At 50.2% G+C, this 72,089-nt stretch overlaps 1 long non-coding RNA gene across 2 annotated transcripts; it reads left to right on the plus strand.

Annotated features, from left to right (window-relative positions):
* The first annotated feature begins 3,657 nt into the window (after positions 1–3,657).
* LOC140411650 (uncharacterized) lies at positions 3,658–40,727 on the plus strand. Of its 2 annotated transcripts, XR_011940929.1 has the most exons (5): positions 3,658–3,807; positions 22,848–22,946; positions 34,227–34,291; positions 36,148–36,282; positions 40,181–40,727. It is a non-coding gene; the product is annotated as an uncharacterized lncRNA (long non-coding RNA). The 2 variants fall into 2 exon arrangements; XR_011940928.1 differs by lacking the exon at positions 3,658–3,807 and having other exon boundaries at positions 22,218–22,946; positions 40,181–40,724.
* Positions 40,728–72,089: the final 31,362 nt, after the last annotated feature.

Here is a 72,089-nt window from a genome sequence, read left to right on the forward strand (position 1 = left end):
GTGGTCTGTTGAGGCCTTTTCTAGTTCTAATAAGGTGCTCCCCTGAGCTTCAAATTGCCTCTCTGCCTTGTGCAGGGCCACCTGCACGGTCACCAGAGTCTCCGCAACCACCACCCTGACCACAGCTTGGATAACGGCCTTCGTCTTCTCTCTATGTTTTCTTAGTTCCCTGGAGAAGAACATCCTCCATCCACCCCCTGGTGAGGGGGTGCTCCGTGTGCAGTGAGCCGGCCCTTCTCGTTTTCGCGTGGCCAGCGCTTCATCGCGTTGCGTGCTTGTCAGCTCGGCCACTTGCTTGTCCTGGCTGTTCTCATTTCTCATCTCTTTGCAGCCTCTGGAATTGCTGTTGTTCAGCATCCTCATTTGTATTGTTGTTAGTTAGGGTGAGGAGAAACTTTTTTCCCTGTTTTAGTGGGTTATTTCGAGTAAAAGAGCCTATTTTCGGATTCTTGGGAGGAGAACCACCTGATGTCCGGCTACTCAGCACATCCCCATCACCGAAAGTAACCTCCAGCAATTTAGAACTTGCATGAAAATGCAATAACTGTTGGTGAGACAGGAATTTCCTTCGAACTGGCCATGTTAACATTCTCTAATAGCCCCTTCCTTGCTATCGTAATTTTCATGACCTTCCTATAAGCAAAGGCACACTAATGAGACTGTCATTTCCTGATTCTGAATTATTGCTCTTTATAAATATAAGCACCTCATGGATACAGGAAAGCAGAGTGTGATGTTCACCCTGCATTCTTGTGTGAAGACCAATTGGATATTGTTTGCATGAATTGACTTTAATCGGAATTGTTGCTCTGTCTTTTTAATGATAAGGAAATAACGTTGTTTAATGATGTGCATCTACCCTTGTCCTGCCAACTGATTTCTCCGTCCACTTTTGAAGAATTTGGAAAGTCACATACATGACTATCCTGGTTCAGATTTCAAGAGACTGCTATATTACACCAGTAACATTTAAGTTCATGTTGCCTCTTACCTCTAGTCATCTATGGATTTTTTTGGCAAGTAGAACAGTTACCCATTAAGAGTTTAAGTGGCTCTGTATCATATTAAATTCCTTTTGAATGCTGAACACTGATCTTCTGTCACATTTGTGCCAGCATCGGGGTAAGGGCCTCAGGTAACGTCCTGAGGCCGTCCATAGGCCGTGTGGCGTACTCCTAGAGTATGCCACTTTGGAGGGGGCGGAGCATCGTGAAAGCAGCGCCACCCCCCGATTTCATTCCAGCCGATCGGAATGCGATTTTGGTGTCAGAGACCAGAGAATCCCGCCCCATGTCAATTTTAAAACAACGTTTGAAAACAGATAGCCTTGTTAGATCTAATTAGCTACTCCTGTTTTTACAAACTAATGGCTGCTGTAATACCGGCATAGTAAACTACAATGAGTGACAAGATCACAGCTACAACAGAGCCAGGAGATTATGGAGAAACTCTAAAATATTGAGTGTGCAGGATTCACCCTGTACCCCACTCCCAAAATCAAAGTGTAGATCGTAAATCACCCGGATTTATACCGGTTAATTTCTCAGTTTCCATGAGCATCATAAAGGACTGGCGGAATTAATCGATTGCAGAGAGGGTCGTTCTGAACTTGGAAAAGAACATTGAACTGCTTCATAAAGGTGCCTGTTGTTAATGGGTAAAAAGGAAGGTTAATGGGGGTCATGCGATTACTTGTCTTTTTTAAAGGTTGGGTGGACTGGCACAATTCACTATTCATCCATGATCTAGTCAAAAAGTACTGTATGCTTTTGAATATTGGTTTAAAACAGATCACCACAACTTACGTGGAGGCATTGCAATTAAGCAGCTTTTTAAAAGCAGCCATTAAATTGGCACTGAGTACAAAATTCTGTCTTTCCGCCACTTGTCAATGGAATTTTTCATTGAAGGCGCCTCACACCACCTGAAACCCACGGCCGGGGTGCGCTGCTCGCGGGAAAAGCGAATCGCAATGGCCAGAGAATTCCAGCCAATGTTCCCGATGTTGAACATCGGGAATCACATTACGTCACTTGCAGGGATCCGTGACAATCAGGTCATGCTTTTAGGTCAGCGTCAAAACCGATTTGGGCCTCTTATGGGATTTTCCGTTACCGTCGCCAAACCCACCCGACAAATCCGGGAACGGAAAGTCTCGGTTATAGCCTTGGTATCCGAGCCTGTGCTGTTAATTGCTACCCTATAAGATCAGCTGAAGTTATGTGCTTATGTGTGTTCCTGTGATAACCTCTTTTCAGCTCTGTCGCTTTGAAATGAATTGAAACATTTTTTTTATCTTCTTCAAAAAATATACCACTGCATTACAACTTCCTCATGTTCAATTTATGTTTCTTTAATGCAAAGAATTTTCGAGAATAATAATTCAAATTCCATACCAGAAACTGAAAATGATGGGATAAAGAAGCAGTGGTTTCATTAGCACCTTTAGAAGAAAAAGGCATGTCATTGATATGTTGATATGTTGCCTGGAGACCTTTCATAAGAACTGGAGTCGATGGACCACAACAGAGGGGAAAGAATAATGAACAGGTAGAAGACAAGTATCCTAATTACCATCATGAAGAAGTAACACATTTAATAACTCATTAGCAGGTTTTTAAAACTAGAAATAGGTAAAAAGAAACAGGAGTTGGATATTTTACAAAGGTCACCTCAGTCAGATTGTGAAAAGACATTAGAAATTCAAATTTGATTTCTGGCTTCACGCTGTTTTATTCGAGACAGAAGGCCATTTGCTTCTTTAGAGTCTCATTTACAATAAAGCTGCAAATTAAGACTTGATTCAAATGGCAGGCCCTTCCTGACCTAAACTCTACATGGTGCAGATTAATCAGTCTTCCTCTCTTCGAATTAAGAAACTACCACCTCAACTTCAATTAATCTTTGTTCTGATTGGACCACATTTGATCATTCTCCACATTAGTGCTTATTCAAATTTGTCATTGCGGCAGACTCTGGGGTTGTAGAGACCATTTCTTTTGCATTTTGTTTCCAATGGAAAGTACAGATTCCACCTTGGTGAGAGTGTTGGCACGTGCAGACTTCTACAACTGGCAGAAACATGCGGAATAGACAGAGCGTGTCATCAATTGAGCATAATTGCTGATTTGACACTATAGCGTTGCCATCTTCCAGCTCCACACTCCAGAATAAGTCTTCTCTTAACTTCACACAGCTGAACAACTGTTCACTGGCATGAAGGAATCTCCCATAACTCTCTTTAAGGCAGCTTTAATGACTCAGAGGAGGTTGACTGTTAATGAACATAGATTTATTTACATAAGTAACGCAGCACATTGCTCCCAGTACTATTCTAGCTGGGAGGACTAATCACACCAGGTCCTGTTTTGGCCTGCTTTTATGTTGTCTCATAACGAGCCCCGATTGGGTTGGCCTCTGCCCCCTACCTGGGAAGCTCGTAAGTTCCATGGGGAGGTTAATGATGGTTTGCCCACGGTCCTCATCGGGGTTATGACAGCGGCCATGAGCTGTTTGCAGGTTGTTGTAGGATTATTTCTTCTAGCTGGTGCTGCAAAACTATACATTTTGGGTACACTCTCTTGCTTCAGGTTTCAGTAGTGTACAGGGAGTGATCTGTCTTGTGCTGAACTATCTTTTTTGTGACTTATAGGCCTGTGTAGAAACCCTTTACTTCCAGACCTGGGTGACCTCCTTTAACTTCTCCTTGACATTGAGCATGACGAGCAATTGAACAGAAGACACACAAAGCAGGACAAGCCCCATGAAGAGAGATGAAGAAGTGAAGGTGGCTGACGAGGAAAGAAGGTTGCAAACTACACAGCCCCTTTTTGTCCAGGTTCCACAAGACTTTCCTCACTCACCATCACAGTGTCTGCTTTCCCACAGTGCAAAAGTAAAACACATTCCAATTCAAATTTTAAAAATAAATCATGCCATAATGTATACAAGAGTAAACTAATAATGCTTGTTCATTCTGTTAATGTCACTTCCATATGACTTTGCCTGTCCTTGTGTTCCGAGAACACAACAGAAATATAGGGCAGAAGACCATTCGGCCCCTCGAGCCTGATCTGCCAATCGTTATAACGATGACCCATCTTCTACCTCAACACCACTTTCCCATCTACTCCGCATAACCCTGGTTTTCACAAGACTCAAAACTATTCATTTCAGACACAAAGCTATCTATTTCAGGCATTAATATATTCATCAATAAAGATTGCACAACCACTGGGGGGATAGAGAATTCCACAGAGTCACAATCCAGGGACACATCATCAGTCAGGGACTCAGCAGTGTCCTGGGTTCTGGAATCCCCCCCTGAGAGTCGGATCCACAGGAGGTTGCTTCCTCTGCCTGTTGACTGGAAACGCTATAGTTTGAGTACTTTAGATGGGTCCGTTTTTGTCCAATGTGTGCAGGAGGGTTTCCTGACACAGTATGTAGATAGGCCAACGAGAGGCGAGGCCATATTGGATTTGGTACTAGGTAATGAACCAGGACAGGTGTTAGATTTGGAGGTAGGTGAGCACTTTGGTGATAGTGACCACAATTCGATTACGTTTACTTTAGTGATGGAAATGGACAGGTATATACCGCAGGGCAAGAGTTCTATCTGGGGGAAAGGCAATTATGATGCGATGAGGCATGACCTAGGATGCATCGGATGGAGAGGAAAACTGCAGGGGATGGGCACAATGGAAATGTGGAGCTTGTTCAAGGAACAGCTACTGCATGTCCTTGAAAAGTATGTACCTGTCAGGCAGGGAGGAAGTGGTCGAGCAAGGGAACCGTGGTTTACTAAAGCAGTCGAAACGCTTGTCAAGAGGAAGAAGGAGGCTTATGTAAAGATGAGACATGAAGTTTCAGTTAGGGTGCTCAAGAGTTACAAGTTAGCTAGGAAGGACCTAAAGAGAGAGCTAAGAAGAGCCAGGAGGGGACATGAGAATTCTTTGGCAGGTAGGATCAAGGATAACCCTAAAGCTTTCTATAGACATGTCAGGAATAAAAGAATGACTAGGGTAAGAGTAGGGCCAGTCAAGGACAGTAGTGGGAAGTTGTGCTTGGAGTCCGAGGAGATAGGAGAGGTGCTAAATGAATTTTTTTCGTCAGTATTCACACAGGAAAAAGACAAGAGGAGAATACTGAGATTCAGGCTACTAGACTAGAAGGGCTTGAGGTTCATAAGGAGGAGGTGTTAGCAATTCTGGAAAGTGTGAAAATAGATAAGTCCCCTGGGCCAGATGGGATTTATCCTAGGATTCTCTGGGAAGCTAGGGAGGAGATTACTGAGCCTTTGGCTTTGATCTTTAAGTCATCTTTGTCTACAGGAATAGTGCCAGAGGACTGGAGGATAGCAAATGTTGTCCCCTTGTTCAAGAAGGGGAGTAGAGACAACCCCGGTAACTATAGACCAGTGAGCCTTACTTCTGTTGTGGGAAAAATCGTGGAAAGGTTTATGAAATGAAAATCGCTTATTGTCACAAGTAGGCTTCAATGAAGTTACTGTGAAAAGCCCCTAGTCGCCACATTCCGGCGCCTGTTCAGGGAGGCTGGTACAAGAATTGAACCGTGCTGCTGCCTTGTCTTGGTCTGCTTTAAAAGGCCGCAATTTAGCCCAGTGTGCTAAACCAGCCCCTATAATAATCGCTTATTGTCACAAGTAGGCTTCAATGAAGTTACTGTGAAAAGCCCCTAGTCGCCACATTCCAACGCCTGTTCGGGGAGGCTGGAATGGGATAGGATGTATAATCATCTGGAAAGGAATAATTTGATTAGAGATAGTCAACATGGTCTTGTGAAGGGTAGGGCGTGCCTCACAAACTTTATTGAGTTATTTGAGAAGGTGACCAAACAGGTGGATGAGGGTAAAGCAGTTGATGTGGTGTATATGGATTTCAGTAAAGCGTTTGATAAGGTTCCCCACGGTAGGCTACTGCAGAAAATGTGGAGGCATGGGATTCAGGGTGATTTGCAGTTTGGATCAGAAATTGGCTGGAAGAAGGCAAAGGGTGGTGGTTGATGGGAAATGTTCAGACTGGAGTCCAGTTACTAGTGGTATACCACAAGGATCTGTTTTGGGGCCACTGCTGTTTGTCATTTTTATAAATGACCTGGAGGAGGGCATAGAAGGATGGGTGAGTAAATTTGCAGATGACACTAAAGTCGGTGGAGTTGTGGACAGTGCGGAAGGATGTTACAAGTTACAGAAGGACATAGATAAGCTGCAGCGCTGGGCTGAGAGGTGGCAAATGGAGTTTACACAGAAAAGTGTGAGGTGATTCATTTTGGAAGGAATAACAGGAAGACAGAGTACTGGGCTAATGGTAAGATTCTTGGCAGTGTGGATAAGCAGAGAGATCTCGGTGTCCATGTACATAGATCCCTGAAAGTTGCCACCAAGGTTGAGAGGGTTGTTAAGAAGGCGTACGGTGTGTTAGCTTTTATTGGTAGAGGGATTGAGTTTAGGAGCCGTGAGGTCATGTTGCAGCTGTACAAAACTCTGGTGCGGCTGCATTTGGAGTATTGCGTGCAATTCCGGTCGCCGCATTATAGCAAGGATGTGGAAGCATTGGAAAGGGTGCAGAGGAGATTTACCAGAATGTTGCCTGGTATGGAGAAAAGATCTTATGAGGAAAGGCTGAGGGACTTGAGGCTGTTTTCATTAGAGAGAAGGTTAAGAGGTAACTTAATTGAGGCATACAAGATGATCAGAGGATTGGATAGGGTGGACAGTGAGAGCCTTTTTCCTCGGATGGTGATGTCTAGCACGAGGGGACATAGCTTTAAATTGAGGGGAGATAGATATAAGACAGATGTCAGAGGTATGTTCTTTACTCAGAGAGTAGTAAGGGCGTGGAATGCCCTGCCTGCAACACTAGTGGACTCGCCAACACTAAGGGCATTCAAATGGTCATATGGACGATAAGGGAATAGTGTAGATGGGCTTTAGAGTGGTTTCACAGGTCAGCGCAACATTGAGGGCCGAAGGGCCTGTACTGCGCTGTAATGCTCTATGTTCTCTGTTGCAGATCATCAGCTGTGAGGTGCTTACCAGTGAGTGTCCCAAAAGCCTGCCTACCAATTAATCCAACGCGGGTGAGAGTTTATTAAAAATACATTTACGGAATATGGGCGTCGCTGGTTAGGCCAGCACTTATTGCCCATCCTAGCTGCCCTTCAGAAGGTGGTGGTGAATTGCCTTCTTGAACCGCTGCAGTCATTGAGGTGTAGGTACACCCACTGTGCTGTAAGGGAGGGAGTTCCAAAATGTTATCCCAGAGACAGTGAAGGAACAGTGATATAACCCCAAGTCAGGGTGGTGAGTGACTTGGAGCGGAACCTGCAGGTAGTGGAGTTCCCAGGTATCTACTGCTCTTGTCCTTCTAGATGGTAGTGGTCGTGGATTTGGAAGGAGCTGTCAAAGAAGCCTTGGTGAGTTACTGCAGTGCATCTTGTAGATGGTTTACACGGCTGCCACTGTTCGTCGATGGTGGAGGGTTTGAATGTTTGTGGAAGGGGGAGCAATCCAGCGGGCTGCTTTGTCCTGGATGGTGTTGAGTGTAGCGCACAAAGACTCCGTGAGACGAATAGAGTGAAGTCGATGAGGCTTTATTAAGCGTGTCTGTTCCCCAGCAGCCCGATAGTAAACTGGCCTGCGGGGGAAGGCACCGGCTTCTTATACTTCGCGTTCAGGGCGGAGCATGAGGTCAACGGCCAACCAGGACCCGGGATCTGTCAGCCAATGACATTAGGGCTTCCAGTCCCACATGACGCCCAATACATACTACCACATTGAGCTTCTTGACTGTTGTTGGAGCTGCACTCATCCAGGCAAGTGGAGAGTATTCCATTACATTCCTGACTTGTGCCTCGTAGATGGTATAATAATAATAGACAGGCTTTGGGGAGGTCAGGAGGTGAGTTATTCGCCGTAGGATTCCTAGTCTTTGACCTGCCCTGGTAGCCACAGTATATTCATTTAGTATCTCGCCTATCTCTTCAGACTCCACACACAACGTCCCATCCCTGTCCTTGACTGGTCCTACTCTTACCCTATTCCTGACATACCTATAGAAAGCTTTGGGGTTTTCCTTGATCCTACCTGCCAAATACTTCTCATGTCCCCTCCTTGCTCGTCTTAGCTCTCTCTTTAGATCCTTCCTCGCTACCTTATAACTATCCATCGCCCCAACTGAAACTTCACACCTCATCTTCACATAGGCCTCCTTCTTCCTCTTAACAAGAGATTCCACTTCATTGGTAAACCACGGTTCCCTTGCTCTACGCCTTCCTCCCTGCCTGACCGGTACGTACTTATCAAGAACACGCAGTAGCTTATCCTTGAACAAGCTCCACTTATCCAGTGTGCCCAACACTTGCAGCCTACTTCTCCAACCTATCCCCCCCAAGTCACGTCTAATGGCATCATAATTGCCCTTCCCCCAGCTATAACTCTTGCCCTGCGGTGTATACTTATCCCTTTCCATCACTAACGTAAACGTCACCGAATTGTGGTCACTGTCCCCAAAGTGCTCTCCTACCTCCAAATCCAACACCTGGCCTGGTTCATTACCCAAAACCAAATCCAACGTGGCCTCGCCTCTTGTTGGCCTGTCAACATATTGTGTCAGGAAACCCTCCTGCACACACTGTACAAAAAACGACCCATCTAATGTACTCAAACTATATCTTTTCCAGTCAATATTTGGAAAGTTAAAGTCTCCCATAATAACTACCCTGTTACTTTCGCTCTTATCCAGGATCATCCTCGCCATCCTTTCCTCTACATCCCTAGAACTATTTGGAGGCCTATAGAAGACTCCCAACAGGGTGACCTCTCCTTTCATGTTTCTAACCTCAGCCCATACTACCTCGGAAGATGAGTCCCCATCTAGCATCCTCTCCGCCACCGTAATACTGCTCTTGACTAGCAGCGCCACACCTCCCCCTCTTTTGCCTCCTTCTCTGAGCTTACTAAAACACCTAAACCCCGGAACCTGCAACATCCATTCCTGTCCCTGCTCTATCCATGTCTCCGAAATGGCCACAACATCGAAGTCCCAGGTACCAACCCATGCTGCCAGTTCCCCTATCTTATTTCGTATACTCCTGGCATTGAAGTTGACACACTTCAAACCACCTACCTGAACACTGGCCCCCTCCTGCGACGTCAAATCTGAGCTCCTGACCTCTATACTCTCATTCTCCCTTACCCTAAAACTACAATCCAGGTTCCCATGCCCCTGCTGCATTAGTTTAAACCCCCCCAAAGAGCACTAACAAATCTCCCCCCCAGGATATTTGTGCCCCTCAGGTTCAGATGTAGACCATCCTGTCTGTAGAGGTCCCACCTTCCCCAGAAAGAGCCCCAGTTATCCAGAAATCTGAATCCCTCCCGCCTGCACCATCCCTGTAGCCACGTGTTTAATTGCTCTCTCTCCCTATTCCTCATCTCACTATCACGTGGCACGGGCAACAACCCAGAGATAACAACTCTGTTTGTTCTAGTTCTGAGCTTCCATCCTAGCTCCCTGAAAGCCTGCCTGACATCCTTATCCCCTTTCCTACCTATGTCGTTAGTGCCAATGTGGACCACGACTTGGGGCTGCTCCCCCTCCCCCTTAAGGACCCGGAAAACACGATCCGAGACATCACGTACCCTTGCACCTGGGAGGCAACATACCAAACGTGAGTCTCTCACGCTCCCACAAAATCTCCTATCTGTGCCCCTGACTATCGAGTCCCCAATTACGAATGCTCTACTCCTCTCCCCCCTTCCCTTTTGAGCAACGGGGACAGACTCCGTGCCAGAGGCCCGTACCCCATGGCTTACCCCTGGTAAGTCCCCCCCCCCACAAGTATCCAAAGCGGTATACTTGTTTCTCAGGGGAACGACCGCAGGGGATCCCTGCACTGACTGTTTTTTCCCAGTCCCTCTTACAGTTACCCATCTATCTCCAATCTTTGGTGTAACTAATTCCCTGAAGCTGCTATCTATGACCCCCTCTGCCTCCCGAATGATCCGAAGTTCTTCCAACTCCAGCTCCAGTTCCCTAACTCGGTCTTGGAGGAGCTGGAGATGGCAGCACTTCCTGCAGGTAAAATCAGCAGGGACACTAACGGCATCCCTCACCTCAAACATCCTGCAGGAGGAACATTGGAGAACGCTTACCCGGGGATCAGAGGCTGAATGTCCTTGACTGCTGAAGTGTTCCCCGACTGGAAGGGAACATTCCTGCCTGGTGATTGTCGCGCGATGTCCGTTCATCCGTTGTCGCAGTATCTGCATGTACCACGCTTCGGGACATCTCGCCAATGTACCACGCTTCGGGACATCCTTTCCTGCAGCGTATGAGGTAGATAACATTGGCTGAGTTGCATGAGTATGTACCATGTACCTTGTGGGTGGTGTTCTCACATGTAATGGTGGTACCCATGCCGATAATCTAGCACGTCTTGCAGAGCTTGCCATGACAGGGTTGTATGGTGTTGTGGTCGCTGTACTGAAGGCTGGGTAGTTTGCTGCAAACAATGGTTTGTTTGAAGTTGCGCGGTTGTTTTAAGGCAAGTAGTGGGGGTGTGGGGATGACCTTAGCAAGATGTTCATCTTCATCGATGACGCGTTGAAGGCTGCGAAGAAGATATCGTAGTTTCTCCGCTCCGGGGACGTACTGGACGACGAAGGGTACTCTGTCGGTTGTGTCCCGTGTTTGTCTTCTGAGGAGGTCGGTGCGGTTTTTTGATGTGGCGCGTTGGAACTGTCGATCGATGAGTCGAGCGCCATATCCCGTTCATACGAGGGCACCTTTCAGCGTCTTTAGATGTCTGTTGCACTCCTCCTCGTCTGAACAGATCCTGTTTATACGGAGGGCTTGTCAGAAGGGGATGGCTTTTTTAATGTGTTTAGGGTGGAAGCTGGAGAAGTGGAGCATCGTGAGGTTATCCGTGGATTTGCGGTAAAGCGAAGTGCTGAGGTGACCGTCCTTGATTGTGTCCAAGAATGCAACCGATTTTGGAGAGTAGTCCATGGTGATTCTGATGGTGGGATGGAACTGATTGATGTCATCGTGTAGTCGTTTCAGTGATTCTTCACCGTGGGAAAAAGGAAAAAAATGTCATTGATGTATCTGGTGTATAACGTCGGTTGAAGGTCCTGTGCGGTGAGGAGGCCTTGTTCAAACTTGTGCATGAAGATGTTGGTATATTGACGTGCGAATTTGGTCCCCATGGCTGTTCCGTGCGTCTGGATGAAGAACTTGTTGTCGAAGGTGAAGACGTTATGATCCAGAATGAAGCGGATGAGTTGCAGAATTGCGTCTGGAGATTGGCAGTTGTCGGCGATGAGTATTGAGGCTATAAAAGCAATGTCGTCGTCATGGGGGATGCTGGTGTAGAGTGCCGAGACATCTATTGTGATGAGGAATGTTCCTGATTCAACTGGTCCATGGGTGTTGAGTTTCTGTAGGAAGTCTGTCGGGTCGCGACAGAAGCTGGGCATTCCTTGTACGATGGGTTTCAAGATGCCCTCGACGTAGCCAGAGAGGTTCTCACAAAGGTCCCATTGCCTGATGCAATAGAACGGCCTGGTGTGTTGGCCTTGTGTATTTTCGGGAGGCAGTAGAGATCTCCAATGCGGGGAGTACATGGGATGAGAGCATGTCGGGTGATCTGAAGGTCTGGATCCAAGATCTTGATCAGTCTGTTAAGTTGGCGGGTGTGTTCCTTGGTCGGATCTGCGGGTAACTGTCTGTAGTGTTCCTGGTTGTTGAGTTGTTGGTACACTTCTTTGCAGTAGTCCGTTCTGTTTAGTATGACGGTGGCCCCTCCTTTGTCTGCTGGTTTGGTGACGATGTTGCGGTTGGTCTTGAGAGCGCAGATGGCGTTGCGTTGTGCTTGGGTGACGTTCGGGGCAGTCTTGTGAATGCGACTGCATTTGGATTTGGAGGGCGGGATTCTCTCAGCCCACGCTGGGCCGGAGAATCGCCGGGCGCCGTCCATGTGTGATCTTACCCGGCGGGACCTCGGCGTGCATCCATCCGGTGGCGGCCTAGTGGGGGATGAGGGGGAGTCCGACCCCGGGGGGGCTTCCGCTGTGGTCTGGCCCGCGATTGGGGCCTACCGATCGGCGGGCTGGCCTCTTGGGCGGGGGGTCTCTTTTGCTCCGTGCCGGCCCCTGTAGCCCTACGCCATGTTGTGTCGTGGCCGGCGCGGAGAAGGGAGCTACCGCGCATGCGTGCAATTGCGCCAGTCGCAGCATGCCTGTGCACACGCGCTGTGCCATTTGACGCCGGTATCGGCAACTGGAGAGGCGTGGGTCGCTCAAGTGCTGTGCTGGCCCCATGTTGGGGTCAGAATCGTTGCTCCTGGGAGCATGTTGACACCATCGTGAAACGCGACGGTGTTTATGACGCCGTCAACACTTAGCCTCAGAATCAGAGAATCCCGCCCGGACTGCTTCATTATCTGAGGAGCGGGAATGGTGCTGGACATTGTACACTTATCCGCAAACATCCCCACTTCTGACCTTATGATGGAATTATCTGTGTTGGTGGATGGTGCAGTTGACAGCTCAGATGCCTCCTCGATGCTTGTCTCCAAGATGTCTCCCTCGGAGCTGCACAAGGATTGTGTGGGCTTGTCGTCTGATTGACCTGCAAGGGAAGAGAGATGTCATAAGTGCATTACAGGGGCAGACTGATAGGAGAAAATAAACTCACGTGTGGCTTGTACCGTGGCTGGATGAGCTGGGTGTTCTCATTTTGTCTCTTACCCCCACCTTGCTCTCTCCACAGGCCATTCGGGTTATTGGCTCAGGCATGACTCCGGCAGGCTGTGTGCTCTCACGCCAGTTGTGCTACGGTTTGTCCTGCAATGAGACAGACGGGGAGAGTGTAGCCGGGGGTCCTGCCAGGTCAGATGTGATGAAGTTTGGCATGCGTAGGAGGTGAGTGGAACCAAGGATGTGAGGAGCAGATCAGTTACTGGGAGATCATTGGGGGGGGGGGGGGGGGTGCACCCTGTCGAGTGTTGGGAACCCCTGAAGGTGGCTGGGTGAGAGATTACCATGGAGGTGTGGTAGATGTGATAAGGGGTGTGACGGGAGACATGTCTTACCTTGACTGCATAAAGAAGGTCATTCATTTTCTTTTGGCACTGTCACCCTGTCCTCTTATGTAGCAAGCTGGCACTCACATAATGGCCACAGCCATCCAGGTGGAGTTGGTGACCTTACTTGCTGGATGTCTGGCCGATCACAGGTGGACGATGTCAAGCTTCTGCTCCACACAATCTAGAAGTTTGGTGAGGACGCCCTCCGTGAATCGTAGTTGCTGTCTTCATGGCAGCCATCCCCTGGACGTGGAACAACTGCTGGGAGGTGTATAAAAGTAGCACCGCACTCACGACAGAGATTATGTTTTCCCGGGGATACAAATCAGAGGCAAGCAGCGACGAGCGCAGCGTGAATCACATGGGAATTTTTTTTTATTAAAGAGGCTGAATATACAATTAGTTTTACCGCCATTGGTCCCATCAGGATTTCCCTGGTTTTCCCGCTGAGACCGACACTTTTGAAAAGATAATGGAAAATTCCGTCCCAGACCCCGAATCTGAGGAAATCTTCTCTCAGTACCTACCCTCAAGCCCCTTCATGATGTTGAATGTTTCAATGAGCGACCTCTAATTCTCCTAATCTCCAGACAGTATAGACCAAGTTTACTCAACCTCTCATCATAGGATATCCCTTTCATCCAAGGGATCCACCAAATGCAAGAATATCCTTACTTTAAAAAAAAAGTGACCATAATTACACACGGTATTCCAAGTGGAATCTCACCAAAGCTCGGTACAACTGTAGGAAGACTCTTTGATTCTTGCATTCCTATTCATGCTGGAAATACCAACATGTCATTTGCCTTCCTAATTGTATGTTCCATCTGCATGCTGACATTGTGGTCCTTATCTCTGAGGTTTCTTCTTTTCTAATCTTACTATCAAAGTGAATAATTTTCTACTTCTGCAATTTATACTCTATTTGGAGCTTCTTGCCAACTCACTTAACATGTCTATATTTTTTTGTAGACTCTCTGTGTCCTCCTCACAGCTTACATTCCCACTTAGCTTTATATCATCTGCAAACGTTGATCCGTTACTCTGTTTTTTAATCCAATACATGAATATAGATTTTAAGTAACTGAGGCCCCAGTACTGGGCTGCACGGTAGCACAAGTGGCTAGCACTGTGGCTTCACAGTGCCAGGGTCCCAGGTTCGATTCCCTGCTGGGTCACTGTCTGTGCGGAGCCTGCGCGTTCTCCCGTGTCTGTGTGGGTTTCCTCCGGGTGCTCCGGTTTCCTCCCACAGTCCAAAGACGTGCAGTTAGGTAGATTGGCCATGCTAAATTGCCCTTGGTGACCAGAAAGGTTAGGAGGGGTTACTGGGTTACGGAAATAGGGTGGAAGTGAGGGCTTAAGTGGGTCGGTGCAGACTCGATGGGCTGAATGGTCTCCTTCTGCTCTGTATGTTCTATGTACTAATTCTTGTGGAACTCCATTAGTTACGGAATGTGAATTTGCAAATTCCTAGTTTATCCTCACTCTCTCTATGGGCTGGATTCTCCATTTGAGAGACTAAGTGCTGACACCGGGACTGGATCATGAGGGTTCTACATTCACGATAGTGGCGCCAGTCCCAGAGCAATCCAGGACATCCTAATGGGCTAGCACCGGCATCACGTGGAACTAGTGCAATTCCAATGTATGCCGGCATGTGGTATGATGAGGTCGGCATTGGCACTGGAGAGCCTTGTCATGATATGCAGACATGCAGATAATGATATACAGACAGGCACAGACAGGCAGCTAATGAACACAGAGAACAGGACATGACCAATGAGCAGGCAGGACACTCAGTGGTGGTATCTCACTATAAGAGGCACGAGGCACTCACACTCCGCCTCTTTCCACTGATGAACATCTACAGAGTGAGTCAGGGTGTATGTACAGTATCACACCTCCAGCACGTGGCTAAGAGCTAGTCTGGTTCAGTCAGACAGAGTAACCACACTTAGGTTAGCAGAGAGTCGAACTCATAGAGAACTGTGCTAACTGTGCTACTGGTTCAATAAATCAGATTGAACTAACTTCAAGGTCTGGAGTATCTTTTGGTTAAATCTGCATCCAGTTGCAGCCTGTGTTATCCCAGATACATAACACAAGAAGCCTGACAAGCAGGATCTGCATATAGGCACTCCACTCACCAAATACCCTCATCCCAGCCAAGAAGATGGCACTGGTTGTGCTGGAGCACGTCATCCTGTTGATGGGTCAGATGGGGCCAAAGTGTATCTGGGGGGGTGGCCTTGCCCGTCGGATATATGCCAGCAGGTATATGGGAATCCAGGATGTAGTGATGGAGAAGCCTTAGCCCGTGAATTTGACCAATGGGTTTGAAATATTTCTGACCCGTGTGTTTGAGAACAAGGACTACAGGGCAAGTAGACAAACTGACCATGATGAGAATGCCAAATGGGATGAGTGAATATATATGCGGTCGTAAAAGGGAACAGTATAGTCAGGAGGATAGATACAGTTTGCTCCAGTTCCCACCGGAGTTCTTGAAGTTTTGTTGCCTGCCTGACGCCAGGATTAAAAATATCTCAAAGCTGGAGATGAGCTTGAATTTGCAGGGGGAGGATCGAAGGGTCCAGTTGTGGCCTCTGGGGGGGTGGTCGTTCACAGTGGGCAGTCAGCAACGTGTGCAGCCAGATGGCTGACCTGCAGGCTGTGGCATTGGTGGTCTGAGCCCATAATTTTGACCCAGAAGCCTACCTCCTGGCTCCCCTTCCCACTACTCCCCCCCAGCCCTGGCAGAAGCCCCCAGTCAGCGGCACAACTGTCTGCACAGTGCTGCGATGTTGGACACTTTTCGTACCTCCTCTCTCTCCCTTAGCTGCCACGGAGCCTGTTTCCCGATTTTAGATACCACAAGTGAACCGCGCCGTCAGTAATTCCTCCTGGTGGAGGTGGAGCATCACGGGAGGGGGCTGGGAATTGCCCGGTCAGACCTGTTAATGATATGCCAGCATTTACGGTACACTTTGCAAGCCCATGCCATTCACATCCCACAGCGGTGTGAATGCAGCGTGGATGAAGAATCCCGCCCTACATCTTGGTCATTAAACAATTCTCTAACAATGCTAATACATTACCCCAAACTCCATGAACCTTTATCTTGTGCACTAACTGTTTATTTGACACCTTATTGAATGCCTTTTGGAAATTCAGCTTTACTAATTTAGTGATTCTCTTTTATCTCACATATTAGGTACATCCTCCAAAAACTCCAATACGTTTGTCAAACAAGATTTCCCTTTCATAAAAATATGTTGACTTTGGTCATACTCTGAGTTATAAAGTGCATTGTTCAGACTTCCAAAATCATAGATTCTAGCATCTAGTATTTTTGTGTGGTAACTCGGGCGAGATTCTCCGGCCCCCCGCCGGGTCGGAGAATCGCCGGGGGCTGGCGTGATCCCGCCCCCGCCGGTTGCCGAATTCTCCGATTGGCGGCCCCCACCCCCCCGCGCGATTCTCCGGCCCGGATGTGCCGAAGTCCCGCTGCTAGGATGCCTGTTCCGCCGGCGTGGATTAAACCACCTCTCTTACCGGCGGGACAAGGTGGCGCGGGTGGGCTCCGGGATCCTGGGGGGAGGCGCGGGGCGATCTGGCCCGGGGGGGGTGCCCCCACGGTGGCCTGGCCCGCGATCGGGGCCCACCGATCCGCGGGCGGGCCTGAGCCGTGGGGGCACTCTTTTCCTTCCGCCTTCGCCACGGTCTCCACCATGGCGGAGGCGGAAGAGAATCCCTCCACAGCGCATGCACGTGGATGCCGTGAGCGGCCGCTGACGCTCCCGCGCATGCGCCGCCCGGAGATGTCATTTCCGCGCCAGCTGGCGGGGCACCAAAGGCCTTTTCCGCCAGCTGGTGGGGCGGAAATCAGTCCGGCGCGGGCCTAGCCCCTCAAGGTTGGGGCTCGGCCCCCCAAGATGTGGAGGATTCTGCACCTTTGGGGCGGCGCGATGCCCGACTGATTTGCGCCGTTTTTGGCGCTGGTCGGCGGGCATCGCGCCGATACCGGAGAATTCCGCCCCTCATGTCAGACTAAAGGGCCTTACTTTCCTGTGGTCCCTCCCCCTCCTTTCTTGAACAGTGTTATTACATTTGTTAAGTTACAATTTGTTGGGGCCATTCTCGAATCGAGGGAATTTTGGAAACTTCTTCAGCAGAGCATCACTCCTTGTTCTGTTAATATCTTTGGTGTAGTGATCTGTACATCTGTACATACATCTGCACATACACCAGGCACTACAGCACAGATGTAACAGCCACAGCATCACTAGAGGGCAGCATCAGCGATGGGTATAAAGGGTCCAGCCCAAGGGAGGATCCGTATCTTTCAGAAGCACAGGGCTAGTGAGCAGCAGCACACAGAGACAGCTCAGCATAGGCAGTTTACCTTAGCTTCACTGGTCATACCTCTTGACTGTATTATATCTAGTTAAGCTCTGGAAACAGAACGAACCCACTGAATAAAGTATTTCATCATAGAATTTACAGTGCAGAAGGAGGCCATTTGGCCCATCGAGTCTGCACTGGCTGTTTGAAAGAGCACCCCACCCAAGCCCACACCTCCACCCTATCCCCATAACCCAGTAACCCCACCCAACACTAAGGGCAATTTAGCATGGCCAATCCACCTAACCTGCACATCTTTGGACTGTGGGACGAAACCGGAGCACCCAGAGGAAACCCACGCACATACGGGGAGAACGTGCAGGCTCCGCACAGACAGCGACCCAAGCCGGGAATCGAACCTGGGACCCTGGAGCGGTGAAGCAATTGTGCTAACCACTATGCTACCGTGCTGTATTTGTGTTAACTGGAAGTCTACAATCTTTATTCAGACTTAGAGAATAACATATTTGGTTCCTACATGAACCTCAACAACTGGATCCTTCGATCCTCCCCCTGCAAATTCAAGCTCATCTCCAGCTTTGAGATATTTTTAATCCTGGCGTCAGGCAGGCAACAAAACTTCAAGAACTCCGGTGGGAACTGGAGCAAACTGTATCTATCCTCCTGACTATACTGTTCCCTTTTACGACCGCATAGATATTCACTCATCCCATTTGGCATTCTCACCATGGTCAGTTTGTCTATTTGCCCTGTAGTCCTTGTTCTCAAACACACGGGTCAGAAGTACTTCAAACCCATTGGTCAAATTCACGGGCTAAGGCTTCTCCATCACTACATCCTGTATTTCCATATACCTGCTGGCATATATCCGACGGGCAAGAAACACTCATAGGACACACGGTAGGATACAAAAAAGAGATTTATTAAGATACACTACTAAACACCCACACTCCACAGGGTCACCCTCCCTGACCTACACCCAATCTGGGGTTTTTATACTGTAGAGCTTTCCCTGTTAAGGGGCAGCTCCACCCCCAATTACCAGGGGAGGCCATTCTCCTTATGAGTTACCAGAAATCGGATGGTGCACGCTCCCTTACTTCCCAGGAGGTCATAACACCTGCCTGACTCACAGTCAAACCTTCTTGGCACTGACCATTGACTACTTGACATAAAGGGCGTGACTAGCTCTTGGAACCGAACCCCTGGTGCAGCAGTGAATTCTGGTTCACACCAAATGTACGACTTTAGCAGATTATGAAGCACACAGTTCCTGAATTAATCTGTGCAATAAAAAACACAGGGCAAGATTCTCTGGCCTCCCAGTGGTATGTTCCTTGGCGGCGCGAGGCGGTCTGCCATTGGCTGGTAGTCCCACCTGTCATGGGAATGTCACTTTAAGAAATGTTTGTCTGCTCAAGTGGCTGCAGTGATGTCAGAGTGTGGGTGGAGCTGAGCTCTGGCTCTGCTTTTTAGTTTCACCTTGAGGTAAAGCTTTGCTTGTCTGTATTGTTTGGTTTCATTTTAGTGTTGGAGCTGAAGCCAGCCAAAGAATGTGTAATTTTGTTTTCTCTGCCATCTAAAGACTATCTCTAGATCATTTGGTGAATTCAGAGTGATAACTGCTCTCAGTAGAGAACTTAAACCTGATGTGCTTCTGTAAAAAGGGTTTTTGTCTTATGGATGTTAAAAGGAAAGTGTAAGGATTACTTAGTGTTGTATTCTTTGGGGGTTGCATTTGAATTGATAGTTGCTAAGATGTTCACTATATGTTTTAAAAAGGTTAACTGAGTTCATAGAATAAACGTTTGTTTTGCTTTAAAAAATACTTTTAGATTTCTGCTGCACCATACCTGTAGAGTGGGCCGTGTGCTCCCCATACCACAATCTAGTAAAAGCCGTGGGTCAGGTAATCTTCATGATATACTTTGGATTTCTCTAAACCCTGGCCCATAACACACCGCTGTCAATGGGATTTCCCACTAAAACCAACCCACGCCTCCAGAAAACCCACTTGCACTTGATTCGGTTTACCAATGACTTTGTTCCCCTATCACTCTGCATGGCTAGTGGTAGGCTGCTGACTTTCAGTGAAGGAGACTGCACTTTGGCTGACTTTGAACACTGATGAGCTTGGAACACCCTATTGCGGACGCTACCATATTGGCTTGGGCTGTAGCAGTTTGATTTTGCTGGCTGAGAGGCAAGGGAACTGATGAAGTGGCAGCAATGGGAGCATCAATGTTGTTATCCTGGGCGAGCACAGCAACTTTGTACTCCAAGGTAGCACCACAGCAATCTTAGTTATCTATCTGAGAACAGAATTCTGGACTGCCATGACAACCAAAGCCTCTTTGCATACTGTTATCCAGAACTATAATGGCAGCAGTCAGTGTTCATGATGCCAACCTGAGATTCCCCTGCAACACTCAGACATTGGGTGGATGCTGCTTCTTCTGCAATGGAAGCCATCAGACATTACCTCATTGTTTACTACACAGGTGTGTCAGGAGTGGCCATCCCTTCCATTTCAGAAAGGATGAACTCCAGGTTCTGTGCACAGACCTGTGCCAGTTTGGTGCTAGGCTCCATCATGCTCCTTGACATTCAACGCAGGCATTCCAGTGGACTAGACATTTGGTTATGTCCACCAATCCGTCTTCTTCTCCAACCTGGACCATTGAAATTCTCATCTGAGGCCTCTACATTCGAACAACAGTGTGACCATGCTTTGATCAGACGGCACCAACCCTTCCTTAGCCCCGACTCCGGTGGAACTGTGGCCTCTTTCCCTACATCACCTCACCCCACCTCACCTCCAGCTTCTGCGGATCCCACACACCTTTGTTCAATTCTCTACATTGCGTGAAGTGTCAGTACCTGAGTTGGTGTCTGTGACTGTGAATTTAAGCAATGGTGAGTCTTCAGCATCATTATTCTCCTGCTCTCCCATCACTGCCAGGGCAGCTTCCAGTTCTAAAGTGGGAAAAGGAATAAGGGTTGGATTCTGTTGAGGAGCAAGAAGAAAGTAAAAAGTGTGTGCTAACACCATCTTAAGTCAGAAGGGACATTAGATATGGGAGATGTGAGATGACAGATCATTCTCACTTATTTCAGCCCCGTTGGTGGCCATGGCCTCATAATGGCCTTTTCCATAATGGCCAGCAACATCTCTGCCGCAAGGGTTAAAACATGCCACTTCTGTAGCTGACAGTGTGTGGAAGCTTTGATACATGGGTGTGAGACTCGCAGCAGTACTAAGTGTTTGATGGTGAGGGGAAACAAATCAATGTTAGGTACGAATCCTGATTGATAGATACTATTGGTAGTGACTGATGGGGGGTGAATCCTGTAGATGAGGCTAATGGTGCAGTTGGTAGGATATGGCATTTGAAGATGCACTCACTGACTTTGACACCTTTTATGAAATCATGAAACTTCTTCCTGCACTGCATCCAACTCCTTGAGGTGACAATCCTCCAACGCTACTTGCTGCTGAATTCACAAAAAATTGTGACTGGAAGGTCTTGTACTGGCAGAGAATGGAGCTTTGGCTGAAAAACGTGATTGGTGCTGGGCACCAATCCTGTTCCAATGCTCTGGTTCCCCTCTGGTGGCAGGGAACTACATGCCTTGCGGCGGTGGGAGGGTGCAAAGTGATGATTTGCACCTATTTGCATATGATTAACGGGCTGGAAGCCCGGGTCTCCACCCCCCTGTTATGCACTGACTCCCACAGCGGGAAATCATTCCGATGGGGATGGTACAAGTTTTTCCAAGCATGGCCCTGACGTGGTGGAACCCATGGTGGGTTGAGATTGTCGGTGCATAACTGAGATGCCCATCAAAGTCCATCGGAAGGCTCCACCCCCCCGCCGCCACTCCCGCACCACCCTCTCAAGGTCTGAGCAAGGTCAGCAGCGTGGGTTCAATTCCCAAACCAGCCTCCCCGAACAGGCGCCGGAATGTGGCAACTAGGGGCTTTTCACAGTAACTTCATTGAAGCCTACTTGTGACAATAAGCTATTACTATTATTATTATTACTGCTCCTGACACCCTGGGAACCTGTCAGTGCCAGGGCACTACCCTGCCCTTCTCCGGCCACTCGGGGACTCCAGGGGCTGGATTCTCCGATCCCCGACGCTGAAATCGGGGGGCGGTGCCGATTTCACGATGCTCCGCCCCCTGAGAAGTGGCATAGTCTAGGCGTGTGCCGCACGCATATCCACGGCCTCAGGCCATTGCCTGAGGCCCGCCGCATGATGCTCTGTCCCCGACCGGCCGAGCTCCCGCCGCCGTGGGACACGTGTGGTCTCACCCGTTGTGAACTTAGCGTGGCGGCGGCGGACTCAGTCCGGCGGTGCCACAGTTGGGGGAGGGCCGATCCGCCGCGGGCAGGGGGGATTTCATTCGGGGCTGGAGGCATTGTGGGGGTGGGGGAGGGGGCTCCGGGGTGCTTGAGCGGCCGAAGGGGGGTACTATTTTTGCCGTACGGCAAAAGTCCGCCATGAAGCACAGCGCGGCCGCTGCAGGCCACCGCCGTGCGCATTCGCGGCCACGGACCTGGCAATGCTCTGGGCCATATCGGTAGCTAGAGCTGGAAGCTCTATGCTGCCGCCCTGCTAGCCCCCCCCCCCACCCCCCGGAACAGGGAATCGGTGGCCATTTTGCGCCAGTTTTCCTGGCGTAAAAGACCACCCTTTTCACGCCGGCATGGGGACTTAGTCTCCCAAACGGAGAATCCAGCCCCATAGGTCTCCGAGCCCTCCGGCGAGGCCATCACGTCTAGTTTCCGGTACTGATTCACGGCAACCTCACGATGCGTCTGCGGGGGGGCGGTGAATTCCGGAAGCCGGGTGACTCTGGCCTCAAACATGCTGAGCATATTTAAATGAGTTTAAAGGCTCATTTAAATATGTGAGACTGGTTCACACCCAGTAAGGGAGCCGTGGGCCTGGAGCATCACTCTCTGTTAGGCACCTGGCACGAACCCCATTCAGGGGTTATTCTCCAGGAATAGAGTGAGGTGCATCTCAACAGGGGGAGGGGGGTTCAGAATCAAGCCTGCTATCTTTTAGTCTGTGATTTATTTTTGTTTGGAGTCTTATGTGCAATAACTCACCATCTGCAGATATCATTAATTTCAAATGCCTGGAAATGCTTTAATGGAATTGATACGAATGTTACATTTATTTTCTCATGCCATGATTACAGCTGCCTACAAATTAATAGCTGCCTGCCCACATTACGTCCCCACATTATATATCAATCAGAAACATTTTTAGATTTGTTTTTTCGGAAGTGAATGATAAGTAAATGATACTCTATTTTTATTCTCAAATTTCTGCACATTCCTTTCACTGAGCAGCCTTCAACACCCAAAGCAGCAGAACTGATGAAAAAAGTAAATAAAATGGCTTATAAATGAAAACAATCACTCACCCTGCCTTCAATAACAATGCTACAGGTGAGTTATAGATTGGTGTTTCTTGTGTGCAGCAGCACAGTGATGGCAATATAAAATGTAAAACATCTCCAGAATGTCTGAAAGAAACTAAGGGGTGGATTCTCTCTTGCCGGTATCGGGATTCCCGATAGGGCGCAAAATGGAGCATCCCCTGAAAAACAGGATTGGTTGCAATGCTCCAATCCACTGCTGGTGGCGGCAGCGGGGTACCTGACCGGCGTCAGCGGCAACACACAAAACCGTGATTTGCATATATTTAAATCTGATGATCGGGCTGAAAGTATTGTGGGGCGGAGCGGGGCCTGCCGACGGAGGGCACGCCAGTTATGCACTAACACTCTTGACCCACTATGGGGTCCACTGCATCAGGGCCACGCTTGCGATAACTTGCACCAATTCCCACAGGGGTGCATAATGGGAGTGGGGGGTTGGGGGGGGGAGCGGGCAGTGTAGACTCGGCTTCCAGCCGGTTAATCAGATGGAGATGGGTCCTCCCGCCGGTGTGGGACGTGTTGCTCGCTGCCGCCACGAGCGGGGGACCAGAACATCGGAATGGGATAGAAGCCCGGTGCTGAACCCGTTTTGGGTCGACACTCCATTCTCCGCTGGAACGGGAAACCTGTTACTGGTGTCAGCAATGGCGAATCCACCTCAGAATCTCCAGCACTGCCACAACCCCTCCGTCGTTATCCTCCATCCCTCCATCCTTCACACGTGGCCATGATTTTGTGCAAAAGGGGCCCAGGTGCCATGGTCGCTGAGGGGGAACATGGAGGGAAGGAAACTTTTGAACGTTTCGGTTTTGTTGTGGGACATATGCCTGGACCTCAGGGATTAGAGAGGAATAATTTGGTGGCAAGTGCATGGACTCAGGATGTCCTACCGGAGATTGTGGCACCCTGGCTGGGACCCCCATTGCTGCATAAATTCAATTAAATCCACCTCCTAGGTACAACTTACAGGCCCCTGGCTGTTGAGTCTGCTGACTGCTAATGCTCTGAGAGCCACTGGTCATGTGGCAACCCACCCATCTGGACACCCTCATATCCCAGCAGTATTGTCACGTGGATGGGCGTGGCCATGCTCAATCACCGGCACACTAGGTGCAGGCGCTCCTCAGTACACTCTTTAGAAGCATAGTCCCACAGCAGAGGAAGCAGAGGAATGACAGAGCTCACCCTAAACAAAGGACACATGTGGTGTTGGAGCCCTCCCTGGCACACAGCTCCTCTCAGAGTGAGGCCTCACCAATGACACTATCAGCCAGCTCATCCCTAAGGGTCACAAGATGTCTCCAAGCCCTACCTTCCACTGCACCCCTTATCCCATTCATTCCACCTCTGGCCAGGACATCTGACCAGCTCCTTGTCATGACCAGTGTGTAAAAGCCAGACTCCACATCAACACTGCAGCTAAGGTCCCAGCAAACGCACACATGCCTCACTCACCCCCTTCTGTCGGACCTATCTTCACACCAGTCTCTTAGCATGGAGACAAATGGCTACATAATATGAATGTCTCCACCACACAACCAATTGCCACGCTCCTGGCAGGAGAGCACAAAGCACCAGCTCCAACCCCCCGTCACAGTAGACATCACTGGGAGAAACAGGACAGAGGCCTGCAGCAGCCACCGGTACACCAGTTGGCAGAGACGGATGGTGAGGATAGCGGATTCCCACATCACAGGGCGGGTACCAGTCACTGATGAGGGCAGGGGTGCCATGTGGACTATATTATCTTAAAAGGGCCAGATGAGGTGTGGGTGTCGGGGGTGGGGTTGGGCGGTTCTGGAGGGAGACATGGTGAGGGTGGCACAACAGTACAACTCTGGGTGACCATGTAACCTAATGGCATTGGATGGTCAAGGGAATGCTCATCATGCTCACATTCTCTGTCTCTCTCCCCCTCCCCCTGCAGAGACATGGGGCTGGATTCTCCATTTCAGGGACTATGTCCCCACGTCATTATGAAAATTGTGGCCTTTCACGCCACAGAGTCACAGTCTTGCAGGTGACTAGTAGGCAGCTGTTGTGGAGTTCTCAGCTCCAGCTGCAGATACGGCACCAGGCACTTCCGGGACAGAGGCTGCGCATGCGTACGGTGGCGGCCTCCAGCGGCCGCGCCATGCTCCATGGCGGACTCAGACCGCGGAAATAGTGCTCCCAGTTGGCCGCCGCCCGACCCGGACGGCCCGCACAATAAAGGCACAGCCCCGTATGAGGCACCCCCTGCCCTCCGATTGGCCTGCCGCCGTCCCTGGCGGCCACTGACTGAGTCCGCAGCCTCCTCATGAGTTTCCCGAACGGCTGGGGCCATATTAGAAATACGCCATCGGGAATTCGGCCAGTCGGGGGCGGAGAATAGCGCGGCGGATCTCAAGCAATGACCGCAGATGGGGGATACGCGGCACAGCGTACTCCCCGAGGATGCCGTTTTTCGGGGGCCGGAGGATCGGGGAACCGGTCCTGAATCCATGCGTGAAACTGGATTCACCACCCCGGCGCCGGACGTGATTTCGCCGTCAGGATGCGGAGAATCCAGCCCATGGATTTCAGACTACAGCCAGCTATGCTCACTATGCACCTGGCTGCTACTGGTGTCGTTAATGCACGTTGGCAAGAGTGCCAGGGCCAGCCCAGGGAACCTGCTTTCGAACAGTCAGGGCCCGTCAGGCTCAAGTGCCGGCTGTGTCCCAGGCTAAGGAGGAAGTGGGAAGGCGGTACTGCATCAGGCCACATGTTTATCGGCAGCGCTTGTTCTTCGTAGAGCTGCCGGACCACAGCTGTCACTGACAACTCTGGCTCACCAGGGAGACCGCGTGCCACCTGTGCCAGATGGCCGTGCAACCCTGCAACTTCAAAACCCCCTCCACCCAAAATCCACCTTCTTCTGAGCCTCTAACCCCTTCCCCTAGCATTCCCACTACTTCCCACTACCACACCTTCCCCTCCCTCTCGGAGGGTCAACCAGGGTGTTGGCTCTGGGTTGGCAGGATCAGCTGGTCATGTCTGCGGGATGGAGGATGATGGTGATTCGCTGTGAGATGAATTCTGGTGCTCCTCAGTGTCTGACAAAGCCTGACTTCTGTTTTTAAGATAACATCACTGTCCACCTGGAAGATCCCCGCGAGTGTGCTGGCGATTCCTTCCCATGGACCCAAATAGGGTGGCGGGGGAGTTTTTGCAGGAGATGTTGAAGGTTATGTCTCACTCACTGGGGAAGTTGTCATACAGGTTGGGCCCACACTGCTGATCTCATGCCCTGCCACTTCTCAGTGCAGGTGTAAACATGTGAGATGTTCATGTCTCATAGATGCCCTGATGCTCCCCCCACCTTGTAGCCACCTAAAATCGCTGATTCCCTATTAATTTGGCCAAAATCTGATATAAAATGACTAACCGAAAAGGCTGATGGGAAAAGCAGCCAACAGGACACAAACGGACAGCTGCAGACAGAATCGCGTATTCGGCTCTGGGGAAGTCGGCCCAGATCGATACTCAAGACTATCAGCAGCACATCAACCCAGACATCTGCAGTTTAATCGGCTATCCCCGGGAACAATTGCAACATATTAGCAATTGAATGCCGGGCCAGACCTCTCGGCGCCTGCAGTGGCCGAAACAAAGACAGGTGAACGACCACCCCCCGATCGAGGAATCGCCCCATTATTGGAGCATATCGAACACAGTGATTGGGAACAAGTCCAATCACTAGGGACTCAGGGTCAAGGGCCGCCCCGAGAGGCGGGAAGCCCCTGGGCCCTATAAATTGAGGGGCCAAGTTCAGATCTCTCTCTCTCTCCCTTCTTCTCCTGCTCGCAACCTTCGCAAGAACATCGACCAGAAACAGTGGGCGAAATTCTCCGTTATCGGCGTAAAGTCCGCCGATTGGCGCAAATAACGGTGCAAATCCGACTTGCGTCACGTCGGAAAAATGGGTCGATAGTCTCCGGCCCGAAATGGGCTAGCAGCGACGTAACGGGATCCGCGCTTGCGCAGTGGTTCACGCCGTGCAGCGTCATAGGCTCATAAGGCCGCGCTGCTCCCCCCCACCCGACCGGAACACCCGACCGCAACACCCGACTGGATGGCTGGCCGTCGCTCAGCCCCAAGGTTCGAGTCACGCGATGTGGAGGCGCTCCTGGACGCGGTGGAGCAGAGGAGGGACGCTGTATCCCGGGCACGGCCGCAGAGTTGCCCCACGCCACAGCCGGCGTCTGTGGAGGGAAGTGGCAGAGGCCGTCACCGCTGTGGCCCTAACACCACGGACAGGCACCCAGTGCCACAAGAAGGTGAACGACCTCGTCAGAGCAGGCAGGGTGAGCCTCCCCATATCCCCCCTCCCCATATCCCCCCCTCCCCCATATCCCCCATACCCCCCCTCCCCCATATCCCCCCTCCCCCATATCCCCCATATCCCCCCTCCCCCTTATCCCCCATATCCCCCTCCCCCATATCCCGCCTCCCCCATATCCCCCATATCCCCCTCCCCCATATCCCCCCTCCCCATATCCCCCAAATCCCCCCCTCCCCCATATCCCCCCTCCCCCATATACCCCCTCCCCATATCCCCCATATCCCCCCTCCCCCATATCCCCCCTTCCCCCATATCCCCCCCTCCCCCATATCCCCCCTCCCCCATATCCCCCTACCCCATATCCCCCCTCCCCCATATCCCCCCTCCCCATATCCCCCCTCCCCCATATCCCCCATATCCCCCCTCCCCCCTATCCCCCATATCCCCAAGTGAATCCAGCCCTAACCTTAACCTCTGCAATGCACGCGCAACCGATGGCGTTCATATACCTGCCTAACAGTGTTGCCTTTTACCCCTGCCACCACCACCCCCCCCCACCCCACAGGAGAAGCGCGCACACAACAATAGGGAGCATGTGAGGACTGGAGGAGGGCCCGCTGATGAGAGGCCACTGACCGAACACCAGGAAAGGGTCCTGGAACTGGCTGGCGGACCTGAGGACCGGGAGGTTGCTGATGCAGAGGTCGGGGGCGTACTAGCGAGTGAGCCACCGACAGCCCGTCCCCATATCCCCCCTCCCCTATATCCCCCTCCCCCGTATCACCTGATCACTGTGATGTCTAACCATGCATGCTTCATTGTGTATCGCAGGACCAAACGTCCAGGCACCCATCCCCGCAGATGCAGACCGCCCGCAGGATGCCCCTCGGAGACCACAGGAGACGGAGAGACCCGCACCCTCCAGCATGCGACGCCCGCAGGATGCCCCTCGGAGACCACAGGAGACGGAGAGACCCGCACCCTCCAGCATGCGACGCCCGCAGGATGCCCCTCGGAGACCACAGGAGACGGAGAGACCCGCACCCTCCAGCATGCGACGCCCGCAGGATGCCCCTCGGAGACCACAGGAGACGGAGAGACCCGCACCCTCCAGCATGCGACGCCCGCAGGATGCCCCTCGGAGACCACAGGAGACGGAGAGACCCGCACCCTCCAACATGCGACGCCCGCAGGATGCCCCTCGGAGACCACAGGAGATGGAGAGACCCGCACCCTCCAGCATGCGACGCCCGCAGGATGCCCCTCGCACACCACGGGAGACGGAGAGACCTGGAGCAACAGGGAGACGACACCCCCGTCACGTGCGGGAGCGACCACCCAGCGATGAGGGGGGCAGCCACAGGCCCCCGTCACATCCGAGCCAGGACACCACTACCCAGGACACCACTACCCAGGACACCACTACCCAGGACACCACTACCCAGGACACCCCTACCCGGAACAGCACTACCCAGGACACCCCTACCCGGGACAGCACTACCCAGGAAGACGAAATACCGGACAGTGAGTCAGAGTGGATGGGTGGAGACGAACCCCCACCCCAAAGTGCCATGGACTCAGAGTGGGACGAAGAGCACGACACAACACCACTGCTGTCACCAACACCCTCCACCATCGCAGAAACACTCACCACGGTTGGGCACTTTAGTGATGAGGCGTCTGGTACACTCACTGGTGCGCACAACACAGCCGTCCCGGTACAGCAGGTGGAGGTAGGAGCAGCAGAGGGACCGGGCGGTCGGAGGGCAGCCCAGGCCAAGCGAACATCTGCCGCTCAGATGGATCCCGGGTTCCTGCAGTTACCACGCCCACACATAGATCCGATGCAACCACCGACACGGAGACGAGCGAATAGGGTGACGGGTGGCTTGCGGCGGCTGCGGTCGCAGGTGGAGGAGTCCACCCGCGTCCAGGAGCTGGGAGTGGTGCCGGTCATGCGTGCCACCCAGGCTGACACCGCACGGGTGGCGTCCGCGGTGGAGGCAATGGGTGCGACGGTGTTAGACATGGGGAATGGTTTGCGAGGCCTGGGGCCTTCCGTACATGCGGCGTCTGTGGCCCAGGAAATGGCTGCCCTCTCACAGGAGGCCATGAGCCAGTGCCAGCGCCAGATGGCAGAGGCGCTCAACGCCATAGCCTAGTCTCTGCAGGCCATGTCCCAGTCTCAGCAGGCCATGGCCCAGTCTCAGCAGGCCATGGCCCAGTCTCAGCAGGCCATGGCCCAGTCTCTGCAGGCCATTGCTGAGGGCATCGGCGCCAGTGGCCATGTGCGAGCCGGCGTTGCACTGTCACAGACAGGGTTTGCCAACACCCTGGGCTCCATGGCTGCAAACCTGCAGACCCCTGTCGATACCAGCACGGGCCTCCAGGACTGGCAGCGCCAGATGTCGGGGGGGCGTCGGATGGCCAGTCCGTTCGCATCCCCCACCCATGTAGAGGCCTGGGGGCCATCGGGCACCCCGAGGGAGGAGGAGGTGGTGTGGTCCGTCCCGGCTCCCTCTGTGGGGGAGGTCCCGGTACACCGCGACACCTCGGACTCCCCCCCTTCCATCCCAGCTCGCCATCCCTGTCGCCCGGGCCGCAGCCTGGCCCATCTAGGCCAGGACGCCCCAGGAAACGGCCGCCAAAGGGATCCAGTGTCAGAGGGCAGGAATCACAGGAGTCCACCTCCAGTTCTGCTGTACCGTCTGGGGAACCACGTAGACGTAGTCAAAGGGCCCGTAAGGCCAAACAATTAGACACTGAGTAAGTTGGCACGGGTGCAGGGCACAGATGAGTTTTAGGGGCTAGGGCACGTGCATGAACTCCTTTGGTTATTAAAGTCAATGTTACACCTCCCGAAGCTGCCTTTGTGCTCTGTCCAAAGTGTGCGGGGGTGTCATGTACGTTGCGCGCAAGTGTGTGTGTGACGGGTGGTCTTACCTCAGCCCCAGGTGAGTCTGCCCCCTTCCCCCTGGGCCGCCATCAACATCCCCCGGGCAGAGGATGGGACCGTGCGCTACAGTGTCACAGCCGCATGCAGGGATGGTCCGGGTGGATGGTGGTACTGTGGCCATGGGTCAGACATAGTCCAACGATGTAGAGCCAGGAGCTCATTGCAGGGCGGGTTGTCATCATCCTCCATGGCCTGCGATAGACACGCGTCCACCCGCAACTGTGTGAGCCCGGCCCGTTGTGCCGCAGGTGGATCGGCAATGGGGGGGGGGGGGTGGTGTGCATGCGGGTGGGGTGGGTGGGGTTGGGGAGGGGGGTGAGGGTGCTGGGTGGGTGGATGGGTGGGGGGTGTGGGTGGTCGGCTGTTGCCATGGTGTGCGGTCTGTGGCCATACTACCCGATTCCCACGCCCATCTAGTCAGTGAAGTGGGCGTCTATCAGTCTGTCCCGTGCCCGCTGGGCCAGCCGGTAACGGTGGACAGCCACCCGCCTGAGTCTACCCCGTCTGCCCTGACCATTGCCCCCATCCCCCTCATCTGGGGATGACTGGGCCTCTTCCTGCTGCTCCTCCACTCCGCCCTCCTCTGCCTGCGGCACATCGCCCCTCTGCTGGGCTATGTTGTGCAGGACGCAGCACACCACAATGATGCGGCCGACCCTATCTGACCGATACTGGAGGGCGCCCCCAGAGAGGTCCAGGCACCTGAAACGCATCTTCAGCACGCCAAAGCACCTCTCGATCACTCCCCTTGTCGCTACATGGGCATCATTGTAGCGGTTCTCCGCCTCATTGCGTGGCCTCCGTATAGGCGTCATCAGCCACGATCGCAATGCGTAGCCCCTGTCGCCCAGCAACCAGCCCCTCAGCCGGGGATGGCGTCCCTCGTACTGCCGGGGATGGATGACCGCGACAACACGAATGAGTCATGTACAGTGCCTGGGTGACGGGCGCAGACGTGCAGGATCATCATGCGGTGGTCGCAGACCACCTGTACGTTCATCGAATAGGTCCCCTTCCTATTAGTGAACACGGCCCTGTTATCTGCAGGTGGCCGCACGGCGACGTGCATCCCATCGATCGCGCCCTGGACCATGGGGAACCCGGCAACAGCAGAGAAGCCCACGGCCCGGGCATCTTGGCTGGCCCGGTCCACGGGGAAGCGGATGTAGCGGTGCGCCATGGCATATAGGGCATCTGTCACTGCCCCGATGCACCGATGTCTGCGATATGCCGGACAGGTCCCCACTCGGTGCCTGGAATGACCCCGTTGCATAAAAGTTCAGGGCCACCGTAACCTTGACGGACACGGGGAGAGGGTGTCCCCCGCCAGTGCCACGCGGTGACAGGTGTGCCAGCAGGTGGCAGATGTGTGCCACGGTTACCCGGCTCACCCGGAGTCTCCTCCTGCATTCCCGGTCCGTGAGGTCCTGGTATGACTGCCGGGGCCGGTACACACGGGGCGCCCTCGGGTGCCTCCGTTGCCGTGGGGCCGCGACGTCCTCCTCCCCCTCCTCGTCCTGTCGGTCAGGTGTCCCTCCAGCCTGGGCGGCTGCCGCCTGCCCCTCTGCGGCAGCCTGCGCCGCCTCTCTGGCACGCTCCTCCTCCTTCTCCTCCTCCTCCTCCTCCTCCTCATCCAGGGCAACATAGACATGAGCGGCTGCCACCACGGCGGCCAACATCGCTGGATGATCTCAAAACATGACGGCCTGGTCGGGGGGAGGGGAACGGCGACATGTCATCATTCCCCATATCCTGTCCTCCCCCCAGCCAGGTGGCATGGACCGCATGGGTCCAACTGTTGGAGGCTGGCACCTGGCCAGGTGGACCAACTCACTTGCCCTCCCATCCCCCTCCTCGGCACAGACCCCCCCCCAACCTCCACCCCAGCACAGACCCCCCCCAACCTCCACCCCAGCACGGACCCCCCCCAAACCTCCACCCCGGCACGGCACGGACCCCCCCCCCAACCTCCACCCCAGCACGGACCCCCCCCCCCAACCTCCACCCCAGCACGGACCCCCCCCCAACCCCCAACCTCCACCCCGGCACGGACCCCCCCCAACCTCCACCCCAGCACGGACCCCCCCCCAACCCCCAACCTCCACCCCAGCACGGACCCCCCCCCCAACCTCCACCCCAGCACGGACCCCCCCCCAACCTCCACCCCAGCACGGACCCCCCCCAACCTCCACCCCAGCACGGACCCCCCCCAACCTCCACCTCGGCACGGACCCCCCCCCAACCTCCACCCCGGCATGGCACGGACCCCCCCCCCCCAACCTCCACCCCAGCACGGACCCCCCCCAACCCCCAACCTCCACCCCGGCACGGACCCCCCCCAACCTCCACCCCAGCAAGGACCCCCCCCCAACCCCCAACCTCCACTCCAGCACGGACCACCCCTCAACCTCCACCCCAGCACGGACCAACCCCAACCTCCACCCCAGCATGGACCCCCCCCAACCCCCAACCTCCACCCCAGCACGGACCCCCCCCCAACCTCCACCCCAGCACGGACCCCCCCCCCAACCTCCACCCCGGCACGGACCCCCCCCAACCTCCACCCCAGCACGGACCCCCCCCCAACCTCCACCCCGGCACGGACCCCCCCCCAACCTCCACCCCGGCACGGCACGGACCCCCCCCAACCTCCACCCCAGCACGGACCCCCCCCCAACCTCCACCCCAGCACGGACCCCCCCCAACCTCCACCCCGGCACGGACCACCCCCCCAACCTCCACCCCGGCACGGACCCCCTCCCAGCACTCCCCCGGAGCCCAGCCTACTCTAAACACCCGCCCCCCCCCGCCGCACACACACACACACAACCCGAGACACACCTCTCCTCACGCAATCAGACTGCGGCCACGCCATTTCCTGCCCAGAGCCAACCCCCCAGGCCGTCACTCACCTCCACGCTGGTCGGCGTGAGCCTGGAGCACCGGGTCACGCCGATGAAAAGAAGGTTTGATTCACGTCGACGTGAACGGTCATCACCTCGACGGGACTTCGGCCCATCCGGAAGGGAGAATATCGGCAGGCCGCAAATCGACTGCCTTGCGCAGACCCGTGACATTCTCCGCGGCAGCGGCGCCATTAACGCCCCGCCGACTTTTCTCCCTTCGGAGACTTCGGCGGGGGCGGGGGCGGGATTCACGGCGGCCAACGGCCATTCTCCGACCCTCTGGGGGGTCGGAGAATGACGCCCAGCAAGTCTGACTCCAGCGATCGCTACCCGATAGAGATTCCTAGCCATCGACCCATATCAGCCTTTTGAATCCCGCAGGCCAGATCCAATTCAATAAACCATTTTTTTCCCTGACCTGGTGGGCCATCCCCAAAAGTTATGTATTGGCCAGTAGTGGTAGGTTTTGATATAGATAGTAGGATTATTGGGTAAGTATTGATTGCTGTACATAATAAATGACCGTTGATTTCAATCTTACTAAGCGGTGTGCTGACTTATTAATCATAACTCAAGTTTATTTTGAACCATTAATCATTCAATCAATAGTTTTTAGCATAGCTAGAAATTCTTTGCCCAACAGTTCAATTAAAGCCTCTTAAAAACATGAATTACGAGTTTTATTTACAAGATAGCGATCAAAACTGGGTAAATAAAGTTAAGATACAGATGAGCAATAATGGCAGAACAAGCTCAAGGGGCTGAGTAGCCTATTCGTGTACTTATGCTTCTATCTAGCTGTCAACGAATCGTTCTTGGCACATGTGTGCAAGCATTTCTGCATCAAGCTCTTTCTCCAGTCGAATCAAATTTGTCTATATCTCAAAGAATTATTAGTCAGCTAAACTAATGGCTCACATAGGACCTCTCTGATTTTCCACAACATTTGAGGTTAAATGTTATCAGTTCCAGCAACCTGATAAATCTTCAGTGCCTCAAACCAGGCTAAGGCCATTTATGCAATTACATTCAAGGAGTGAATATCTAAAGCACTTGCACTTACCATTGTATCATCTCCAGTAGTGAAAATTAATACAAAACATATTATTTACCTTTCAGCCATATCCTACTCCTCAATCCTAATCATGATGCTAAATCTTTCAAAGGACCTAGCGGCTTTTCAGGTCAGTAACAGAACTTATAAAACTTTAACATGGGAATGGCACCTGATCAGTTATTTTTTCCAATGCATTTTTGGCATTCAGTTGTGACTTTAGTTAACTTCAGCTCTATCTGATAAATATACATGCAATCATGCCAAAGTTTTATAATTTCTGAAATATTTATTTTCAAGGCTACTTTCTGAGTTAAAAAAAACGTTTTCTTTTGGAAAACCTATTTCCTCAGCCAGCACTCCCCAAGCTCCATTTTTCGAACTTTTCTTTACATCTGAAAATTGAACCCATTCTTACAGCAGGTGCACCAAGTAGTGTTCAGAAATACTTTTCCCAACCAAATGAAATATGATTATACAGTGACGATTGATATCAATTGAAAGATTGTAAGAATGTTCCCACCAGAAACAGCAGCAGAAACATAATCCATTAGACGTTTCATATCTGAAATTTAAAAACGAGAAGTTTCTGAATAGGACGACACATGTAGGAGCGATTTCAAGACCTGTATATTGAGTCAGCTTCCACGTGGGGTTTTACCTTGTGGTTCAACTCAGTACAGAGAGGAAAAAAAAACACATCAACAATCTGGACAAGATGGCTATTTAATCAAGCTTGTTACGTGTACACAAAGAACAGACCTGGATATCTGCCAAGATCTGTTCTTTTTTTTAAAATTTAGTGTACCCAATTCACTTTTTCCAATTAAGAGGCAATTTAGCGTGGCCAATCCACCTACCCTGCACATGTTTTGGGTTGTGGGGGTGAAACCCACGCAGACACGGGGAGAATGTGCAAACTCCACACGGACAGTGACCCAGAGCTAGGATCGAACCTGGGACCTCGGCGCCGTGAGGCAGCAGGGCTAACCCACTGCGCTACCGTGCTGCCCCTGCCAAGATCTGTTCTGGCAAACAAAGGCCAGAACATAGTACTTCTACAATTTTCAAAAATTAATAGCCCACCACAGTTAGACACGATCCAATCCCTGAAGCTGCTAAGTTTAAACTTATCCAATAGAATTTTAAGCAATGTTTAAACTTCACCCAATAGAATTGCAATCAGCACATGATTGATCCTCTTCCTGACAGTTAAGCTTACTAGTAATTTGCTGTGCATTCATTGTCTTCACAAAGACAAGGGGCGTCATTCTCCGACCCCCCGCCGGGTTGGAGAATCGCCGGGGGCTGCCGTGAATCCCGCCCCCGCTGGTTGCCGAAGTCTCCGGCACCGGATATTCGGCGGGGGCGGGAATTGGGCCGCGCCAGTTGGCGGGGCCCCCCCCGCTGGATTCTCCGGCCCGGATGGGCCGAAGTCCCGCCGATAAATTGCCTGTCCCGCCGGCGTGGATTAAACCACCTTTTGAACGGCGGGACAAGGCAGTGTGGGCGGGCTCCGGGGTCCTGGGGGGGTGCGGGGGCCCCCACGGTGGCATGGCCCGCGATCGGGGCCCACCGATCCGCGGGCGGGCCTGTGCCGTGGGGGCACTCTTTCCCTTCCGCCTCCGCCACGGTCTCCACCATGGCGGAGGCGGAAGAGACTCCCTCCACTGCGCATGCGTGGTAAACTGTCAGCGGTCGCTGACGCTCCCGCGCATGCGCCGCCCGGGGATGTCATTTCCGCGCCAGCTGGCGGGGCAACAAAGGCCGTTTCCGCCAGCTGGCGGGGCGGAAATTCCTCCGGCGTCGGCCTAGCCCCTCAATGTTGGGGCTTGGCCCCCAAAGATGCGGAGCATTCCGCACCTTTGGGGCGGCGCGATGCCCGTCTGATTGGCGCCGTTTTGGGCGCCAGTCGGCGGACATCGCGCCGTTTCGGGAGAATTTCGCCCAATATCTCTAACATTTCTCTTTTATTCTCCCTTGCAGGTCTGAAGATCCTCAGACGTCCATAGACTGGTAAAAACAACTTCTTCCCCACTGTTACCAGAATCCTAAATGACCCTCTTATGGACTGATCTAATCTCTTCACACATCTTCTCCACTGAGTAGTACTACACTCCTGTAAGCTTCACCCAATGCCTGTGTCTATGTATTTACCTTTTGTCCGGACTGTATGCAGGAAAATACGTTTCACTGTACCTCGGACACGTGACAATAAATAAATCCCATCCAATCGAAATAGAGTTCACACTGGGCATTGCCCGGACCGCGAAACCCTTGGCCCATGGTATCAGATGCAATCTGGTTCATGCTGTCGCTGGGCATGAACCAGATGAGCATATTTAAATACGCATTTAAATATGCTCAACCCATTTCTTTAAAAAAAAAATTTAAAGTACCCAATTATTTTTTTTTCCAATTAAGGGGCAATTTAGCGTGGCCAATCCACCTAACCTTCGCATCTTTGGGTTGTGGGGGTGAAACCCACGCAGACATGGGGAGAATGTGCAAACACCACACGGACAGTGACCCAGGGCCGGGATGCGAACCCGGGCCCTCAACGCCGCAGTCCCAGTGCTAACCATTGCGCCACATGCCACCCTTGTTCAACTCATTTCAAGCCGGAGTCTCCCTGCTCACAGGATTCTCCTCCCCTGCCAGTGCAGTGTGAGGCTGGCGGGAATCACTACTGATCTCGAGACATGATGATGATGCAGGCGTGCTTGGAGGCCATTGGAGGCCCCATGTGGTTGGGAACAGATCACGGCAGGGCGGCACAGTGATGGGCATTGCTGCCTCACTGTGCCAGGGACCTGAGTTCAATTCCAGTCTCGGGCGATTGTCTGTATGGAGTTTGCACATTCTCCTCGTATCTGCGTGGGTTTCCTCCGGGTGCTCCGGTTTCCTCCCACAGTCCAAAGATGCGTAGGTTAGGTGGATTGGCCACACTAAATTGCCCCGCAGTGTGCAGGTTAGGTTAAGGGGTTATTGGGATAGGGCAGGGAAGTGGGCTTGGGTGGAGTGTTCTGTCAGAGGGTCGGTGCAGACTCGAGGGGCCAAATATCCTCCTTCTACAATGTAGGGATGCTATGGATTCAATGCCAGTGCCCTGGCATTGCACACTGGCATGTTGACTGTGCCAACCTTACATTTCTAGGTTGGCACTGCGAGGGTGCTAAGTTCTCACTGCCAGGTTGCCATGGTCACTGCCAAAGTGTGGAGCCTGAAAGGGGGCATAGCCATGAAGGGCAGGGATTGAACGGGAGCCCTGAAAGGGGAACAATTGAGGGGGACATGAAAAGGGGGAATGGGAGAACGAAAGGGGGAGATTGAAGGGGGCCATAAAAGGGGAGCATGAAGGGAAGCATTTGCAACCTCATAGTGGGGTGTCTCTTACCTGAGGGGCGAGGGGCATTGTTGCTGATGATTGCGGAGGGGGGGGGGCTACTGATGCCAAGTAGAAGGGGGGGGGTGGGGGGGGGGTGGAGTGGTGACTGCAAGCTCCCTCTCTGCTTAGAAAACAAGGAATTGAATGCACTTATCTCCTTTTGGTGCAGTGAGGAACTGTCAGTCATAGCAAGAGTGTTTATAAACATTGTAGTTAGTATGAAAGCTTGGTAATTGAGATGCATTCAAGCGTGAAGGGAAAAATAAATAAAGAAACCTCCTAAGCAGCTGTGCCTTGACCAATAAAACTGTCAACGTATTGCTATATGAAATTGAATGTAAGATTTTTATTTCAAAGGCTGTGAGGGTATTTGAAGCCCTTTGAAATGTACTTGGCTTTTGAGGAAGCCTCAGTCACTTATAACAACTGCTGCTTTAAACAGTTTTCTCTGAGGCAGCAGATGTTATGGAAGAATACATAAAAGATGCCGTGATGTTTCAGTCTACTGCTCTTCAGCTTTCAGGCAGAAATGACTGATAGGGGTCTCTGTTGGGAGTCTCTTATAGGGGTCTCTGATGATGGTTCTGATGGGGAGGTTTCTGTTGGGTGTCTCTGACAGGGTGGTCTGATGGAGGGTCTGATGGGAGCGGTCTAATGAAGGGTCTGATAGTTGGGTCTGATGGGAGATCTAATGGTGGGGGGTTGGGTTTCAAGTGTTTTCTAGAAAGTGAAGGGGCAGCCCTCATAGCTTTCCTTTCCTCAGGAACAAAGAAGCAGACTCATTAAAAAATTGCAGTTAGAGAAACAGCTGCTACCCTGACCTAATGGAGCTATAAAATTAAACTATCTGATTCATCGCTTTGAAATTCCAGTGAGCTGTCAATCATGATACCTTTGGCAGGCAATGGAGTGTGAATTTCAATGTAAATAATCCAGTTCAAAGCATTCAGCATCATAACCATACACAGTGCCTGCAATACTTTAAAGTGCAATGAAATTGACTATGTGAAAATTACTTTCAATGGTTTCCACCACTTTAAAGGCATAACTTTCACCTTCATTTCACAAGCCTTTAAACTTGGCAAACTGAGAGTTTTAAATGATTTAGGATACTGATGGAATCACTTTCACTCTATTATGGGGAAACTTTATTTCATACATACTGACTTACGTTTTAAAGGGTTTCAGAGTACACATGAGCACATCTTTGCTTTATTGTTAGGATTGTGTATTCATGAGATGATGAGTGACTGTCTAAATGGTCTAGTGGTCAAGATGAGCACATTTTCACTTCATTATGGGAAAACCTTAACCTTTACATAATATGACTGTTTAATGGATTTTAAAGACTGCAGATAGGGAGAACAGTCAGAGGAGCTCTATCACAGGGGAGACCCCTGACCTGAGCTCCTCTAGCCCAGCACAGGCTCCCCTGACCCCCTCCCCCAGCTCCCATGAAAGAACCCCCTTGGCACCCTGCTGGAAATTTTTACTTACCATCTTGGCACCCCTCGGACTGCAAGCCGCCAGGTCCAGGCTCCTCAGGACTTGCTGCAATTCACGTCAGCGGGACTCTCGGCTGGGGGAGCTGGAGCATCCCACCTGGCTGGTTAATGGTGCATTCTGCCCACCAATAATATGCAAAATAGCTCTAATGAGCTATTTGAACGTTCCCGCTGGGTTGGAGCAGGAAGCCCGACTGGGACGTAGGAAACCCACTATGGCTGGCATGGCGGGGCGGGCACGGAGACACGCAACCAGTTTGCTGCCTAGCGGGAATCCCAATTTTCCCCTGCCGTGGAATTCTCTGCCCAATCGAGATTCCCAATGTTAGCAATGGGGAACAGATAATTCCAGCCTTAGTAATTTTTTGGTAGCATTCCACCTCGTCTTTCTGCATGTGCTGTGTAAGACTATTTCTCTGCATCATGCTGTACTTTCAATCCTATATTTTCTTTCAGTAATGATACTATCACCTTTTACGACAAGGTATGAAATGCAAAATTAGGTCAAATAGGTCATTGCTTCACAATGGTTCTGAGATTTAATGTTGAGCCAACTGAAAAGAGCACAGAGAAAATAAATTGAATTAATTCTGCACCATGTAATTCACCAATTGGTATCGCACAGTGTTGGGCACACTGCCACATGTAATAGTTTTCTGATGCCAGTAGCACAATGCTATAATTTCTCAAGCTCAGAAAAAAATGGAAAATACTTCAGGGGTCAGTGAGAGAAGAGGAAGGTCTAAATATTTAAACTTTGTGGTTCTAAATTATATGGCAGTGATAGAATGTGTTGTAAGTTCAGGCGAGTGGATGAATTACATAAAATACAGCGGAGACTGGAAATCAGAAATTAAAACAAGATCTGGCAGCATCTGTGGAGGGAGGAGCAGAGCTAAAGTTTCAGGTCAATGACCCTTCATCAGATGCTGCCAAGTAAGTCACTGAATATAATTCAGTCCTTTGACAAATCAACAAATCAAATTGATATTTGAATTGGAGGAACAATTCTCAACAAGACTTGGGCTCAGCAGGGATACTTGTATGCTGCTTGGGTCATGATAACAGATAGGGACAGTTAACTATTTGGACTGAAGTAGTCATCTTCACCCTTTTTATTCTATAGGTTCCTTCAATCACATCGGAGGGAGCTCACAAAAGGATACCAATGACAACACAAATGTAATAGCGCTTCTTTCACACTTTCATTCAAACGTTCACGAATTAAGGAAGTGTTGGAATGCGGAAGAACAAGGAAGTGCTGATTCATTCACAAGCCTTCAGTTTTTGTGAAAAGGAAGATGCGAGTGTAAATGAGATTGCAACCTTCAAATTTAATGGAGTATATGAGTAATGCAATGCATGGTTTACAGATCAAGTGTGGGGAAATTTGGATTCATTTTTGGCATCACCGCTTTCTTCAGTTGAAATGAATTTTGAATGGTGAGACCGCTGTATAAATATAAAATAACCATTATACTGTCAAATTGTCTTTGCTGCATTTTGCTAATTTAGTAGATCTGGTTGGGAACTAATATGCTGCCCCCTGTTCATCTGGAAGTCACGGTGTACATATTTGAATTACATATGAACGATGGATATAAATACCATCTGATATATTTTCCATCATTAGCTCCATAGCAGTACGAAGCTTGAGAAATGTTATTGCTAAATTGCTGAATTAAAGGGTTACAATTTAAAGGACCAGGTTGTCACTGTAATCGATGGCTCTCTGCCAAAGACTGGTCAATTGCACCAGTCCAAAGATGTGCAGGTTAGGTGGATTGGCCATGCTAAATTGCCCTTTTAGTGTCCAAAAAGGTTAGGAGAGGTTATTGGGTTAATTTGCTTCTGGTTGGCCATTGCATTGAAAACTCACAGCCTTATTTCTTTCTGCAGACACATCACATGTTGGAAGGGTGGCAGTAAGGACTTATGTGGATCGGTGCAGATTTGATGGGCTGAATGGCCTCCTTCTGCACTGTATGTTCTATATTCTATGTTATGAGGAAAATGGGGAAATGTAATTGGCATCTTGAACTGACTTTGTACATCTTTGACCATGCTAATCTGCAGCAGATGCTGCTGCACTCCAGTCAAAGTGAAAAGCTCAGAAGATACAGAAATGCTGTTGAAAGCCCACACAAAACCGCTACTTAATGTGACCACTTCAGCAACAGATCGTATTTAAGCAGTAAAATGTCCAAGGTAATTCACACTATTTATGAGATTATGAAGCCAAACTTGAGACAGTATCAAGAGAAAATATCAGGAGTGGTGACCAAAGACCTGGGCCAGGATTTCCCAGCTTCACCAAGGCGGGACCTGCCACGGGGAAGGCGGCAGGCCGGTCAAAAGGACTTGGGTAGGAGCGGACGATCCCAGCGGCTGGCAGGGCTGGAGAATCCTGGCCATGTCAAAGAGGTTTTAGGGAGTGATTTACAGAAGCAGAAAGAGACATGGGAGAGGGGTTTCTGAGTTTAGGGCCTAGACAGCTGGAGGAAAGGTTGCAATGGTGAAGTAATAAAAACTGGGCTTCTCAAAAGGCCAGAAGTGGAGATGTTTAGAATCTCAGAGGGTTACAGGTCTGGGGAAGAACAGAGATAAAGAGGAGTGAGGCCATCACTGGCAGAGTTGCAGACACGGTGCAGAATTTACAGGAAGGGTTGTCAGTGACTTTCCAGCACCTACAGGTTCTGCTGAAGGAGTCCAACCACCTTCAGGTGTACGGGATGCTGTTGGCAATGCACGGTACCCAGGCCAATACTGAATGGGTGGTGTCCACAGTGGAAGGCTTGGGGCAAGATGTTGGAGCCATGGGTCAAGAGGTCCAAGGCTTGAAGCACTCTGTGTGGTTGATGGCAGAGGTGCAGGACAGGGGAGCCCAGTCACAGGCAAACGTATCTCGGGCCCACATGGACATTGCTGCAGCGCCCCTGAGCTTGGCCCAGTCACAAAGGGTCACGGCTGAGGACATCAAAAGCATTGGCTGGGCGCTGACTGACTTTGGCCAGTCACAGAACGACATATCTCAGGGTCAGAAGGACATGGCACAGTACCAGAGGGACATGACCGAGGCAGTGAGGGACATGTCTCACTCACTGGGGGATGTGTTCCAGTCTCAGTACTCCATGGTTGAGGGCATGGAGACCATGTCTCAGTCGAGAGAGGGCATCCAGGCCTGGCAGAGCCAGGTGATGGTTAAGCCTCTGGAGCACACTCTGGCCTCACCTCCATCCCATGGAGTAGCTCAGGGGCCATTGAGCACCCCAAGGGGAAAGGGGGAAGTGAAGGGGCCCGTGCCAGTGTGTTCCGCAGAGGAGGTGCTGGAACATCTCAGTGCTTCCGAATCTCCCCCACCCGACACTGGTGTATCCAATGGGGAGCGGGCAGAACAGGAAGGCATGTGTCACTTGTGATACCCGAAGGTCGGCCAGTTCATCCAGACCCAGGTCCCCCAGTGGACAGGCACCGAAGGCAACTCAGGTCTGAAGGCGAGAGACCCAGCAGACTGCCTTCACTTCTGATGTGCTGGCTGGGGAGATTTAGAGCACATAAAATTAGAAAGTTAGACGCCACTTAATTGGCACCGCTGTAGCACATAGGTGAGCGTCAGGGGTAAGGGCACCCGGGGTCACCGTCAGCCAGAGGTTGCAGAATACGGGGCCAGAGGTGTGAGCCTGCCTTGTATGATGGCTTACCCAGCGAGTGAGCCCTAACTGCTCCGCATCTGCAGAATCCCTCCCAACATACTGTTTGCCTTCTTTACTGCCTGCTGTACCTGCACGCTTACTTTCAGCAACGGATACACGAGGACATCAAGATCTCACTGAGTTTTCACCTCTCTCAATTTACACCCATTCAAATAATAATCTGCCTTCCTATTTTTGCTACTGAAGCGGATAACCTTACATTTATCCACATTATACTGCATCTACCATACATACGCCCACTCACCCAGCCTGTCAAAACCCCACTGAAGCATCTCTGCATCTTCCTCATAGCTCACCCTCCCACCCAACTTTGTTTCATCTGCTTACCAATTAGAGTCCTTACAGATTATAAACTACTAGCTTATTTTCAAACTATAATTGATGAAAGTTGTAAAGACTCACCGACCTTGCCCACTATCAGCTCTGTCTCTGCAGCAGGAAAAGATAACTCTCTGAAGATTCAAAAGTTACAAAAGAAGGAGAAAAAACAAAGAGCACCTCTTCCCACTTGGTACCGAATCCCCACTCTGCTTCAAATTCCCAAGTTTAAAGCTCAAAGCTCACTCAGCCAGTGGCCTCACCTCTCTCCCACTACTCGTGCGATTCAGGGATAAGTGATACTGCAGTGCTATATCCACTTCCATCTTAATAATGTTTCTGTTTAATTTTGGATAGACCCAATATCATTGCTGGTATCCTTGTACTGCTAGAACGTCAAGCTTAAATTCCTTAAGCTGACTTGACACTGGTACTCAGTGAGTCCACTGTTCTCACAAACTCCATCTCATGGACTTTAGCTTAACTCCAATCAACGAAGCATTTCTCGCAGTAATTTCCATAGATGTTGCAATTTTTACAGCAGATTCTAGGGTTAATGCACCTTAAGTCAACAATTTCCTTTGGATAGCTTCATCCCTGAGGCCGCAAACTAATCGGTCGCGAAGTGTATCATCGAAAGTCTGGCCAAGTTTGCAGTGCTTGGCTAGCTTTTGCAGTGATGCAACAAATTGTGAAATATTTTCCACTTCTTCTTGTGCTTGAAGGTTAAAGAGGAATTGTTCAGCTATTACTAATGGATGGGGAGAGAAATGTTCTTGGAAGGCAGTTTTTAATTCACCATATAATTTGTCTCCATGTTTAGCATGGTGTAGTAAATTCTGTAGTAACAAGATTATTTTCCTTCCAGCTGAGCTGAGAAAGGTCACAGTGTGCAGGTGTGCTGGTGTCTGACTGGCTTTAAGGATCGACTGGAACCTTTCTTCATCAGAGTTCCATGTCTTCTCCTCCTCAAACATGTCCATGGCACCTTTTCTTCCGGCTATGTTTGGATTGCAGTTCTCTGATCTGTGCGACCCTACCTTCAACCTTTCGTCCCTGCTGTTAATCTTTTCTGTTTCAAGCAGACAGACTCACAGTGCACAAGCAGGCTAACTGTTTCTGTGCCTCGCTATCAATTCCTGGGCAGTAGGTTGCAAAGTTGACATTTTGGTGCCTTGTGCACAGTCTCCGCAGCTCTAACCATTACAGTAGTAAGTGTACCGAAAGCTTCGATCCTCCATAGGACAGCACAGAGAAGTTTGACTTAGGGGATGGTAATCTTAAAAATAAAGCGTGAAGCTGCGAAGCTTGTTGCAACTTACTGAGGTGAATGAAGGATTAGATCATATGACCATAAGACATAGGAGCAGAACTGGGCCATTCGGCCCATCAAATCTGCTCCACCATTCAATCATGCTTGATATTTTTCCCATCCCCATTCTCCTGTCTTCTCCCCATAACCCCTGATCCCCTTATTAATCAAGAACCTATCTACCTCTGTCTTAAAGACACTTAGTGATTTGGGCCCCACAGTCTTCTGCGGCAAAGAGTTCCACAGATTCACCACCCTCTGGCTGAAGAAATTCCTCCTCATCTCTGTTTTAAAGGATCATCCCTTTATTTTGAGATTGTGTTCTCTGCTTCTAGTTTTTCCGACAAGTAGAAAAATTCTCTCCACATTCACTCTATCTAAGCCTCGCAGTATCCTGTAAGTTTCAATAAGATCCCCCCTCATCCTTCTAAACTCCAACGAGTACAGACCTGATTTGTTATGTTATGGGTGTAACATAAGCGGCTTCCTTGTGGTGTACTTGACAAAGGAAGGTTCAGACGTGGAGATTACTTCAACACGTTTATTAAACTATTTACACTTCTATTACTCGGGTTCGGCACTATTGCTAATCCTACTATAGCTACCCAGACTGACTAACCAGTTGCTGCAATCCACGTGGTGGGTGTAATATTGAATCAACCCTGTCTCTGTACTCACTGACTGTCTCCACTGGAAAGAGGCAGATCATGTGTGTGGTGTCCTTTATATATGGGTTGGTGTAATGCCCTCCTGTGGTCGTGTCACCTCCGGGTGTATCGTGAATGTCCATTAGTCGTGCCTTATCTACCTGATCTATTGGTTGAGTGTGTGTGTGTGATGTCACTGGTGCTCCCTCTAGTGTCTAGCTAGTCTACATGCATTTACATTGATGCACATCACCACAAGACCCAGAGTCCTCAGCCATTCCTCGTACGACTCTTCAACCATTCCTCGTAGGACAAGCTCCTCATTCCAGGGATCATTCTTGTGAACCTCCTCTGGATCCTTTTCAAGGCCAGCACATCCTTCCTAAAATACGGGGCCCAAAACTGCTCGCAATACTCCACGTCAGAAAGCTGGTTTCCTGCTCAGATCCACCCCCACCGGGCTCACCTTCCCTGATACTCATGGCTCAGACGGACCAACTGACCTCAAAGATCTCCTGCTGTTCCTGGATCAGGATAACAATGCTACTCATTTACTTTGCCTCACCCTCACATTATGCGCTGTCTTACTCTGTGGAGGGTACGTACCAGTGAGTAACTGTTAAAAAGTGAGAGGAGACGTGGGGTTTACGCATATTGTGTCTGTATTAAGAGGTGGAGGAAAAGCAGGATAGAATGAGAATGGGGAAGTGATGAATGTAAAGCCAAGTGTTGGGAAGAAAAAGTTCTGGGAAGAATTAATTGTTGTGCAACTGGTGATATGTGAGAAAAGAATGATATAAAGAGAGAAAAATAGGTGAGTGTGTGTGGAATGAGGAACACTGGTGCTTAAGAGACTGCATGTTGAAAATGTGATGACGTGGAGAGAACTATTTAGCATAGTGGGGAAAGGGGGTTACGGAAGTGGTGTCAGGTGCCATTGAGACAGCTGGACAGATGAACAGGTTTATTCTTCTTTGCTGTTCTTTTAAGGTAACTGAAACTTCTTTTACATTGAAGCTATGCCCTAAGGGGTGATGCAGGTGGCGCTGACCCTATCAGCCACCTCTGTCTATGCTTGTACAACTTTGAAAAGCCAAGGGAATATCTTCTATTCATTTCAGTAATCAAGCCATCTTCTCGCATTGAAGAATGCAACATCTATGAAATGGATACAACCTTGTTTTAAACAGGCCTTTGGAGTCATGCCTGAAATTATGTGTGGCAGGTGGGCTGACTGCCAATTGCTGGCATGATGGTCATAAATACCCCGTCACTCAGGTGAAAATGAGGTTCGGGAGTTAAAATACACTTGTCTCAGTGGGCGAGGTTACACCAGCTTGCTATTCGCCACACCCTCTGCCTCCCTGAGTTCCCAATGTTCTTTGTGATGTCCTTTGACTAAATTAACTAAATTTAACAATAACTGAAAACTATTTATACCTCCTGTGCAGGGATTCAATGTGGATTCCACATCATTGGTCTCCAGGCAAGCTGGTGCTCTGGTATTATTTTCACTAGGTGGCAGCATAGGCAAACTGTGAAGATGCTTTTTTTTTAGAAACACCAAAGTAAAAGGCTAAGAGTCATTGAGGTAGATCCTGACTTTGAGTGAGAGTGCAAAATAGATAATAACGGTTTGGCAGCATGCTTTACAATTCTCCCGATAATTTTGTCCATTGAAATCTGCATTCCTGGTTTTCGTTAAGTAGTCCATTACTTGTGGAATTTTCCTGCCAGATCTTTCCTTCTTTTGTTTTGGTTGCTGATGCCATTTAAATGTCTCCACTCAAACTGGTGCAGATGAACATTTCATTGCAGCTTTCCTTAGTACTGCACGATGCTGATGACCAAGGGGCATTCATAAAGTGCGATGACATCTGTGGCATTTTTCCACAATTATCACTATGAGGGCTGGTGCTTATGGCACACAGGTATATGGCCAAGCTAGTGAAGACTCCATAAGAAAGGGTGTCAGAGTGCTGTATTACCTGCTTCATGATGCACTCCATCAACATCAGGAACAGAAAAGGTTCTTTCTGTTGATGGGAGGGTTTCCACAGGTGTCCAAATTGAAGGTCAGCCTCAGATATTCTCTTCATTTCAGTTCCAGTTCCATTCCAATTCTCTTCCCACACTTAATGGTGCACTAAGGCAGCCTTCCATCTGTTTCTATAGCTAGTAGTTCCTGGAACAATTTGCTAGTGTGTCGCCAGGGGCTTATAGCTTGAGGGGCTTAACTCCACATCAAGCATGGCTGACCAGGAGTCTCTCTTGCTGTTACTGCCAGCTATTGACGCGTTGGAAGGATTTACAGGTTGACACACTCAACCTGTTTGACCGTGTTATGAATGCACGTTTCTTTGCCGTCAAGTCCTGGGGTGGGACTCGAATCCGAAACTTCCGGTTCAGGAGCAGAGGCACTAACGACTTCACCACAAGACCGCCAGCTTCAGGTCAGTGGCTGTGGTAAATGCCGTGGTGGTCCTTTTATCTTATATTCAGGAGCATGCCATCCTGGGAAATATTTAATTGTTCGATTACAGAACGTAGGGGAACAACAATAATAACCAATACTTCTATTAAGCTGCATGTGTGCATGGTCGTGCTGCAACCTGGAAGGTACCATGCTGGCCTCGCTCTGTGGTAAATACCACACACACACACAACTGCACAGTCAATGTAAAGGTCCTTTGGCACAAAAATGACATTTTAAAAGGAACATTGATAGTTACCCTTTGTGATGTGAACTGGATCGAGCCTTTTGCATATGCCCTTCAGTATGGTTCTCTGATGTTTCAATGGGTTGAATAAGCCCAGGTACAAGATGTTCTGCTTCTTTATTTTTTAACGAGCAAATTTAAAAATTAGCAATCAAGCCTCAGTTCCCAATTTCAGGTTCATTTTCAAGGCTTGAAGAATAATAAAATATACATCACATTGTCCCTTTTAGCAGTCTAGCCACATTCACCTTTGAAAATGTAATGAAATGAAAATCGCTTATTGTCACAAGTAGGCTTCAATGAAGTTACTGTGAAAAGCCCCTAGTCGCCACATTCCGGCACCTGTTCGGGGAGGCTGTTACGGGAATTGAACCGTGCTGCTGGCCTGCCTTGGTCTGCTTTCAAAGCCAGCGATTTAGCCCTGTGCTAGTTTTTTCATTTGTAACATGGCCAAAACCCCCTCTGCTGGGAATTTATGTTTGCTGGGGTCCCTGCTCGTCCAGCATAAAAGCCGTAGGCATGCCAGACCCATTCTGGCATTAATTGGTGACTTAAGGGTCTCAATTGACCCATGGGCGGTCAGATTGTCTGATGCCTCCCTCATTGTATGTAAAATGGGCAGGTGCCAGACATGGCACTGTGGCATTGTGACCCCAATTTTATGCCATCTTCCAACCTGCCCTTGGAGGAGCACAAAATTCAGACCCTCTTTTCTCTTAAAGGAGACCAATCTTATTGCCCATCCTTTTAAAGGTCCCCACAGATTCAATTCGTAATATGTGGGGCTTTATTTTAGGGGAGATGGTGGTGCATTGGTAAGGCTGCTGGACTAGTAATCTAGAGAGCCAGGCTAATGATCTGGGGACATGGATTCAAATTCAACCAAACCACCTGGTGGAATTCAAATCAAACTAATAAAAAATCTGGAATATAAAATGTGGTAGCTCAAGACATACACTGGAGGCATCCAGCGGTTAACAAGCGGTTCATTGATGAAGGGCAAAGGCAGATAAGTAACAGGACCAGAACCCAATAATACAGGTCTTGTCACTTTGTCTCCAGGGTCCACACTGTCCGGAGACCTGCTCCCAGGACCCTGTGCAAATTCTCTACTGGCTGGGGTTCGTGCATGATTGGCCCCGAGCCGGCCATGTGGTCTATCGATCACATCCCCTTAAAGGGGCCGCGCTACCATATCCTTCCTCCTTAACATATTGCACAAAACAAGTTTACAAACATACCAAAGACAATAAGGGAAAGAGAGTCCATCAAACGTCAATTGGTCCGGTGATCTACAAATCCTCCCGGACCTCAGCAGTCTGTCCCCAGACTCGGCATCCTTTGAAATGTCAAGTTGTCAATAGCTGGTGACATTTCAGGAGGCACCGCCACAACAACAGGAGAGCTGACCTCTCCGGCTTCCACAGGTGCAGCTGGGTAAGTGCATTCAGGAGTCCTCTGTTTTCTTTGGTCAGAAATAGTTACAGGATTGTCGATAACACTGGTGGAACTAGTTGGCTCCAAATTGGGGGTAGTCACCCCCTGACTCAAATGGTCAACATGCTTTTTGACAGTCCTTCCACTTACATTGACCACATATGACACATATGACAGGTCCAATACATCCAGCAAGCCAAGGTAGCCCTCAGGCGAAATTACGAATGAAAACCCTCCTGCGAAGCCCATTGACTTCTCTGGAAGGTCTGACGTGCCTCCACCCTCCCACTAAATTAGGATACATGAAATCCAAATGGTTTCTGAGGCGATCACCCATGAGCACCTCAACCAGTGTGACCCCCGTGGTGGTGTTGGGGATTGAGTTATTCGATAATAAAAAATTGTCCAACCCTTGGCGAAGTGATTTGTGATTCCACATTGCATTCTTGAATGTCTGAACGGCTCACTCGGCCAAACCGTTAGACACTGGGTGGTAGGGGGCAGTCCTAGCCTGTTGAATGTGATTGGCTCAGACGAAAACTTGGAAGTTGTTGTGAATGAATGAAATGAAATGAAATGAAATGTTGTCTGTAAACGGGGTGACATTGCCAAAAATGATGAACTCTGGTAGTCCATGAATAGTGTACTCTCAGTGCATGGCATACACTGTTCCCATCTAGCTGTATAGACAGCCAAGTCGAGTGGTCATCGACCAGAACTAAAAACACCCTGCCCATGAAAGGGCCTGCATAGTCAATGTGGACCCAGGTCCACTGGCGGCTTGGCCATATCCAAAGATGGAGAGAGTCTGACTGAGGCAGGGACTGCTGTGTTTCACAAGGGTGTGGAGATGCCGGCGTTAGACTGGGGTGAGCACAGTAATAAGTCTTACAACAACAGGTTAAAGTCCAACAGGTTTGTTTCGATATCACTAGCTTTCGGAGCGCTGCTCCTTCCTCAGGTGAATGAAGAGGTCTGTTCCAGAAACACATATATAGACAAATTCAAAGATGCCAAACAGGTGACACTGCCAGGATTCCAGGCTAGCAGTGTGAAAGTGCCCGGGTACCAGGTTGCCCATGCCATGTATCGGGCCTGGACATGCCCTGCCCTTATAAGGTGGGGTGAAGAGGGAGTTCAAGGACTTCCTAACAGGTGGGGGGTTTCTTGCCGAGGCCCCCAAAAAACAGAGTCCTGTTTGATAGTAGGAGCCAAGAAGCATGTCGTTAAATACACCCAAAACGGGACCTTTTTTCCCATTAAATCAAGCCCCACATCCGTCTTTAGCATATCTGTTCTATTAACTCATTTCACTGGGTGGAAGGTGCCCTGATTGATTTGTCTACAGATCCAAAGAATATCCCTCCACCCCTGCTTCAAATTTACAGGTCATTTCTGGAGTGTCCACTTCTTTATATCAACTTCTCCTTGCAGCTGAAGTAGCAGAGAATTTTTAGGTAGAGGGAACTCGAGGAGTTAACCGTGGGACCAGGAGAAATGTTCATACTCCACTTGTTCAGTAAAAGACCCTGAGCTGTCCCTTTAAAGACTACTGTTTTGGGTGCTGTACATTTTATTTCCACTTTAGGTTCTGCCCATTCTGACTGATGGAAGGTCAAAACTGCATCTGGTTCCTGAGTACATGATTGCGCTGTAAGATATGAATGAGGAAGGGAAACAGCCTGCCTAAATTGAGTCTGCTTAGAGGTCACCCCAGGCAAGCCTTGGGTGGAATGTCTATGACAAGTTTAAAATTAATTTTGTCTACCTGTCGTTCTACTTATGCTAAAAAAAATGAGGTGATTGTGAGATGAAAATAACCCTCAAGTTGTCTGCATTACTACTTAAGAAATTAATAACATAAGAGACTTCCGGTGGTGGCAATGAGTGAGTGAGCCGCACATTCGGGGGCTCTCACTCCGGTGGGATTTGAGGACTTGGTCCCCCGGTTTTGTGGGGCTGTGAAAGGACGGCCACGGGGGGCTAAGGAGCGAGCAGAACTGCATGGAACTGCGGGAGAGCAGAAAGCAGCGCAAACGGGAGAGGAAGGGACAAAAGCAAGGTGCAGGGTAAGCAGATCCGGGAGCAAAGATGGCGGACCTGCAGACCTCGGACCAGGCGATCCAGCCGGCGCTGAAAAACATGCTGCAGGTGATAAAAAGCAGTTTTGAATCGTTGAAGCGGGATAACTTGGACCCACTTCAGAAAGCAGTGGATCAGCTGAACCAGAGACTGGATGCCCAGGACGAAAAAGTTAAGGAGCTGGGGGAGGCGGTGGAGGAGCAGGGGGACGCGAAGATGATTGCTGCGCTAGAAGTCGACGGGTTCAAGGAGAGACAGAGAAGACTGCTGGACAGAGTAGAGGAGCTGGAAAATAGAGCCCGTAGACAAAATCTGAGGATCAGCGGCCTCCCGGAGGGGGCGGAGGGAGCTGATGCCACAGCATTCGTGGAGGACCTGTTGATGCAGCTGATAGGGGCTGAAGCCTGTCCGCGACCGCCGGAGCTGGAGGGGGCACACAAAGTACAGGCAAGACACCTGCGTCCGGGGGTTCCCCCCATCCGATGGTGATTAGGTTCTACAGGTTTGTGGAGAAGGAGCGGGTGCAACAGTGGGCAAAGAGTGCTAAGAGCAGCATGTGGAATAACAATGTCCTTCGCATTTACCAGGACCTAAGCCAGGAGGTGGCAAGGCGGCAAGCAGCCTTTAAACAAGTTAAGGAGATGTTGTTCAAAAAGCACGTGACGTTTGGTCTGCTCTTCCCGGCCCGTCTTTGGGTTACGCATCAGGGCCAACACCACTACTTCTCCAAGCCCGAAGAAGAGATGGACTTTGTGAGGGATCAGGGGCTGACCTCGAAAAAGGGACCCATGGACGCAAGCTAAGGTCTGAGAATTACTGGTTGAAGGGACGCCTACTGTGTCTGGACTGCTGGTCGACTGTTTACTGCTTTAAAGGTGCCTTGTGGCGTATTTTTTGTGGGCAGTTTTTGCCTGTGGGGGATGTGGGGGGAGTGTATTCCACCCCCCCCCTCTTTCGAATGGTCTTTTTCCTTTTTTTTCTGTTGTTTTTTTCTTCTCTCCTTTTTTTTTTCTTCTGTTGTGGTGGGTACATTTTGTTGGGCTCTCTGAGTGCGCTGGAGCCTGTATTGTAACAAAAGGGTGGCCGGTTAGCAATGGGGATTAAAGATGTTGGCTGGGGGCTTTTGTTTCATTTATGTCTATGGTTTTTACGTTTGTTTCAGATGGGGGATGTACGGGTACTGGGTTAATCCGGTGTTATATAATTTTTTTTTTCTTTTTGGTGCTCAGAAAGGGACGTGGGTTAACACTTTCTGTGTACACAGCTGGAACTGTATTGTACCTGGAGCAGCCTCGCAGTGCTGATTGATGTTTACATCTTGTTTGATCTTTCCCATTTAGTGAGACTGCTCCAGTGGGTCGGAGTGGGGGATGGTGTGCTGGGGAGTGGGGAGATGAGGTCGGGGAAACAATGGGAGTGAGACAAGGGGGTGCCGGAGCGATGAGTCACCGGGCTAGCAGATTGGCTAGTCAAGGGAGTCAGGTGGGGGGGGGGGGAGAATACAGCCAGTGAATGGCAGGGGTGGGGTTATCGGGGGATGTTGCTAGGCGGGGGGGGGGGGGGGGGGGGGAGTTGCTTTGCTGACTTGGGGGGGATCTGAGGTAGGTCATGGAAAGGAGGTCGGGGTGATCACCTGAAATGTCAGGGAACTAAATGGGCCAGTTAAAAGGGCACGTGTGTTCGCGCATTTGCGGGCTCTAAAGGCGGACGTAATTATGTTGCAGGAGACACATCTGAAAGTGTCTGACCAGACTAGGCCAAGGAAGGGCTGGATCAGCCAGGTCTTCCACTCGGACTTGGATTCTAAATCTAGGGGGGTAGCAATTATGATCAATAAGTGGGTTCAATTTGAGGCGGAGGGCGTACTCGCAGACGGCGGGGGCAGATTCCTTATGGTAAGGGGCAAGCTGGAGGGGAGAAGAGTGGTGCTGGTGAACATATATGCGCCAAACTGGGACGACGCTGACTTTAGCAAAAGAGTGCTGGGGAAGATCCCAGACCTAGACTCACGTAAGTTGATAATGGGGGGGGGGACTTTAATACGGTCCTTGACCCGGGGCTGGACCGGTCATGTCCCGGAACGAGCAGACTCCCAGCAATGGCAAGGGATCTGAAAGGGTTCATGGAGCAAATGGGGGCTGTGGACCCATGGAGAGCCAGACAGCCGACGGGAAGGGGCTACTCGTTTTATTCGCATGTTCATAAAGTATATTCTAGGATTGATTTTTTAAAATCTTGTGCAGGGACTGTGTAGGGGAGGTAAAGAATACGGAATACTCGGCAATCACTATCTCGGACCATGCCCCGCACTGGGTGGACCTGCAGTCGGGGGGGTGAATTACCAACGCCCGCAATGGAGGTTAGCCGAAGGACTGTTGTCGGAGGAGGGGATATGTGGAACGAGACGAAGGGCACGCCGATTGCGGCGGCGAATGGAGCCATCAGGCAGATGAACCAGGAATGAGCGGGGAGCCACCAGCCGAAGAACCACAGCAGTCGCAGACCAGCCGCCCTCCGGAAGATGGATTCGGACATTGTCACCTGGCGCCAGAGCAGGAAGATCAGTCGCTCGAGCGTCATGCGCCGCCTTGTGTTGCGCGCGAGACTGTTGCATCCGCATGGTTGAGGTCTGGGACGTGAATGGACTGTAGCCACCTGGGTTGGCCACTTCCCGACTTAAAATGGACATCCGCAAAGAATGCAGGGAAATTCAGTCAAACCAGGAAAAACTAGCAGGTGCAAAGTTTCCTGTGTATTAGAACTTGCAGAAACCCAGACAACACTGAAACTAGCAACCATCTGCATATTAATGAGCGATCCCCGGGAACAATTGGAAATATTTAGAGTAAATGAGGCCAAGCCAGACTCCTCGGCGCCAGCAGGAGCCAAGACAAAGGAAGGCCAACGGACACTCAGGGACCGCCCAGCGATCAGGGAACAGCTCCAGTATTGGAGAAATCGATCCAAGTGATCGGAACCTAGTCCAATCACTTGGAACCAGATACGGGGTCCGCCCCCGAACGGCGCGAAGCCCCTGGGGACTATAAAGTAGAGTCTCCAAGTTCACTTTGTTCTTCTTGACAAGGTCACTCAGCAGCTCGAAACAACTGTTGACAGTGACCTGCCTAGCCGTTACATCAACCAAGTAAGTCTCCAGTCAACGCATGCTGAGAGATAGGTGCTCCTAGCTACCAGTCCAGCTTTGAATCCTGCAGACTCGAACAGAAAGGCCATTTGTTCCCCTGATCTGGTGGGCCAGTTCCAGAGCTAAGTATCGGCTTATAGTGATAGAGATAGTCTAGTAAGTAGAGTTTTATGCATGAGTAGTGATTAACTGTGTATAATAAATGTGCTTTGATTTGAAACTTACTAACTGGTGTACTGAGTTATTGATCATTACTTGAACCTGAACCTCATGGCGGTATCATAAAGATACCTGGCGACTCTAGAGCAAAGGTTATAGAAACAGAACAAATTAAGTAAAGACACAACGGGCAACACATCAAGAGCCAACCAAAGTTAGCAACATTTATTGGCGACCCAGATGGGACCCGACTTAGAAGTGGCCTAACCACTCCGGGAGAACCCAAAATTTGAATTGAGAATCCAATTGGGAACAGAAAAACCACAAGTGTTCAAGCAGTTCTGATCAATCCTCATAATTCGGAAGCGTGTTAATGCATGCGTAACTAACAGGGCTATAAGGTAAAACTGATAGATTTTGTTGCGAAAAACTGTTGGGAGTTTGTATTCGGGAAAATAGCGAACAACGTACCCGTGTTTACAGCACCGCCATAGTACCCCTCGTTCCAAATATTAAAAGAGAGCATTCAGATAGGGAAAATGGCAATGAAGGCAATGGAACTCCTCATGAACCCCCAAGAATTTGAGGTCGCAGCGACCAGCAATAGAGTAGGACAGTGTCCCGTTTGGGAAGAAGAGATCAGAAAATATCTCAAAGGGAAAGGATGGCCCCTTTGGAGTGAATTCTGTGATAATGAGGAAACAGGACCCGGGAGTATAGGACATACTTGGTAGGAGAACCTGTCAGAGATCCATAAGAAAAGCTTAGGGAAAGCTCGCAAGCCGATGGCAATCGTGTCCTGTCTGGCACAATTTTGAGGCACAGAGGAGGTTGTTCGGACGCTCCGCAAAGAGATAGAAGAAAGACATCGAATGAGCAAGGTCGATGTTAGTGAGATCGAGAGAGAGAATATAGATTTGAGAAGGAAGTTGGCAGCAAAGGACGGAGAGGTGGTTGATGCCAAGGGGGCACACCAGTCTTGTCTAGTGCATCTGAGCAGCTTCCAAACCCAGTACGATAAGGCCTATCAGGACACGCAACGTGCAGTCCGGGTAAGAGAAGAGACAGAGAAACAGATAGAGGCATTGCAAAGGCAGTGCAGCGATCTAAAAGCAGCGTTAAGAGCACTCCATGCTGCCACCACGGAGCACAGACAAAGCTCTGCAAAATGCAGGAGTAAGATTGCGGAACTGCAGTCTTTGCTTTCAGTGCAAAATCGGTTTCAGAGCACCTTTGGATCCCAATTAGATGAAGAAGACGGCCCTGATTGGCAAGAACTAAACAAAGCCGCGCATAGATATGTACAGGGAACATGTGCGCAAGGAAAGCCCCATAGGAGAAAAGCACCCAACCCCCCACAGAGCAGATAGATCAGGCACCCATGAATCCAGTAACTACCCACCGCACAGTCACATTGGAAGGGGACGCGGAATTCCTTTACACCACCCCCTTAACCGTGACCCAATTACAGGACGCGTGCGAAAAGATCGCACCGTTCCTCCCCACCTCAGACCCCCACCACTTCTTTGCGAGAGTGAAGCAGCAGGCGACCATGTACGGCCTGGATGAGCATGAGCAAGTGAAGCTCACAGTTTAAAGCTTAGACCCTTCGGTTGTAGCAGCCCTTCCTGACCCACAGAATGTAGGAGGAGGCACCCTTGCAGAGATGCACACGGCGATCCTCTACGCGATCGGTTATAACAGAGGTGACCCAGTAGAAGGCCTGAATAAGTGCAGGCAGAAGAAAACAGAACACCCCACAGCGTTTGCTGGACGCCTGTGGATCCATTTTACAGGCTTTCTTGGAAACTTAGACCGCGCCCATTTGTCCCCAGACAACATGGCCAAATGGACCCGCATCCTTATCTCCCATGCCACAGAGGCAGGACAAAAAGCTTACACCAATTATGACCCTCGGAAGAAGCGCACAACGAAAAGTGGGTTTTTAAAAGGTTGTCCCGCCCCTGGGAGCAATCTGTCCACAACAAACCCGTGACTAGAAAACCCGAAGAACAGCAGGCAGAGGCAGATATCCAAGCAGTTAAAGCACACCTGAACCCCGCATGGGTGAACGAAGGCATGAACAGCCCCCCACAGAAACCACAGGAGTGTTACAACTGTGGACAGTTAGGACACTTTGCACGAGAGTGCAATGCCCCACGAAAGCCACAGAGAGCCCAGCAGGCAGGCAATCTGAATAGTAACAGGACCAGTCGTTGCAGCGAAAATACGGGGACAGATCATCGAATTTCTCTGGGACACAGGAGGGTCCCGCACCACAATTCCTCCACCATGTTCCAAAAAGACACGTGGCTCACTACAGCCACAATCACCCTCAGCGGCTTCACAGGCCACTCACAACAGGGACACATCACAGCCCCTGTACCCATTCAAATTGGCAACATTACAACAAAACACCCCATAGTTTTGGTCGATCTGGACCATACAGCAGAACACATTTTGGGCATCGATTTCATGAACTCCCACAACCTTTCATTTGACCCAGTAAATCAATGTGTCTGGAAAATAACAAAGTCAGCAAGAGCCCCCACAATGCCCGCTGTAGGTGAGTATGCTAATAAGATTAGCGCAGTCGGCGATTTTTGGTTTGACCCGACCACGATTAGTGCAGACAAACAGGTTAGGACAGTTCTACAGAAGAACAGGACCGCATTTGCAAGTCATAAACATGACTGCGGCAGGATGGTTGGTTCAGTTCAAATAACAGGACCTGACCCTAGACCCCAGAAGCAATATGGATTTCCCCAAGAGGCAGAGGGAGAAATCTCAAAGGTTATCGACAGCTTATTAGAACAAGGCGTACTTAGATCAGTAGCCTCTACTAATAATGCCCCAATTTGGCCAGTGAGAAAGCCTGATGGATCATGACGACTGACCATTGATTACCGGGAACTCAACAAAGTCAACCCCGCAGCAGCCCCCACGGTAGCCACAAGTCCCGAGACCATGCTCAAACAGGGACTCAACTCACGATATTTTACGGTTTTGGACATCAGTAATGGATTCTGGTCCATTCCATTGGCAAAAGCGTGCCAGTACAAATTCGCCTTCACTTTTAAAGGTCAGCAGTACACGTGGACATGCCTTCCACAAGGATTCCACAACTCCCCCTCCATTTTCCACCGACAGCTGGCCAATGGCTTATTAAACTTTCCTCGCCCCGAATGTCTGGTCCAGTATGTAGACAGCCTATTACTGCAGACAGACACCAAGGCAGAGGACATCACACTTCTGTCCGAACTTCTGGAACTCCTACAGCAAATTGGATGCAAAGTGAACCCCAAGAAGGCCCAAATTTTGGAAAACAAAGTTGTATATTTGGGAACGATTATCACGCATGGTAAACGCGAGATCGAGCATAAAAGAATTGACTCAATTGTCAAATTGCCCCTTCCCCAGAATGTTTCAGCCCTCCGGTCATTTTTAGGGCTGGTTGGCTACTGCCGAAACCATATTGACTGTTTCGCCACCAAAGCAGCACCCCTCTCAGAACTCCTAAAGAAAGGAGCCCCTTGGGAATGGCTTCCGCAGCATACGGATGCCGTAGATACCTTAAAGCGCGCACTACAGGTTCCAGACCCGCTTTCCCCTATGCTATACAGATAGCTAGCACAGAGCGTACCCTTTCAGCCGTGCTCCTCCAGAAACAACACAAACAATTAAGACCCGTGGCTTATGCCTCCAGAGTTTTAGGTCCTGTGGAGCAGGGATTTTCAGCCTGTGAAAGGCACCTGCTCGCAGTTTTCTGGGCGGTTCAGTATTTTTCCTACATAACCGGACTAAACCCCATCACAATCCTCACGGAACACACCCCCACCCAACTTTTACTTGACGGACGACTTAAGGACGATACAGTAAGCCAGACCAGAGCAGCCAGATTGACCCTTCTTTTGCAGGGACGGGACATCACTGTTAAAAGGACCAAGACCCACACTTTCCTAGCCGACAACCTTCAGTACCCAGGCACCCCCCACGAATGTGAAATCACCTCACCGCACCACAACACAGGCCCCTTTATCGCGAAAACACCACCCAAAAAGATAGGTAGTTCACCCCAGAGCCCCCACCACACAGACACGTGAGCACCTTTGAGAATATATGTGCATGGTTCTTCCACTGTATTAAATGGGACGCGCATTACAGGATGCGGCATCTATGTTGAGGACGCGCAAGGACACGCCCTAGAAGAAATCTCCTTAAAACTGCCAGGACACTTAGGCATGCAGGCGGCAGAACTCGCAGCCATTGCATACATTATAGATCACCCAGATTCCTTCCCCAGCCCAGCAGACATATACTCGGACAGCCTCTATGTCTGTAACAACCTCACAGAATTCCTACCCCTGTGGAAAACAAGAGAATTTGTTTCCGCGGACGGAAAACCCCTCCCTTCCGCCCCATTGCTCCGGCACATTTTGGACAAAGCACAGGACAGGATATTTGGCATTATTAAAGTCCGAAGTCACCACCGTTCCTCCCCACCTGGAAATGTAAAAGCCGACGCACTGGCTAAAGCAGGTTCCAGACATGGACATTTCTGGAACCCCCCCCCCCGAAAGCGCCCCAGTGAATGCAGTTCAGGTCTCACAGACTAATATCGAGGATTTAGTGCAGGCCCAGAAGCAAGATAATAATCTCAGGGAGATTTTGAAAGGAAACCTTCCAGCCCCATACGATAGGTTTAAAAATGCACTGACCACACATGACGGTGTGGTCCTAAAAGACACCCTTTATGTGGTTCCTGAACAGGACAGGAATCAGCTTATTTGTTTGTTCCATGATAGTCATGGGCATCAGGGAATTGGTCCCACTACAGCCCACCTCAGGCAGCTCTGTTGGTGGCCGAATTTAAAGGAAGACGTCACGCACTATGTTGAAAATTGCCTTATCTGTGCCCAAAACAATCCGGACAGATATGCAAAGAAAGCTCAGCTTAGCCACACCCGCCCCGTTAATGGCCCCTGGACTAACCTCCAGATCGATTTTATAGGACCATTGCCACCTAGCAGGAATGGTCACAAGTATGTGTCAGTTGTCACAGACACGTTTACGAAATGGGTAGAAGCATTCCCATCTAGAACAAACACGGCAAAAACTACAGCTAAGATTTTAACCCACCACATCTTTACGGGATGGGGACTCCCCCGCAGCATTGAATCCGACCATGTTTCCCATTTTACGGGACGTGCCATGAAGAACGTCCTCATGATAATTTGCATTACCCAAAGATTCCACATCGCATACCACCTCCAGTCAAGTGGTATCGTGGAGCGAATGAATCGGACCCTAAAAGCAACCCTCAGGAAAATGGTCCTACAAAACAGCACCACTTGGGATTCAGTCCTCCCTTTTGCACTAATGTTTTTGGGTAACACTGATTCGACATCCACAGGATACACCCCACACACTCTCATGACCGGACGCCCCATGAAAGGCACAACATTTTTATTACGACTTGACGACCAGCCCCGAAGTGACGTCCCTCACACACTAGAACGCAGTCAAACAATTAGTGGAAAATGTAAAAACGGCTCAGCTAGCAGCCGCAGTAAAATTAGGCACCAGGAAGAAACAGAGCAAGGCCTGTTTCGACAAGACAGTGCATGCGACTGAGTTTGAAGTAGGACAGCAGGTCATGCTCTCCATTTACAACCCCAGCACGTTCCTGTCACCTAAGTATTCGGGTCCGTACTCCGTGGCGGACAAAGTAAGCCCCTCCGTTTATACGATTAAGTACCTGTGGTGATCCACTGTAATAGGAGATTTAAGGTAGGACCTGCACTACAGGTTCGCCGATAGCTCCTGCCGGCTGACTCTGCCCAGGGAGAACTGTATAAATATGCATGACCTCCAGTGCCCTGCCATTTCACCAGCTGCAGCAGGAGGCCACGCATCTGACTGTAATAAAGCCACAGTTGTACCCAACTTTAGTCTTTGTGCAATTGATCGTGCATCAATTTATTACAGTCAGATTTTCCACAGAATGGATATCCGAATTAAGCCCGATCGCCTGCAGCTGGATCGTCACTCACCCGACCCCAGGAAAGACTTTACTCACTGGCTAGCATGTTTCGAAGCTTACATCAATGCGGCGGACCCCGCGCCAACGGAGGCTCAGAATATAAGCGTCCTGCACTCCAGACTGAGCTCCAGCGTGTTCCCGTTGATCCAAGACGCCACGACTTACACAAAAGCAATGGAACTCCTCAAAGAACACTACACACAGAAGGCGAACACGCTCTTCGCCAGGCATGTACTTGCCACCCGCTTGCAACTACCTGGTGAGTCCATCGAAGACTTCTGGCAGGCCCTAATTCCACTTGTCCGGGACTATGACTGTCAGGCCGTCACGGACGCCGAACACACAAATCTCCTCATGCGCAATGTCTTCGTGACGCGGATTGCGTAGGACCGCATCCGAGAATGATTGCTGGAAGGGGCCACGCTCGAACTGGCGGAGACGAAAACCTTGGCGCTCTCCCTGACGGTCGCATCCCGTAACGTACAATCGTACCTCTCCCGCCGCGTTGCCCACCCTTCTATCCCTTCCTACCCCTCCTGGACCCCGCCGCCGAACTCCTCAGCCGGGGCCCCACCTTCGCAATACGCCTGCGCCGCACACCGATCCGCTCACCCCGGGGGTCCCCGCTGCTACTTGTGTGACAGCAGAAGCACCCCCGCCAACACTGCCCGGCCTGCACTGCAGTTTGTAAAGCCTGCAGTAAAAAGGGCCACTTTGCGGCTGTGTGCCAGGCCCGCACAGTCGCAGCGAAAGCGCCCGCTATCACCCCTCCCCACGCCAGATGCACAATGGGAGCCACCATCTTCTCCTCCCGGGTCCATGTGCGACCAATGGGTGCCGCCATCTTGTCCCGACCCCACAATGTGCGCACCATGGGTGCCGCCATTTTGTCCCGACCCCGCAATGTGAGCACCATGGGCGCCGCCATCTTTTTCTCCACAGGGTCCCCGGACATCTCCACATCGGAACCGCACCCGCTCGCCGCCCGAAGCATCCGATGGCTACCCACAGCTCACTTCGATGACGCTGGACCAATTTCGCCCGCACAACCTGGCCACCGCATCGACGACGGTTAAAATCAACGGCCACGCGACCTCGTACCTGCTGGACTCCAGGAGCACCGAAAGCTTTGTTCACCCAGATACAGTAAAGCGCTTCTCCCTCGCGGTCCACCCGGCCAATCAAAGGATCTCCCTCCGTCCCGATTCGAGGCTTTTGTACAGTCACCCTCACGGTCCAGGGCGTAGAATTTAGTAACTTCCGCCTCTATGTCCTTCCTAATCTCTGCGCTGCACTCCTGTTGGGCCTGGACTTCCAATGCACCCTCCAGAGCCTCACCCTCAAATTCGGCGGGCCCTTACCCCCCCTTACCGTTTGCGGCCTTGCGACCCTCAAGGTCGATCCCCCCTCCCTTTTTGCAAATCTAACTGCGGATTGCAAGCCCGTTGCCGCTAGGAGCAGACTGTACAGCACCCAGGACAAGACCTTCATCAGGTCCGAAGTCCAGCGGCTGCTTAAGGAGGGTATTATCGAGGCCAGCAACAGCCCCTGGAGAGCCCAAGTGGTAGTGGTTAAAACTGGGGAGAAACACAGGATGGCCGTGGACTACAGCCAGGCCATCAATCGGTACACGCAGCTCGACGCGTACTCCCTCCCACCCATATCTGATATGGTCAATCAGATTGCGCAGTACCGGGTCTTCTCAACAATTAACCTGAAATCCGCTTACCACCAACTCCCCATCCAGAAGTCGGACCGGCCATACACTGACTTCGAGGCGGACGGTCGCCTCTACCACCTCCTGAGGGTCCCTTTCGATGTCACAAATGGGGTCTGGATCTTCCAAAGAGAGATGGTCCGAATGGTCGAACAGTATGGTTTGCGGCCCACCTTTCCATACCTAGATAATGTCACCATCTGCGGCCATGACCAGCAGGACCACGATGCCAACCTCGATAAATTCCTCCGCACTGCCACTCTTCTCAACCTGACCTACGACAAAGAGAAGTTTGTGTTCAGCACGACCCGGTTAGCCATTCTCGGCTATGTAGTCCAGAATGGTCTTCTCGGGCCCGACCCCGAGCGCATGCGCCCCCTCATGGAACTTCCCCTCCCCACTGTCCCAAGGCCCTCAAACGCTGCCTGGGGTTCTTTTCCTACTCCGCTCAGTGGGTCCCAAACTATGCGGACAAGGCCCGCCCACTCATTCAGTCCACCCAATTCCCCCTTGCGGCCGAGGCACAACATGCTTTCGCCTGCATCAGAGCAGACATCGCCAAGGCCGGGATGCGCGCAGTGGACAAGTCACTGCCTTTCCAAGTATAAAGCGACGCTTCAGACGTCACCCTTGCTGCCACCCTAAACCAGGCAGGCAGACCCGTGGCATTCTTTTCCCGCACCCTTCATGCCTCTGAAATTCAACACTTATCCGTCGAGAAGGAGGCTCAAGCTATCGTGGAAGCTGTGCGGCATTGGAGGCATTACTTGGCTAGTAAGAGATTCACTCTCCTTACGGACCAACGGTCGGTAGCCTTCATGTTCAATAACACACAGCGGGGCAAGATCAAAAATGATAAAATCTTGCGGTGGAGAATCGAACTCTCCACCTATCATTACGAGATCTTGTGTCGCCCCGGTAAACTCAACGAGCCCCCAGATGCCCTCTCCCAAGGTACATGTGCCAGCGCACAAGTGGACCAACTCCGGGCCCTACACGACGGCCTTTGTCACCCAGGGGTCACCCGATTGTACCATCTGGTCAAAGCTCGCAATCTGCCCTACTCCGTCGAGGAAGTAAGGACAGTCACCAGGGACTGCCAGGTCTGTGCGGAGTGCAAGCCGCACTTCTACCGGCCAGACCGTGCGCGCCTGGTGAAGGCTTCCCACCCCTTTGAATGTCTCAGCGTGGATTTCAAAGGGCCCCCTCCCCTCCACCGACCGTAACATATATATTCTCAGTGTGGTCGACGAGTACTCCAGATTCCCCTTCGTCATCCCATGCCCCGATATGACGTCTGCCACCGTCATCAAGGCCCTTAGCATCATCTTCGCTCTGTTTGGTTTCCCCGCCTACATCCACAGTGACAGGGGATCCTCATTCATGAGCGATGAGCTGTGTCAGTTCCTGCTCAGCAGGGGTGTAGCCTCCAGCAGGACCTCCTCAAACATTGGGATGGTAAATCACACGGGCTGCGAGACGGCTCGCAGTACGGCAGTATTCTCTTAGATGTCTAGTCCAAATATTTGGTTTAAAATAAAAATGAGGGAGTCACACATGATGACCAATTATAAAGGGAAATTGGCACTAAAAGACAGACATGCTAACGTACAAAGATATTAAACAAGATGGTAACAGAAACTATGCTTGATTCACAGAATTCCTGAAGATCCAGGAAGAGAGAAGAGACGAAAAGGAAGAGAAGAGAAGAAAGAACAATGAAGTGTTTCACGTGTTTCTCGTCATCATTGTAATTTGTATTCGGTCACGCGCGGACACGAAGCCCCTGACCCCAAACCCCCCGGCCGTCAATGATTCACTTCCCCATAGCACCCAGAGCCCAGTGACAAGTAACAACACACCATCATGGTGTAATAGGTTTATAACGTGGTACTCCCTTTCATACGTAATTGCATCCCTTTTCGTATTGACGACATTCTGCAGCATCGTGCAGTCTATCCGCATGAGAAAATGGCGAAGGAGAGCCTATCGCTCTCGCATCCCGGTATACAGGATGAGATCCCCTATCTGCGGTTTTCACCAGGCCCCCGAGCCCCTTGATCAACAATAAAGGACAGTCGTTCGGCGTCATTTTATGAATAAAGACAACAGAGATTGTACAACTCTGAGCTTGACCGCCAAGCCAGAGGGAAATGTGAATGCTGCTATTATTTTTGTATTGTTAGGAAGTTAGTATTATTGGATGTTTAAGTGAGTGTAGTTTATGGAAAATAGTTAGAGGTACCGTTTTTTTATATATGTTGTACTGCATGTCCCTGTTGTGACATAGCGCCACTTAGAATTATCAGTTAAAAATTTATTGCATAGTTATGGTCAGTGTAGAGGCTATGGAAGAGTGCTCGCTGGGTCAGGAAGTGAAGACGACGCAGTTATGTGATCCTTCATGCTTCGCGTTAGGGATCACAAGGAGGGTTTGTAGCCACCTGGGTTGGCCACTTCCTTAAAATGGAGATCCGCCACGAATGCAAGGAAATTCAGTCCAGCCAGGAAAAACTAGCAGGTGCAAAGTTTCCTGTGTATTAGAACTTGCAGAAACCCAGACAGCACTGGAACTAGCAACCATTTGCATATTAATGAGCGATCCTCGGGAACAATTGGAAACATTTAAAGTAAATGAGGCCAAGCCAGACTCCTTGGCGCCAGCAGGAGCCAAGACAAAGGAAAGCCAATGGACACTCAGGAACCGCCTAGCGATCAGGGAACAGCTCCAGTATTGGAGAAATCGATCCAAGTGATCAGAACCTAGCCCAATCACTTGGAACCAGACACGGGGTCAGCCGCCGAATGGCGCGAAGCCCCTGGGGACTATAAAGTAGAGTCCCCAAGTTCAATTTGTTCTTCTTGGCAGGGTCACTTAGCAGCTCAAAACAACCCTTGACAGTGACCTGCCTAGCCGTTACATCAACCAAGTAAGTCTCCAGTCAACGCATGCTACGAGAAAGGCGCTCCTAGCTACCTGTCCATACCAGCTTTGAAACCTGCAGACTCAGAATCAAACAAAAGGCCATTTGTTCCCCTGACCTGGTGGGCCAGTTCCAAAGCTAAGTATAGGCTTATAGTGTTAGAGATAGGCTAGTAAATAGAGTTTTATGCATGAGTAGTGATTGACTGTGTATAATAAATGTGTTTTGATTTGAAACTTACTAACTGGTGTATTGAGTTATTGATCAGCACTTGAACTTGAACCTCGTGGTGGTATCATAAAGATACCTGGCGACTCTAGAGCAAAGGTTATAGAAACAGAGCAAATTAAGTAAAGACACAATGGGCAACAAATCAAGAGCCAACCAAAGTTAGCAACAGGACGGTACAGTGGTCCTGAGGGTGCGACCCATCAGCAGCTCGGCTGGTGACAGGCCCGTGGACAGTGGAGCCGAGCGATAGGCCAGCAAGGCGAGGCAGAAGTCGGATCCTGCATCAGCAGCCTTGCAGAGGAGCCTCTTTACGATGTGGATGCCCTTTTCTGCTTTGCCATTTGACTGGGGGTGTAGGGGACTGGATGTCACGTGTACAAAGTTGTACCTGCTGGCGAAGTTAGACCATTCCTGGCTCGCGATGCAGGGGCCATTGTCCTACATCACAGTGAGTGGGATGTGTTAAATCAGATTGGAAAGGCTCAAACTTACCCTGCAAGCGCTGCTGGAACAGGTACCTTTTGAAGCTTTCGTTGACTTCAACACTGAAGTGTGTGTCGAATTTGAGGAGCACCGTCTTGTATTTGGACTTGTCCTCGTCGTCCGCGAATGTCAGGGAGTTAAAGATGTGGATGGCATGTTGCCCAGCCGTGGAGAGAAGAAGGGCTATCTTCCTGGTGTCCGATGCATTCTCCCTGTCCGTGGCCTCGAGGAAGAGCTGGAAGCGCTGTTTAAATATCTTCCAATTTACCCCGAGATTGCCAACGATGCGGAGCGGTGGCGGCAGGTTGAAGTTCTCCATGCTATAGGATGCCAGAATGCTGAGAAGTTGCAGGTAGGTCTCACAAGTGCTAGATTGCGGCCACTCCTTGTACCATGTTGGGTGTTCTGGTTCACAAACAAGCCAACAATGCTGGAAGTGGTGTAACGCTATTTTATTAACTGTTCAACTTGCTAACATACTGTAAACGTGGGTATAAGCAATACCAGCTTAACTGTGGACCCTTTCCTATCACTAGCTATGGTGAGGCACTCAGCACATGGTGAATGTCTGTGATGCAGGCTGTGAGCTCTGTGCTCTGAGCTGGCTGCTGCTAGAATGAGCGGGAACTCTCCTGTCCCCTGCCTTTATAGTGCTTGTGCTCTCACTGGTGACTGGCTGCGGTGTTATGTATGCTGGTTGGTCCTACTGCACGTCCATCAGTTTGTGTATGTGATTGCACCATAATGTACTGATGTAGATTATGACATTAGTCATACCATGCCATTCTGCATATGTACCTCTTTACAAGATGCAATCAAAATCTGAAGCCAGCTATCCGGAAATCCCCACACTCTCCATTAAGTGTCAGAGTGTCTCCAACTTCAGTCTAGCTCAGGGACTTTGAGCTAGAGATGTTCAAGGTGGGGACATCAGCTAAAGATGTCTTTGCTCAGGACAGTCATGCTGCCGACAAAATTCCACACTACAGTCCAGAAACAAAACATGTTTCACCATATCTTAGTCCAGTCATTTTCAAACTCAGAGTTGTGGCCCATGGGTAGATCACGGAGTGATTGGTCACGCCATTCCCAATTGCGCGAAGAAATGAAGAAGTGTCCAACGGCCATGACTGGCTTTCAAGAATGCCGGCTGTCCCATGCATGTGTTTCCACTCAGCCAGATGTAGCAGTGCGCAGTCCCGGAGCCCAGCGGGGCAGACTGTCTACTCCATACGTCAGCGCACTGTCTCAGTAGCAGAGCTTTTTAAATTCTTCCCGCCAGAAGTGAGATTGTGACGGCCAGGCAGCATGAGTCATGAAGGCCGGCGGGCGTGGGTCACGAAGGTTGGCCCGTTGGTAAAAGTGGGTTTGCTGTTACTGTAATGAAGCTTAAAAGATTATTATATTTTGGGACTGTGTTTTTAAATTTGAGGTAAAAGGCCTGTTCTTCCCTGATAGTAAGCCTCAGTACTTTGGCTTTGTGAGCTTCCGCAGCTGGATGCGGAAGGGAGACAGTCTCTAGTCGAAGCAATGCACACTGCAGCCATCAAGCAATTCATCTTGGCTTGGCCAGAGGGAAACAATCAGCGGGACAGGCTTTGTTGCTGCTCATGGATTTATAAAACTCTCTAACAATGAAGTGAAGCACTTGGAGGTGGTCACCCAAAGTTATTGCTCGATGAAATGGGGAAATAAGCCATTGGAAGCTGGGAGAAACTGTGGACTGTTTGCTGTAAGGACTGTATATTCTGTGGAGTGTGCAATGTGTCATAAATGTAAAAAGAGAATTTCCTTTTCTGTAGTTGCCTCCAAAAATGATTTTTAGTTAATAGTGTTTTTGTCATTTGTTACAGTAAAAGTTTCAACAAATGAACCTTGACTTGTAATTCTTGTCAGGGATCATAACAATACTATCTGTATATTTCTATCTATATTTTTTAGTTTGTTGTAATTTCCTTTCTTAGCTTACATATTAAGTTTCACTAAACAGTATGCAATAATATGAAATACTTGCAGCGGGCCATGGCAGGATTACTATCTAAAGCTCCCATTACAAGATTTGGAAGTAAAGGAAGAGAAAAGAATAGGAGGTGTGGGTGAAGCAAATCTACTGGGGTCTGGGCTAAAATTTTAGACCATTGGTGATTTGGCAATGAAGCGTAACCCAATTGTGAGGAATCATTTTGCTGTCTGTATGCTTGTGGAAAAGAAATTAGGATAGTCTTTCCCTGACAGCTCCCTGGGAACATGCTACCTCTTCCTAATCTGGAACCAGGTTCACTGGGGGCTGCTGACAGCATTTCCTTGTCATTTATGACCGAACAGGTATTTTGGACCATTCAGTAATTTTTGGGTGGAAGGGGTTCTCTTGAGTGACAACAAGGACATTCTCCTTTCCTCCAGCATATTGACAAAAGCAGAACTTGTGAATATTGTTGTGTGTGGTCAAGGATTCTTCGTTTTCCAGAAATAGTGTGATGGAGTCCTTTCCGCTTATGTTCCAGGCAAGATTGTGGCTCTCTAAATGAAGGCAACAGTGCTTTAGAATTCCTGTCAATGGCTCGGTCTCCCAAATCGCAGTATACTCTGATGAATTCATTAATGCAAATGCTGAAGCACTGTATGTATCCCAATGCATGCATCCTGCCCAACAACAATTTCAGGTTATATCCTTTTGTTTAGTGCTCAGTAATTGTAAAAATAAGTATTTTTTTTTTACATTGATATTAATAATGCATGTTTATGCTTGTTTCTGATTATTCTGCACCTCTAAAAACATGCATTATTGATACCAGTGATATCAGTTTCCTAATTACTTAACTTAAATTTACGACCTAGTTCTGGTAACACACATTTAATAATAATCTCTATTGTCACAAGTAGGCTTACATTAACACTGCAATTAAGTTACTTAGGAGTAATATGCAAGGTTAATTTTATTATGTTAGGTAGCATCCTGGCGACAGGGGAAGCAGCAAAATGTCTTTACATAAACAGATTGAAATGTTTCTTGTGAGCCAGAAGGAGCAGGAATTTTACCTACTACTCCAGTTAAATTGCCCATTAGATTTACCTCCACAGCAGACTTTGGGCTAATTGGGCTTTGATCTCACACTCAGAGTGACATTAAGAGAGTGCTGCAGCTTCACCGTTTACTCTTGGCCCGGAATTAAAACTGGGGCTCATAATTCTGGCCCAACCCATCTAAGAGTGCCCAAATCAATTCAATTATTTCCGAGTGATACACATTGGGCGGGATTCTCAACTCCCACGCCGAAGAGGCCGCGCCGTCGTGAACGCCGTCGAGGTTCACGATGGCGCGGAACGGCCCCGGTCCCAACGGATTCAGGCCCTGACAATGGGCCAGTATCGGGGCCGCGTCATCTACCCGCGCCAGGCCTTGTCGCCCGCGTAAAAGCGGCGCCGCATAGATGACGCGGTCGGCGCCGCATGCGTGGTTGCCGTCCTGTCCAAATCCGCCCCGCAAGAAGATGGGGGACGGATCTTGCGGGGCCGCGGAAGGACGGAGGTCCTCCTTCAGAGAGGATGGCCCGACGATCAGTGGGCACCGATCGCGGGCCACTCCACATTCCAGGTGAAGCCCGGTGCAGGATCCCCCCTCGCCCCCCCACAGGCCGCCCCCCCAGCGTTCACGCACCGCCCACAACTGTAGCGACCAGGTGTGGACGGCGCTGGGGGGAACCCGCCGATTTGGCCTGGCCGCTCGGCCCATCCGGGCCTCAGAATAGCGGGGGTGCCGGAGAATCACCATTTTGGGTATCTCCGGTAATTCTCCGGCCTGCGGCCCGCGAAACTCGACTGGGCCGTTCCCGCTGCTTGGGAGAATCACGGGAGGGCATCGGACCGGCGTCCCCGGAAATTTCGGCGGTCCAGGCAATTCTCCCAACCGGCGTGGGAGTGGAGAATCGCGCCCATTGTTTTCTTACGCTCTTGACGTAGCATAAGCTGCTTCCTTGATGTGCACTCTGACAAAGGAAGGTTCAGACTTGGAGATAGCTTTAACACGTTTATTAAACTATTAGCAATTCTCCTACTTGGATTCGACTCTACTGTTAATCCATCTATAGCTACTCAGACTGACTAACCAGTCGGCTACAATTCACATGGTGGGTGTGATGTTCAATCAACCCTGTGTCTGTATTCACTGAGTGTCTCCACTGGAAAGAGACTGAGCATGTGTGATGTGTCCTTTTATATGGGTTGGTGTAATGCCCTCCTCCTCTGGTAGTGTCACCGCTATGTGTATCGTGACTGCCCATTGGTCGTGTACTATCTTACTGACCTATTGGTTGACTGTCTGTGTGTCATGGCTCTGGTGCTCCCTCTAGTGTCTAGCTAGGTGTAGTGTATGCACATTAACTCTTTGTGTACTTACAGTGATGTATATCACCACACACATCAGCTGGTCTATTTATTTTGGGTCTGAGATTTTTTCCGCCATACTCCCCAATGACCATAGGCTGCTCTCCCCTTTGAGGGGGAGAGTTGACTGGTGGTAATTTAACCTGAGGATCACCACACCTCAGGCGAAGGGCAAGGTTGAAAAGGCAGGCCCTTCATGAATAACCTCAGCCTGTACTGGAACTGAATCTGCGCTTTTGGTGTTGCTAGCATCAGGAACCAGGCATCCAGCCAACTGAGCTAAACAGGCCTCCGATTACTGGAATTACTTTTACAAGGTGATCCCATCAGGGACGATGTCCTTCCCTATGTAGGAAAGATTCATTGTTACCCTCAGTCACAAGGTAAGCAAATTATGATGCTCTTTTGCATAAATGGAAGGGTCCAGTGCCACTGTTGGCTTATAAGGTTGAAAAAGAGAGTTAGTGCTGGGTTCCACTCCAGTTGGTAATTTCAATGCAGTGCAAATTGGACTATTTCCCTAATGGGTAGCAATCTGTTACACACCAATGTTACACAGGGCAGCAAGTTGAAAATCTATGACACTGTGTTTGCTACTTTTGAACCATAGGGTGGAATTTTCCCTCTCTTCCTGTTGGCGGGATCTTTTGGTCCTGCCAAAGTCAATGGGGTTTTGAATGGATCGTCGCAACTGCTGTGTGAAAATCCCTCTGGCGGGGCTGGAAAAATTTTCTCACTCCGCCGAAAGTGGGAATCATCAGGGGTGAGATGGAAAATTTGATGGACCTGCAAAAGATCTGCAGTGAAAGGTCTGCTGACTTAGGGTAGAAATTCATGGTCCATGGTCCCATCGAATCTGACAGCTCAAAATGAAGCTATTTAACCCTTCATGTCTGTGTTGGCTCTTTGACAACATTTAAAAAAATAATAATTTACAGTACCCAATTACCTTTTTTCCAATTAATTGACAATTTGGTGTGGCCGATCCACCTAATCTGCACATCTTTGGGTTGTGGGGTTGAAACCCACGCAGGCACTGGTAGAATGTGCAAACTCCATACGGACAGTGACCCAGGATCGAACCTGGGTCCTCAGCACCGTAGGCAACTGTGCTAACCACCGCGCCACCTTGTCACCCAAACCCTTTGACAAAATTAACCAACTAGTTCCACTCACTTTTCTCCGCAACCCTAATTGTTTTCCCTTTCACATATATATCAAATTTCCTTTTGAAATTTGCTATTTAAATTGCTTCCACCACTCTTTTGGGCAGTGAATTCTAGATCATAACAATTCTCTGTATATAAAAATAATTGTTCCATTTGCCTCTGGTTCTTTTGGCTATTATTTTAAGTCTGTGGTTTTATCTGGTTATCCACTCACCAGAGAATGGAGACACTTTCTATTTCCTCCTCAGAATTTTGAACACTATTAAATCTCCACTTAATCTTTCTGCCCCCAGAAGAACTATCTCAACTTCTCTAGTCTCTCCACATAACTGAAGTCCCTTGTGCCTGGCGTCACTCTAAACCCTCCCAATTAACTTGACATTCAGATTAATCATATTTTTCAGAATTGTTTTGTTTACTCCATTATAATATCATTCAGTTCACAATATTAACTTGAGATATAATTGTTCATTAACTTACTCTATATGACATTTAGATTGATTTCAGGTGAATTTTAGTCTAAACTGGTCATGTGTGTTTCTTAAAAAATAC

This window comes from Scyliorhinus torazame, chromosome 4 (genome assembly GCF_047496885.1).
Source record: "Scyliorhinus torazame isolate Kashiwa2021f chromosome 4, sScyTor2.1, whole genome shotgun sequence".
In the NCBI taxonomy this organism is placed as follows: Eukaryota; Metazoa; Chordata; class Chondrichthyes; order Carcharhiniformes; family Scyliorhinidae; genus Scyliorhinus; species Scyliorhinus torazame.